At 38.7% G+C, this 51,864-nt stretch overlaps 2 long non-coding RNA genes across 2 annotated transcripts; one reads left to right on the forward strand and one right to left on the reverse strand.

Annotated features, from left to right (window-relative positions):
* Positions 1 to 23,110: 23,110 nt before the first annotated feature.
* Positions 23,111 to 23,863, forward strand: LOC116047895. The gene is made up of 3 exons (XR_004104506.1): positions 23,111 to 23,241; positions 23,405 to 23,484; positions 23,813 to 23,863. It is a non-coding gene; the product is annotated as an uncharacterized LOC116047895 (long non-coding RNA).
* Positions 23,864 to 39,243: 15,380 nt separating this feature from the next.
* LOC116047894 lies at positions 39,244 to 45,682 on the reverse strand. The gene is made up of 3 exons (XR_004104505.2): positions 45,671 to 45,682; positions 45,265 to 45,267; positions 39,244 to 39,397 (listed from the first exon to the last, which is right to left on the reverse strand). It is a non-coding gene; the product is annotated as an uncharacterized LOC116047894 (long non-coding RNA).
* Between the last annotated feature and the right edge of the window lie 6,182 nt (positions 45,683 to 51,864).

The raw sequence follows: 51,864 nt of genomic DNA on the forward strand, positions 1-51,864 counted from the left end.
CAAGCAGGCCTGCCTTGTTGCATGATCCAAATTTTCTCCAAAAACTTGCCATTTTCAGTGTGTAGCTCGCTAGTTTAAAGGTTGCTGTGTTTCCCGAAGAGAAGGGATTTTGAGAACGGCAACACAGAGAGCAGAAGCGGAGGGACGCGCCGGATGTCAGGCAGTTATCCTGGAAATGTACTTCTGATCCAGACTAGTGGGGATTGGACTGCAGATCTGGTCATGTTTTGTTTTGTCCTGTGTGATGAGGAACTAAGTGCCTACTGTGTCCTGTCCTGTCCACGTCTCACTCTGTGTCATATGTACTGTATATACTAGGGCTGTCAAAATAACGCGTTCATTTCGATTAATTAATCTGAGAAAAAATAACGCAGATTAATCCATTCCATATTGAACTTTGACCCAGAGCCGTTCTAGCCACCATTCGATTGTAAAATGAAGGAGGGAGACGAGAATGTGCTGCCTGGATCATTGATTGGAACATTTACTTATAAAAATCTTCTTCCTGAATAGGGTTGGGTACCGAAATCTGGTGCTAATACGGCACCGGTGCCTTAACGACCTGTATCTACCAGACCGAATAGCAACGCGGATTTCGGCGCCTCATTTCAGTTCCACTGATATGTCTGCACTTCTCTCGGATGCTCTGAAACATACGTTACAGGCAACAGAAGCATTGCTGGACGTGACGCTAGTTAACACTATACTCGACAGCAGCTAACGTTAGCCTACCGCTAGCTAAAGTTTGACTGTATTTCACTGTGAGGATTCCAACACCGGGATGTAACAGTCTACAACTGCCGTTCAATGAAACTGTAACCTACAGCCTCGTGGTGCATTCAAAGTTATTGTTAAATGCCCTTTTCCCATCTGGTGGTTGTTTTTGTCGTTCAACAGAAATTTACTAGTGAAATAAGTTATTGTTATAGTTAATACATTATTATTAAATCATTTAATTTTGACCATATGGCCTTAGCAATAAACAAGCCGAAAATAATAATAAAAAAGAGTTTTTTTTAACTTTAATGTCACTAATGCTAATTATTCATTGACTCTTTTGAATTGAAATATTCAAAATACGTTTACAGCAAAAAGTATGTATGCGATTAATTTAGATTAATTAATTACAGAGTATGTAATTAATTAGATTACATTTTTTAATCGCTTGACAGCCATAGTATATACCCATTGAGGCCATTGGCTTGCTAAATCTCTGCTCCACTCGAGCATTTAATTTTTTTAATAATCTAAAGTGTACCTTGCTGTGTTGCCTGCTCTGCTGCTATAGTGTTAAACCATTTTACAATAAATAGCACAAAATGGGACAGGGGCAATCCCAAACGGTCTCGGACACTGACATTACTGGTCACATGATTTGAAGGTGAAGTTACATAAATCCTGGTCCAAATGTTGATCCTATAATTGGATGGATATTTTCTGAGAACATTTGTCCCAGTGATATTATTATTAACTGGCAGTAGAATGTGTCAGGTCTCAAACAAGTTGGAAAAAGTTAACATTTAGCTACCAAGGTTGTAGAAAAACTCATAACCCACCAATTATGTAGGCTAAATTATGTTGGACAAATAATGGAAGTTTTCTATTCCAAAACACATTAACTGATATGACATCATATGATAATAGCCAGCTTGTAAATCAGAACACATAGGAGAGGACAGGACAGTCTCACAGCTTGTTAGCTGTGGTAGAAGTATTCAGATCCTTTATTTAAAAATAAGTACTAATACCACACTGAGAAAATACTCTGTTACAAATAAAAGTCCTGCATTGAAAATGGTACTTAAGTAAAAGTATGTAAGTATCATCAGGAAAATGTACTTAAAGTATTAAAAGTACTCAATGCAGAAAAATCCTCACATTTTAGAAACTGGAAACGATCCAAACACTTCTGTCAATCAGCTAAGAGTTTAATTGGCTAATCATTTCAGCTGGACTTGTAGGCCTTTATATTGTTGGGTAGTTTAATTTATAATAAAACATCGTATTTTATAAACTACATGTGTTTTGTGTGTAAACATCTTAATTTGTAAAGTAACTAGTAACTAAAGCTGTCAGATGAATGTAGTGGATTAAAAAGTACAATATTGTAATGAAAAGAAAAGACTTAAATGAAGTTCAAGTACCTCAAATGTGTACTTAAATGTACTTAGTTACATTCCACCACTGCTTGTTAGCCAGGCATATTAAATATACGCATCATAACTAACACATGTGAGAAACCTTAAAGGGACAGTTCACCCTAAAATCCAAAATAAATATTTTCCTCTCTTGGAGATTAGTTTTTAGCTAACCGATACTGCTAGCTAGGATTGGGCATTGTTTTGATTTTAACAATTCTGATTCCAATTCCGATTCTTCCTTTCGATTCTGGTTCTTATCCATTCTCGATTCCAATTCTTTGAGGGGTGGAGTTGAAACGGGTCACATGCTTATTTCACAGATAAGAGGAAAATCATTTTTTTATTCAATGGTGATTTACAGTTTTACCAGGCTTTTTCAACGTGAAATAAAGCCACACTTTAGAGTGCTGCTTACTGTGCTCCATGCCTGCAAGTACGGTGGCTGCCACAGAAACCAAAATTTGCATGTGTTAAACTTGGAACCGATAATGAAAATCCAAAGAAACGATTCCATTGGAAAGTTGGAACTAGTTCTTGATGCCCAATCTTACTGCTAGCTCACCTGAGCTTGTTACCGGTACAGCTCAGCCGAGGAGGACTCCATACATTTTCATATCTCGCGCTGTCACAAGCACGAGCCCCTGGTCCATAAGTTTTTTTTCTTCTGCGTGATACGTACAGTGTAGTTTGGTAGAAAGGAAATAGTTCCTACATGAAACTGCTCCAAACCAGGTCTGTGTATTATCTTGAGTAACTCATGATTTCTGGAAAGAGAAATTCCTGTTGGGATGTATTCAAATGTATTTGTTGGCACGTTGAGCACCACAAGCAGAGTGCCATCTAGTTCCATTATATTTTGTATTATATATTATATTTTTTGGGATGAACTGTCCTTTTAAGGTGTAATAAATTGAACAGCCTGATTCCATTTAATCACTTTAAATGTCTTCTTTATGAAGCCATGTATTCTGAATGTGCAATTTGAGTTGTTTAGCGTTCTGTAATTGTTCTATGTGTGTACTGTGTATTGCAACTGTATATTGTACATTGATTACTATGTTCAGTCATTTTATATGTATTGTAATTTTATATGGCATGTAATCAGGGCATCATTGGAAATGAGAGCTTGCTCTCAATTGGCCCTCCCTGAATAAATAAAGATGATATACATATATATATATATGACACAAATAAGACCAAGGGTAATGTGTTCTCTTGCCAGTGGTGTTTTTCATGTAGCCTGTGAAAGAACGCCATTGCGTCCTGTCCTAATGAGGATGTTGCCACTAGCTCCCTTTAGTCCCTGCGATTTGTCTATCAGAGGGAACAGTGAACAAGGAGGAAAGATTTTCACCACCTGCCACTATGAGAACTTAAGCTTTGTTTGTACTGATTGACAGTTAAACCGTTTCTTGTGGTGCTGTAAAGGAATTTAATAATCTGCAGAATGCAAATGTGAAGACTGGCGTGGTCACATTTCATTATGGGACTTTTATTATTATTGTGCTATGTCCATCATCAATCAACTCTGTCTCTTAAAAATCACATTAACAGTGCTGCCTGGATTATGTTTATTGGCAGCAAGCACCCAATGAAATCATAAACAACAAGAACAAAATGAAATAAAAACTATTACTTTCGACATACAGGACAGGGGAAATGATGCATGATGAAATTATTCATCACACTTTGAAAAGCTGATGAAAGCTATATTATATTGTCTGAAATTAGGAGAATGTCTATAATTCAGTCGCTGCTGATACCGACCTCCCAGAAGAGGCACTGATAAACAACACCAACCTCTTCAGCGCTGTGTCTGTCTCTCACTGTATTTATTTGATCTCAATGCGTGACAGGAAGGCCTCTCCGACAGTCATTGTCTATTATGACTTCAATTATAACGGCAGAATGCTACGTTAATGGAATAATTACATCTTCTCTCAATCTGACAGGCATTAATCTGTCCACAGCTATTTGTTAGGCCTCTTCTGGGTCTCACCATAACAGCTGAAATTGAGGCGAGAAGATGGTAAGTAATGGTATTTTCAATAACAATCCTATCTCTTCACTGAACATTCAGTACATTGTGAAGTAAACATGTGAAATTAAATATATTTAAACCTCTTAAAAGTCCCCTGCTTGCTTTGAATTCACCTTGATCAAATTGCTGTCTAGAGGCATTAAAATCCCCAAAGTAATTCTATTTCTTCTGAGAGTCAGCTTCCGAGTTTAACATGGGGAAAATGAAAGAAATTATAGGCCTAACAAATATTAAATTCCTCTTTTATGTGCATATCACACATTGTGCATACAGACATGCAGTGTTTTACAGCTGTAAAGGTATTATAGACTCAAAAGTGTGGGAGGCAGAAAGCAAAAAAACAGTGAGACCTTTTGCAGCTTTCCCTCTCCATGGTATTGAAACCAACAAATATGTATTCTGTGATGATTTTGAAACTACTGAACATTTATTACATAAAAAATAAATAAACTCATTGGATTGACACGAATCAAATAAATGACCTATTTTGGATTAAAAAAATTTGATCAAAGGATACAATTGTGCACCCCTGAAATTAATAATTTGTTATTTTCTTTGGTATTTTTTTCATATAGCCTACTCTAATATGTGAATATGATTGCTGGGTAATATGTTGATGTTGTCCAATGTCAAGTCTCATTTGATTATGTGACGAAACAATACGATATACTGTATATGGAGTTTTATTCCTATCTTTATTCAAGAGCGCATTCTTTCAATTTGAGAGCATTTCTCACTGATATTACGTTCAGATTTTGTAATAATTTCCCTCAAAACCTTGCTCTCACACTCAAATAGTCACTGCTGGCGCTTGGATTTGCTCTGCTTCTGCTCAAACTTTCTGCTTGGAGCTTGGACAGATTTTCTGCTCTCAGCTTCGGCCCTTCTCCTCGCACTCAGGCTGATTCTGCACGCTTGCAAATCTTCTCCTCTCGGATCTCTCCTGCGCTCTCGGATTTTTTGTGTTACAATCATATCAAAATTCTCCAACCAATAGAATGTTAGGTGTAGTGTTGACCAATGAAATGATCCCTGCCCCCTTGAGGGTGCGTTCGCGTTACGTTTGAACGTCCGTTGTGGACGGCTGCTCTGTAACCAAGTTTATTTACCCCCACCGTCCATCGCTTTATTATTATTATATGTCAACAATGTGCACAGAATGGTCCATGCTCTTTCACCTGCACCCATCAGGAAACGGGAGAAAGCTTTGAAGTGGGACATATCAAGTTACGTACACAACTATGAGGGTGAGTAACATAAATTAAGCACATAGCATATGGCGCTAGCATATATCCTAGATTGATGTCCATAAACAAATAGATTTTCTTTATAGTTTAGCTAGATTGAACGACATATGACGGACAGTATGTGTGTATTTAATGACCACACTTGAACACACAACCTCGTTTGGTTAACCAATAGTAAAACCTAAACCGTAATATAACTTAAAAGAACATACAGTTTTTGCAACACTGTTATGTGTTGTTCATCAGAATTTAGTTTTTATTCCTTCATATAACATTAGTCTGAAAATGATGGATTCATATCAGTCTGTATAAAACGTTAAGTTCAATTTCACCACTATAATAAAAACAGATCTAGAAATGATATGCTTTCTAATTTGCTCCTTAAATGTTTTTTTAATTAATACAAACTGAACAGAAAAAAACAAGTATCTTTTTTTGCTTTCTTTTCTTCCAGTTGGGGCTGAAGGGCTCGACCACTGTTGAGCTGCTGCATCATAGCAGCACAGTGTCTTATCACCAACCCATGAAAGCTAGAAGTCACCCTGCTGCTTCAGATCTACCTACTGTATGGCTGGCTACAGACTACAACCATCTGCTCCAGATCTACCTACTGTATGGCTGGCTACAGACTACAACCATCTGCAAGTTTTGTTTGTAGTGAACATCATCAACAGCTGCACTTAAAGCCTCTTGTGTTTATATGGGACTTGGTTGTTCTCCATACTGCATCATACACTGTATTATTTTTCTGTTTTGTTTTATTAGTACAGACAACACTAAGTATCATTACTTAATCACAGTATATATTATTCTGGTGTACATTGTTGACTTGACTCCCTGCTATTGATTATACATCACTTTATGCTTGCTACTACCTCATAACTTTACCTTAATTGTAGGGCTGTCAAACAATTAATTTTTTCTTAATCGCGATTAATCGCTGATTTTCTATAGTTAATCGTGATTAATGTCATGTTTTATCACATGATTAAAATTCTATTATTTTGCATTTCAGAACTGTTTTTAAGGACATATTAACAATGGAAAGCAATTCTTGCCAGTGTATCTTGATGGGGAATCAAATGAATGCAACGCAAGTTGCTTTGTGAACTTGACTTTAAGATTTGTATTTGTTTATTATTTATTTACTGTAAACAAAAGAAAAAATGTGTGAATCTGTCATTATTGCACAATTCAGAACATGCCAACCGTACTACGTCTTTAAAATGGCCATATTATGCTCATTTTCAGGTTCATAATTGTATTTAGAGGTTGTACCAGAATAGGTTTACATGGTTTAATTTTCAAAAAACACCATATTTTTGTTGTACTGCACATTGCTGCAGCTCCTCTTTTCACCCTGTGTTCAGGTCTCTGTGTTAGCTACAGAGTGAGGCCTCTCACTGCTGTAACATCTTTGTTGGGAGTCGCACATGCGCAGTACCTAGGTAAGATCAAAAAAAAAAAAAAAAAAAGTACCTAGGTAAGATCTACAACTTCAGTAGTACAAGGCAGGATTAGTTAGGATTACTTCCAACTTTGCGCTGCAGAATAGGGACATGTAAGTAGTTCTTTTGTAGATTATGGTGAACTAGTGTGTTGTAGCAGTGTTTTGCCATTCTGAACGAGCTAGCATGCTAGCGCTAGCATGCTACGGTTAGCCACCTCCTTTCGGCTAGTGACGTAAAAAGATTTTGAACAGCTCACCCGGAGACTGAAGGCAGGACACATTCAGAAACCTCTATCTCACTCAAAACAGCATGGATGTTTTTTTTTCCAAGTTTGTATGCGTGTGGAAGCACCAGAGACACAAAATAACACCCCAAATCCCAGAAAAAGTGATTTTTTTCATAATATGGGCACTTTAAGACCCGAGTCTTCTATGATGTTGACAGGTCTGCAGTTAGTTGCCATTCTTTTGGATTTGGTTTCATCCACAGGTCAGCAAGTAGCACTCTCCAAAATAGTGCTTTGCCTGAGCCCGCTAGCATCAACCTGAGTCACGTTAACTGTACTACTATGCTTAGCTCGTAGGTGGTAGCTCAAGCTTGACGTGCTTCGGTGATATTTTAATTCGGCTTTACACAATGTGCATGTGGCTTTCGAGTTGTCTACTGAGCCGTCCGGGAGTTTTGGAAAATTAAAAGCGCGATTCAGAATTGTGTTGCTGCTGTCTTTCTCCATCATGCCTGCAGCCTGCAGCAGCATGTGTTAAGAGGAAGTATGGCAGCTTGATGATAAGTAAAGGTGTGGCAAAGGGTCAAAATAGTAGCCTAGCTAGATTCTAGTGATTTTAGAACAGCTAAGGGGCATTGGTAGGCACGACGCGAAACAAAGTGAAGTGTAAAATAAATTAATAAATGGCGGCATGCGTTTAATGTGATTAAAAAAATGAACGCGTTATGCTCGGCCCTTAATCGCATCGCGATTAATGCGTTAATGCTGACAGCCCTGCTTAATTGTTCTTGTATAGTTAATTTATCTTCTACTAGAAGTATACATTTAATTGAATTATTCCTAACTTGTGTTGCAATACCTGAATAATCCCTCCTGTGAACTCTAGGCTTACCTTATCTTTATTTTAGTTCATATCATAACCCTGCTCACAAACTCACCTGTACCTGGGTCATCTGTTTGCCAATATCAATGTTCCTGCTACAGTAAATCCTACAGGCAAAGTGTACTGCTTCACAGTGTTATGACTCCAGCATCTTGAGCCTGTTTTGCCTGTGTTTTGCTTTTGCTCTAACCTGAAGTCTGTTTGTCCTGAGTTTCCTGAACACATCCCTGCTGATTCTCCAACTACTGTTATCTGCAATCTTCACACCCGGTCCTGATTATCATCTGCACCATATAAGCCATGACCAGACATCCATTCCCTGCCGGATCGTTAGCGTAACCAGTATGTTTAGCTCTCGTATTATATAAGTCTTTTTGCTTTGTCGCTAATCTGCCTCCTGTTTCTCTGTCTGCAGTCACCACCTGGATAGTCACTCACACCTGCCTGGCCGACAACTTCACAGTTGCATTTTCGGCTCTGCACAAACCCTCCAGCCTCCCTGCTTCACCCACTGCCAACCAACTGGACTTACCCGCCTCCATATTCAAACTCCAAATAAATACTCCCCTTGTTTTTTCCAACTTACCTTGTCCTGGTCTGCTTCTGGGTTCCTGTACAAGACAAATTGTGACACACAGTAGTATGAACCATACACTTTTTAGTTTTTTTGTCAAATATTGTGCAGTTTGTTATGAATTATTCATTGTTTTGACAAGGTAAATTAAAGCCATCTAACAACTTGCAAGTGTCGGCTCTGGTAAATTTAATTGTACTGTTTTTTTTTTTTTTATGAAGGTTACAGAACATGAAAAACCTATTTGCCTTGATCAGGGTTTTAATATGTTGCAAATATGAACATGGCTTTAATAATCTGTATCTTATTGCTCTGAAAAACTACAATGATTTAAGAAATATCAGTGAGACTTATCAACATTTATTGAATTGATTGTATATGTCGGCAGACATTACAGGCACCTGTTCATGTAAGCAGAGAAAACAATAGTTTGTTCTCTCTTTTATCACACACAAACCAGGGTGAAGTCCTTGTAGATCTCTGGCACTTTGAGGACAGACAGATCCAGCAGCTCTCCACTGTTGTCTTTGTGTAGTGTGCTCCTATTTAAGACGAATGCATAGACAACAACACATAATATATTAGGTGTACATAGATTTCTTTAACATAATTACTACTCTCTTGCCTTACCTTCTCTGGTTTGGTTTTGTGGACATCACAGTCATTTTCTCTCCTGGGCCTTGTTGTGCACCCTGTGAATTTAAGCAAGATAAAGAAATGATAAGTGTACTGTATGTAACACGATGTGTGTAGTTGTAGTATTTGAATTACAATTACATTATTATCAGACTTGCCAACGTTCTTGGTTTGTGCCACTGCTGCCTGCCTTCTGCACACAGGTGAGTACAGGGGGAACCAATGGGATTTTGAGTTGGGAGTAATGTACTGACTGGAACAACACAGTAGTGTGGTTATACAACACTGGTCCATGCACACAGTGCAGCTGTGATGCAGTTCAACAGGGGTACTTCAGTTACACCTGGAAGAAGAGAAACTGAAACAAAATACTTGTTCTTTTCTGTTCAGTTTGCTTTGTATTGATTTCATTGGGGTAAAAATAAGCGTGATAAGTGATCGCACAATTCTCACCTGATCTCGTGATATTGCGAGAATTCCGCTGCCGTGCAAGATAAATATATAGTGGCAATTCTATGAAAATTTCCACCGTTTTTTCAGAAAAACCCTTTGAGATGACATACTGTGATTCAAGGCTCTATCTAGCTACATAAACATGAAGGCAAGGCAATTTATTTATATAGCACATTTCAAACACAAAGGCAATTCTGTGCTTTACACATACATAGACATACAAAACCATTAAAACAGAAAACATGACAGGTCATAAAAAAGAGAGAACAACAAACAACTAACAAAACAAAAAACAAACAGTTGATTTAAAAGATTCAAGAAGTGGAGAAGTATCTGAATGAAGATCTTTAAATGACCTCAGGAATAGCAATGGCAAAGTTTTAAGCATCAATTTAAAAGAACACAGGGTTGGGGCAGATCTCAAGTGTTCTGGAAGTTTATTCCAGAGCTGTGGTGAATAGAAACTGAAAGCTGCTTCTGCGTGTTTGGTTCTGACCCTGGGGACGGTGAGCAAGCCTGTCCCAAATAATCTTAGAGCTCTGGATGACTGGTAACAGAGCAGCATATCAGACATGTATTTTGGCCCCAAACCATTCAGTGCTTTGTAAGTCGATAATATTTCATGTCATTGCTGTTCATTCAGATTTGTAAGGACCCACTGATACAAAATAGAGTCTATCCTGCAGATACGATTTAAACCAGTTAAGGGCTGTGCAAGCAAGTCCGACCCAGTTTTCCAGTCTGTCCAGCACTATCTTACCAATCACTGTATCAAACGCAGCACTGAGATCCAGCAAAACTAAGAGAGAGACTTTACCATTGTCTCTATTTAAATAGTGACAGTCAGAGCTGGTTAATTTGGCTCGGGAAAGCGAAGTTTGGGGTCCCCCGCTGGAGCTGCTGTCCCTGCGACCCAACCCCCAATAAGCGGTTGAAGATGGATGGATGGATGGATCAAAGATTATTATGAATCTTTTGCCCAGTCTGCCAAAAATATAGTGCCTGCCCCAGCTGTAAACCTGTTTGGAGTTTGCATGTCATTATCTGCAAACCCAGGACAATCAAGTGTCCAATTTGCAGAGAATGACGAGCAGAGAAAATTCTCAGCAAAACTAGAGTTGAGACGTTGGGTCAGCTCTCTCTTTGGGCTGAACTCTGCTGCCAATTGGAATTAGAGCAGATGGTCAACTAGCAGACAGACGGAGCGCTTTACCAAAGGAAATGACCCAATATTTGGCAATAATGTCAGAGATGTCAGAACTGAACTCTGGTTTTTCTCACTGGATAACATGGCAAAGGTAAAAGGGGACAGACATTTAAGTGATGCGGGCATGAGCAGCCCATAAAACTTACTGTCATGTCAGATTCAGAGGGGACTGATATTGCAGACATGTTCTGATAACGATTACATCACTCCACTTCATACCTGCTGAACTTATCCTATCTGAAAAGAGCTGTATGAAGTGAGGGTTCTTGGGGAATTACAAGGTAGTTAGTTATAGTGTGAATAATTTCAAACCCCTTTTGATTTCCATTAGCAATAACAGATGGCATAGAATGGCGCAATTATTAAACATTAAGTTAAGATTACACACAGCGAATATAGATAAGCACATCTCTGCATCTCATTAGTTTCCATTACATTCAATCAACGGGTGAAATTAGCTTTATCTGTCGATTTTATGATGAGCAAAGTCTGTTAAAAGAAATGATTCCATTAATCAAACGGTCATTTTGGTCCCTCTCTCATCAGCTCCATTTCCATGTTGACTGTTCGTCTGATGAAGACAGAACAGCTGTGATCAGTAGAAACACAGATCACATCAGCAGAAAGAATGTGAGCAAAGTCTCACATGAGTGTACTTAACACAACTAAGATCCACACAGTGGACTGGTAAACAATGCTGCCTCTAAGGTATTATGGTTCCACCACACAATGATCTACTTCTGTGATGAAAAATAATAAAAAGGTTCATTTCGAGGTTACTTTCTGCACAAGATTTGCCCTGGGGCATGTGTATACAGCAGCTGTCAAATGTTTTTCTGGAGCCAATTAAGTTCAAAGGTTGAGTTTCTGACACGTGAGCATCCATCCATCCATCCTTACTTGTGCAGCCTGTGCCAGGGTTGAATACCAGCGATCAAGTTTCGATTTATTGTAAATTCTTGCCAAAACCATCTTACTTTCACCTGGGAAAAATGCCTGCAGGAACTTGTTCTTTAGCATTTATGTGCGCTTGTGTGTTTCTGTTCTGTTCAAATACAGAGGACTTTTTATATGTACTGAAACAAAGCCCGTTCTTGTTTCCTAACTGCGTCGCAAGTTATAGTAACGTTAGCTTAGCTGGGAGCTTCATGGAGACAGCTAAAGTTTATGTTAGCTTAGGGTGACCAGATTTCCCAGAACTAAAACCGGGACACTTTGCACGTGACCATAGTGCTCGTGCACGCACCCGCTTTTTAACATGAACATGTGCCAGCCCATGTCATATTTTTCAGAGAAAATTGAGTCCTGCTTCCATATAAATGGTCTTTTCAGAAAACCGTGACCTGTAGTAAGTAGCAGTGAGTGATTGGGAAGTAGCCTACTACAGCAATCGGAATGAGAGAATTAGATTTTTATTTCATATTTTCCCGAAATAATAATAACTGAACTGTACATATTGGTAAGTAATGCAATCATCATGAAAACAAATTATTAGTGAATATGTTTTTAAAAAATAGCCAACGTGTTGCATCCCTACTATCTATCGATCTACCAAAACGGTAATTTGTCGACGGTCCCTTACACAGAACCTAGCGACAGAACAGATGATGAAGTGCTATGAAGCTTTAAGTCGGATACAAATCTCTAGCAATAACAATTGTAGTTGTTTTTACTTGATACTTTCTTTGACCCTGATTACATCATTGACCTGAATTGCGTTGTCGATCTCGAATGAAGGGGAAGTTAAAATTGAGTATCAACCACGCTTAAAACGAGACAGATAAGAAGAGGCATTGCAACAATGTTTACAAATATACATTGTAACGTTGGCTGCACAGATTATGCCAACACGTTCTCACACCCATCTCGTAAAATATGGATGCTTGGTCAGGTGCCTTTGTCGTTCTTATTGACGCTAAAAGTCTCCTTTAGCACTTTAAGTAAACGCGCTTGATCGGGACTATTGCCGTCCCTTTTGACGCAGTTATGTTAAGGAAAAGGTCATGGGTGGGCATACGGTTCCGTGACGCGCGGGAACTACGGGACGGTTGGGTTTAGGAAAGGGTCGTGGGTGGGCCAACAACACCATGACAAATTCCTCGTATGTGCAACGTACTTGGCAATAAAGCCCTTTCTGATTCTGATTCTGATTCTGATTCTGATTCTGGGCGTACGGTTCTGTGACACGGGGGAAGAACGGGTCAGAAAGAAAAAAATGACTATAGCAAGCGTGACAAGCGGGATGTGAACCCCGGTCTCCTGGGTAAAAGTCCTGTGTTTGATCTATCCACCACCCCAACCAACCTCCTATATGTGGAAATTCACCCTTACATACTACTCGCTAAATCCTATCTCTCCCTGGTGCGTTACACAAACACAAATCACATCAGACGCTGACAGCCACTGTCCAAATGTCCTTATTTTACGAGTTCAGAATGAGAACGGGTTGATTATGCAAACGCATAACAGACGGTATAACAACCGGAACAATTTCATAGTGGTTGGTGTACACCGGGACATCTTAGCGTCCCGAGAGGCTTTTGTCTGGACTCGGGACAAGCAACTCAAAATCGGGACTGTCCCGGTCAAACCAGGACTTCTGGTCACCCTATGTTAGCTGCCCTACAGCTGTCAGAGTTAGCTTCGACTTCATACCTTCTAATAGCTGTATTTTCAGTAACGTGACAATCTGCAAGAAACAGGTTGCTTATAAATCAATAAAATAGTAGTGACAGCACCGTTTGGCTTAGTTATTAATGCCGTTAGCATCGTGGCTAACAGTATTGTTACTTAGATTATGACAAATCGTTTCGGCTGTGCTTTCTAACATGATGTCATTGTGCTAACCGAGCACCGTTAGCCTTTACAGCAGTGTTTCTTCAATACACTTGTTAGATGCTTCATTACAGAGTTCTGTTGATTTGTGTTAGTTACTCTGTGCTCGTGGTGGGAAATGAATGTAAACAAAGTTGTGTGCAATGCGCCATGATGTAGGTCCCCTAAAAAAAATTACAAATTCAATTTGAATGGTATTATAGAGGAAGATTGACAGCTCTAGTGGATAGTACCCTCTCTGTGCAGGCGGGATTCTCAACTGATTGCCATAGTGACGATACGTGAAACTGCGGTAACATCATCTGCAACACAACACTCGCTGGATCCTTTCATCGGCAACAATGTCTGCACTTTGTCAATTTTTTTAAATCTGGGGTGGGTAAACAAAAAAATTGCGGCCGCTATGGACAATAGCTTGGCTATTTAAAAATGGCAGGTTTGTGCAGGATGTCCCGTGTCGCGCTTGTGACAATTCTCTCTGAACAATCAGGGGTCTGCAGTGTTTAAACTCCACCTTTTAGTATCTGCTCAGCTCAGACCTCTGCCAGCAGAGCCAGCTACCTTTGGTTTAATGCTCTGTTAACTTGAATGGGGATTGGATTATTTAATCATGCAGCTCTTGTAGACTTTCCAAATGTCTTTGGACTAAATAGATCAAATTCTGATAGTAAAACAAGTCATTTTGCAGGGATTGTGACGCTAAAACAATACATGCACTGATTTACAGATGTCTTTTTCGCTATGTAAGTCCATGGGAAAAAGTCTTTTTGGGCCAGAGGGTATCACGTGACAGGCCGGGAGTTGCAATTCCACTGTTTGGCCACTATGTAATCTGCAAATCGTCAAAGCCCGGCGCTTGATCTGGGGGCCTGGTTGTATGGGGTGCCGAATGTAAAAGTTCGGTTACAATTTTTTAGCTGATGAATTTTCAACATTTAGCTCACTTTCCTCACATTTGAGACAGAAATTATATATATATATATATATATATATATATATATATATATATATATATATATATATATATATATATCCAAATATTATATCTAAATCTAAATCTTAAATATATATCTAAATGTTAAATGTTAAATCTAAATCTTAAATATATATCTAAATATTATATCTAAATCTTAAATATATATCTAAATGTTAAATGTTAAATCTAAATGTTATATCTAAATGTGTCGCTAAGTGTAAAGCTAAATATTTAGAAAATATTCAAATCCCCAAGGAAACCACGCCCACTGCAGTGGCTTCAAATCGCGCTGCACAAAAGGTCAATTCTGATTGGCTGTTTGTCTCCAATTAGATCGCAAGTAGCAGGAAACACATCTACAGGGAAACAGTCTTTGACACAACACCTGCCATGATGCCCCAGCAAAGGGTATCTCTGCTGTAGCCAGTGGGTACTTGGAAAGATTGTGGAGCAGCTTAACTAATCAAAATAATAATTGAATTATGATTGATTTAAAACAATATATCAGCTAAAACAGCTCAACACATGTTAAAACATATAGTGCTGCGAGGCCTGTTCAGATGACATGTCGGCTGCAGTGTGTGAGCTAGCTAGCTAGATTGTTTGTGAAGGATGAGTCAAACTAACGTTAAACATGTGGTGTCTTAAATAGTAATGCTGTGATGCTGTATGAAGAGGAATCCGCCGACACTGATCTTGATTATAAAAAGGTTTATTACAAACAAAGATTCAGCATCAATTTTACAAACTCCTGCAGAGAGCTTGGAGAACGACCAAACCCAAACCTCAAAATTTGTCGCTCTGACTTTTCTTTGTGTGAGCAACGTATGTATCCTATGCATTGTATCAACATAGGACGTAATTTTGTAAGTATATCATTGGACGGATAACTAACCAATCAATGCCTGTTATCTGGCACAACTCCAAAAAAGGTCTCTTCTGTCTTGGGGGGACCCCTACTCATGTTAACAATTTCCAGATGTTCTCAGTAAATGTAGAGTAAAGTTCATAGGACTCCCTTATAACAAACCTTTAAGCAAAGTTTATAGAAAGTTATAGAATGGTCATATACTACATTTCCCCCCTTCGAGACTTAATAAAGTCTCGAAAAACAAGAAGAGTAGGAATAACATTTCTCATTATAACATGTTCCTTATAATATAACTTTCGGAGTGTAAACAAACTTATAGAGTGTAACAAAATGAAATCGTTGGAGTGTGAGAGCGAAAAACCCATCTGGCAGCTGTCTTTTCAAGTAACCATCAATCAATCAAGATAGGAAAACTCTCTCACGGTCCCTCTGCCTAGGCGACCACCTTAGTACTCCAGATCAATTAGAAAATAGATCTTTATCAATTTATGTAGAATTATGGTTTAAGCAAATACATGTGAAAACCTCAGAAAATGAAATAAAATCAAAACAATGTCCAAATTCAGGCAGGTCGACCCTTCGGATCCGAAAAAGGACTTCTATTTCCTAGACCCCATTTCCCTAAGCGTCAAAAAAAGAAAAACATCTGAGGTCTCCATATATTCACTTCATGACAGAAAACATCATTCTTCAAACAATCAATGCAAGAACATGATACAAAGTATATGTTTCACATGCAAACATGTATATATATCAGACAAACACAGGAATGTAGTCCACTACATTGCAGCTTCTCAGCAATGTTGATGGGTGAAATCTGAACAGATCCACACCGTCCTGGTTCAGAAGTCCATATTTGTATCTGAATCCCCCTCTGCACATTACCCCATATGCTCTGGAAAAAAAGAAAACACTGACCAGTATCGTTTGCAAAACAACACATGAAAATTAAAACATCAAATAAAAATAAAAATTAATATCAGAAATAATATATGATAATATGAATCACATTCCATTTCCATTTCCCCCCTTCGATCAATAAGAAGACACTAAATACCCCCACAAAATCCAAAGAAATGTGAAAAAGCATACAGTAAAAAACTAAAAAATTAGACCAAACCCTCATTTTAAATGAAATTTAGCCAATCATTTTGTAGCATGTAATTACTTGCTTTCTACAAAGTACCACACAAAAGTCTCTCTTCACTGTTTGGTTACCAGATAGTGGGTGTAATAAATCTCCTCATGTCCAACTCTGTCAACCTCATCTATGTGACATTCCTGTTTAAATTAGACACAAGACAAACCAAGTCTGCTTGCTAATGTAATATGCAGAACAATCGTTCTCTCCATTAAATTGTTTCAGTAATTGATAAGCCAAAATTGTAATCAATATCAAAATTCAATGAACTACAGAGCTTCACTCTGGAGTTTTTGTAAGTTATTATTCTTTATTTATTACCCTTTAACATTTACAAGCTTAAGTAACACCACTGCAACTTATGCAGAATAGTGAAATTCAAATCAGATTTCTAAACCGCTATATAAATAACAAAAGATGCTGATCCATCATTGGGCTATAATAACTGATTTCCATTCGCAAATCTTAGAGAGAAGTCATGAACAAATGACTGGTACAACTAAAACTCCTGTTCTCAACCAAAACATATATGTATATCTATCTAATATAGGATCCTTATGACGCATGCACAACCTATCACACACAGCAGAAACACCACTGTTCACACACACACCGCTGTTCACACACACTCTCTCTCATACACACAAAAGTCGACATCATTCATGATGTAATTCGTAAAAAGAGTCTGCTTTCCGCCGTATTGGTTTTTTTTTTTTGGTTTTTTTTTTGTTATTATTTTGCTACCTAGGTATAGACGTCCAATGGGAGTCTGCTTCGGACATTATTCGTCAACAATGAATCGATTGGGAAACCTACCATTGAACTGTTAGTCTACACCTCAGTTCTCAGAACTGGCTCAAACTTTTCATCTAATAAAAGTTCAAGACTATGGCCCATCCTATGATCGCCTTTTTTCAAAGGGCTTTTTATCAGATTAACGGCGTTATCCTGTATTCTTTGTTCCTGTTATTTTCTCTTTATTGTTCCTGTTATTTTCTGTATTCCTTTTATTTTCTCTGTATTCCTTTTATCTTCTCCTTATTACTTCTTGTTTTTATTTTCTCTTGTTTCCTTTTTCTTTATGTTGTTTAAGCCAAATTGCCCTGGCCAGGGTTATCAACTGTTTTCTTTTTTTTTTTTTTTTTATCCAATTTGCCTATTCCTTAAAATCTTTTCACATTATCTATGTGAATGTTCCTTAATCCCTTACTTTTTTCTCCCTTTTCTCTATTTCTTCACTTAAATTTCCTTTTCCTCTGTTTCTCTAACTTTTTTAAGCCTTTCCTTCATTTGTCTCATATTCCTTTTTCTCTATTTCTCTAGCACGACACGGTGCAATCCCTCAACGCACACACAGAGTCACACACGAACTGACCAGCGCCCAAATAGTGAGAAAGCTCACCTCATAGTCGACCAATGAAGCGGGAGTCAGTCCCTGGGTGCCCATGATGAAACGATGACCTGGGAGATGCAACCGATCCCATCCTCGTCGCCAAGATTGTGGTGTCTTAAATAGTAATGCTGTGATGCTGTATGAAGAGGAATCCGCCGACACTGATCTTGATTATAAAAAGGTTTATTACAAACAAAGATTCAGCATCAATTTTACAAACTCCTGCAGAGAGCTTGGAGAACGACCAAACCCAAACCTCAAAATTTGTCGCTCTGACTTTTCTTTGTGTGAGCAACGTATGTATCCAATGCATTGTATCAACATAGGACGTAATTTTGTAAGTATATCATTGGACGGATAACTAACCAATCAATGCCTGTTATCTGGCACAACTCCAAAAAAGGTCTCTTCTGTCTTGGGGGGACCCCTACTCATGTTAACAATTTCCAGATGTTCTCAGTAAATGTAGAGTAAAGTTCATAGGACTCCCTTATAACAAACCTTTAAGCAAAGTTTATAGAAAGTTATAGAATGGTCATATACTACAAACACACAAGGAGATATGAGTCAAACAAAACAACGGCATTATAGTACACACAAATATTAAGACATTTCTGTGATATAAGTCAATAATACAAAATACTGACCGAAATGTGTTTTAATCCAGTAACATTAGTCGAACAGCTCCACTGTAGTCAGTATTTAGCTACTGGTGTTGACTGAAACTTGCGGTGCAGCACGATTTGAAGCCACTGCAGTGGGCGTGGTTTCCTTGGGGATTTGAATATTTTCTAAATATTTAGCTTTACACTTGGCGACACATTTAGATATAACATTTAGATTTAGCATTTAACATTTAGATATATATTTAAGATTTAGATTTAGATATAATATTTAGATATATATTTAAGATTTAGATTTAACATTTAACATTTAGATATATATTTAAGCTTTAGATTTAGATATAATATTTAGATTTAACATTTAACATTTAGATATAAATTTAACATTTAGATTTAGATATAACATTTAGATATAAATTTAACATTTAAATTTAGATATAACATTTAGATTTAACATTTAACATTTAGATATATACCCAGTAAGCACACATACGTCGGCACGACGTATGCAGTTGATCGCTTCGTCTGCAATTGATCGCGGGTCATAAAGAAGAATAATGAAGCATCGTTTATTGAGCGTCTGGAGGTCTTATTATGATCGCAATCTATACATCGCAGCGACGTATTAACTATGTCGGTGAGATGTATTAAAAGTTCCTCAGTTGTTCGCGGGTCATAATAAAGCGTCGTTTATTGAGCGTCTGGACGTCTTATTATGATCGCAATCTATACATCGCAGCGACGTATTAACTATGTTGGAACGATGTATTAAAAGTTCCTCAGTTGTTCACGTGTCATTTGGAAGCATCGTTTAATGAGCGTCTGGACATCTTTACTACACACACTGTTGATGTGATGGACAGTGAATCTGAATTCTTGCCCAGCAACTTTTAATGTGTTAGTGTGCTATTTTCTATAATAATCTGAACTTGTGTAAATTATCTTTGAGTAGCCATATGTCTTCACATAGTAGACAATGGCAAAATAAATCAGAATGTTTTTTTGGTGAAGTGTCCCTTTGAATAATTTTTAATCATGTTAATGAGGAGTAGGCCTATGTAATAATTTATATTTATATTCACAAACAGTAGCCTATTGAAGAATTTAATTTTCAAACCCTTTACCCTATTTATATTAGAATGAAACAGACAAAAAATTGTTATTAAAGCAGCCATATTATGCTCATTTTCAGGTTCATAATTGTATTTTAAGGTTGTACCAGAATAAGTTTACATGGTTTAATCTTCAAAAAACACCATATTTGTGTTGTACTGCACCGCTCTCTCTCACTGCTGCAGATCCTCTTTTCAGCTGGTCTCTGTTTTAGCTACAGAGTGAGACCTCTTTTCTTCTTCTTCTTCTTCTTCTGTACTATCTTTGATTGCACTGCACATGCCCAGTAGCTCAGATGTAGATCATGTCAGCTAGCTAGCTCCATAGACAGTAAAAGAAAGGCTGTTTCTACAACTTCGGTCAGTTACAAGGCAGGATTAGCTGGGAGACTTCTAAATGAGGGCGCACATGTAAGTAGTTCTTTTGTAGATTATGGTGAACTTGTGTGTGTTGTAGCAGTGCTTTGCTATTGAGAACGAGGTAGCATGCTAGCGTTAGCATGCTAGCGTTAGCCATAGCGTTAGCATGCTAACGCTACGAGCTAATGGTTGCGGTTAGCCTGCTCGTTTCGGCTTGTGACGTCACAAGCCGTGCCGATTTTGAACAGCTCACCCAGAGACTGAAGGCAGGACACATTCAGAAACCGTATCTCACTCTAAACAGCATGGATGGATTTTTTTCAAAGTTTGTATGTGTGTGGAAGCACCAGAGACACAAAATAACACCCCAAATCCCAGAAAAAGTGATTTTTTCATAATATGGGCACTTTAAGTTGTGTTCTATTGAAAGGATCTAGCTACATGCTAACGAGAGCTCGACTCGGCGGAAGCATAAATACTTCAGCGCGGAAGGATACATGAGTGAATCGACAGTGATCCAACTGTCAGTCTCCGTCAGTGTCGATCAAAGTCGGGAGGATGGCGCTTGGACATTTAGCAACGGAGGATTTAATCATGGGCTTACTTCGTTTAGGAATAAAGGTCACTGAAGAGGAGCGAAGTAAATTCAAAGGTAAATTATGTGCATTTTTAATCTGTGTTTGTGGTGTTAATATTCAAAGTTGGAAGTTAACTTTACCGTTAGCACTAGCCAAGTTCATACTCTGTCAACATTAGCTAGCTACACTCGACATTGATGATTGCCATTATTAACGTTAACAGGTTAGTTAGTTAAAACATTAGCAGTATTATGTCCCATATTGCCATTCTACATGTTACGACATGGTACTTAGCTAGCTAACGGTACTTAGCTACAGTTGACCATCGAGCTAGCTAGCTAACATTAACGTTAGCTATTAAACTACTGCATCAGAGGAGAAAAAAGCGTTTTTGCCGCCGAAAAGTCTTTTCTTCTGACTTACGTTAACGCTAGCTATAAAACGTTAGCTGGACTGCGTCAGAGGAGAACGATAAAAAGCGTCTTTGCCGCCTAAAAGTCTTTTGTTCTGAAATATATGTTAATGGTAAAGCAAAGCCATTTGGGCGGAATGTGACTATCGGTAGCCAGTGAGGGTTTGAAATGATGATTTATTCTTTATTTTGTCGTCAAACTGTCTTAGAACATTTTTGTAAAACCATGTAATGTTAACGTTAATTAACCTACAAAGACTAATGTCAAGTTACAACACCAGTCACGTTAACGTTAACTGACAGAACCGACCAACGGTTAACCTCCCTTTCGAGTAGCTAGCTAAGCTTAACATTTAACGTTAGCTAGCTAGCTGCTGTTTTCAAAATAACCCGATTATTATCATTAATAAAAAAAGTAAGATAGGCCTAACGTTACGTTATATTAATATAGTGTGTGTGTGTGTGTGTGTGTGTATGTGTGTGTGTGTGTGTGTGTGTGTGTGCGCGTGTGCGTGTGTGTGTGTGTGTGTGTGTGTGTGTGTGAGAGAGAGACACTTTTCCAGCGTCTCTAATGAGGTACGCCTAAATACTTTTTTTTTTAAGATTATTTTTTGGGCATTTTAGGCCTTTAATAGACAGGACAGCTGAAGACATGAAAGGGAATGACATGCAGCAAAGGGCCGCACGTCGGAGTCAAACCCACGGCCGCTGCGTCGAGGAGTAAACCTTTATATATATATATGGGCGCCAACTGAGCTATCTGGGCACCCTACTTTGTGTTTTTATATGGATATTAGGTCCGGACCAAACGGAGGATGATAGAGAAGCGTGATTGCATAATGTGCCTTTTAAATGTGTAACGTTACTTACATTATGCTGTTACCACAGTGGTGGATAATATTGCTGTTTTTCTTTTCTGTATTGTACGTTAGATAATGAAGTTGACGGAGAAAGCAGTGGGCTATGGATTGACTGAGAGGAGGGTTTCATACCTCTTTGAAGGATCGTTTAAGAAGCAAGCCAAATTCAACCGATTTGTACAGCAGTGGAAAGAAACCGTGACACTAACCGTTGAGCCTGTCCCGGTACATTCAGAGAAGGCTACAGTGGAATCAAGGTACCGGTAACAGTAATGTTATGTGATTGTTATAACATTAGGCCCAAGTAGAACCATGGAAAATAACTCAAAATCTCATAGACATATAAATAATATATTACTACTGAAGAAGTTTTTATCTGGATCTGAATTCACCTGGCTCCGGTAGTTTATGTAGTGTAACATTATGCATTAGGGTGTACACTCTGTAATGCATAATCTTGCACAGTCTTTGTAGTCCGAACGCAGGGGTAGAATGTAACTAAGTACATTTACTCCAGTACTGTACTTCAGTCTAAATGTTGAGGTACTTGTACTTTACTTGAGTCTTTTCTTTTCATTCCACTTTCTACTTTTTACTCCACTACATTTATCTGTTACAGCTTTAGTTACTAGTTACTTTAGTTACTCCACTACATTCATCTGTTACAGCTTTAGTTACTAGTTACTTTACACATTAAGATTACTGCTCACAGAACACATGTAGTTTATAAAATCTGATGTTTGATTCTAAAGTAAACTGAGATGATTAGTCCATTAAACACACAACTGGTTGGATCCTTTACACTTTCTAACATGTTTTAATGTTTAACTACATTATCCTGATAATACTTACAGACTTTTGCTTAAGTAACATTTACACTGCAGGACTTTTACTGTAACAGTATTGTTACAGTATGGTTAATTTGCCATACATTTTAAGACTATTGTTTTATTGTAAGAGTCCATGCAGGGTTTGTCTACATGTTTTATTTCCCTATATTAAAGGCTCTCTTTGAAATTTAATTTTAAAATCCTATGATAATGTTGTGACATGTTTCCTGTTTGTTGTTTGTGCTGTGTTGCAGAATGAATATCTGCCAAAGATTTTAAGATGGCTTTAAGATCCTAGTACCCACAGTGCTTAGACTGACTCAAAGGAAATCTCCCCTTGCAGATCTGGCTTTGGAGGAAAGAGAGGCTGCCCTCACCGAAGATGTCCCTGGTAAGTAACTCACTGATCAGCCGTGGTCACCCCTAGTGTTGTGGAGCCATTTAAGCTTAATTTCTTTTCTATTTGTCTTCAGACAAGATAAGGCCTAACCAACCAAAATACACTGTACATTCACCTAATACACTTTCTTTTATTTTTTTTACTTATTTTCCAGGGATTGATTTCAGAGCTGCAATCCTGCTGTTGCCGATCCTGTTCAGGGAGAAAAATGACATTCTCATCATACTTGGAGAGGTGTGTAATTTGCGTATACTTATTTTTTGTTTACATTACTTCACGCAGAGACTGGGAGAATTATATGCATCCCTTGGATGTCTTATTTCATAATACAAAGTTTCTAGCTGTCAATACTGGGCCTTGGTGTGGACATGGGGGAACGCAAAGCTAAATATGGAAGAAAAAAAAATGCATGCACAGTAAGAAAGATCTCTGATTTCACAAAAAATGTTGTAGTCTTTTGATTGCTTTTGAAAGTCTATTTGAACAGTTGTTTTTTTTATGAATGTTTGTGGTAGATTTCTGCAATTTAACTGAGTGAATACTACTTTATGATCTCTTGCAGGATCAGCCTGGTTGTAGCGCTATCCTATTGCATGCAGAGGGAGTTTGAAAGACAACCGTTTATCCCGCCCCTCGGATTGAGCCCTGTCAATGGAGAGTTCCCAGACCCAACATCTTGATCTGGGTCTGGCCAAGCCTCCAGGAAGAGCGCCGAGTCTAAAAGCCACCATGGGCTTAGCGGATAACGGTGGTACTGCACCCCATGGCCCAGAAAGACTTTTCACATAGACTTTGCATGGCGAAAGAAACGTCTATATTTCAGCGGATAATTTGTTTCTGGGTATATCAACTTACCAGCCCGAACACTGAAAGGGTCCTTGGTTAAAACTTTACGTTTTTAACATTTTTAACATTCACTAGAAGCGAATCCAGAATTATTAAATTTTTTAAATATATATATTCCACTAAATTAAACCAATCTCTTATTCACTTTGCTGTGCAGAAACCATTCTATACTATATTTACCTCTATAGAAAACTGAGAAGACTAGATAAAACAAAATAAATGGTATGATAATAATTCGAATCCAACGATTTTATTACAGCAGCAGTAATGAGGAACCCGGTCCTCCAGGCGCCGACGGAAGCGGAGGCCGAGAAGGCCATCAAAGAGTTTCTCCGGCTGGCACCTAATCGCCACCACCGCCGGCCAAGATAATTCTTTATTTTAATGTTTAATGTTTTAATATTTGTTAATGTTTTTTATGTTTATTGATTAATTATATAGTTCAAAATAAATGTTTGTTCAGCAAAAAGTGAGAAGTTTACTGGTCTTGTTTATACCAGCGATCCTACAGAGTGATTTAAGATGTTTTCAAGTAATTAGGTTAATAATTGTTTGTCATCTTCTAGACCAGGGGTCACCAACACGGTGCCCGCGGGCAGCAGGTAGCCCCCAAGGACCACATGAGTAGCCTTCAGGCCTGTTCTAAAAATGAAAATTGAATATTGACATTATCTGTTTCCCACCTTGTTAAGTCATTGTTGATAATTATTGTGAGTACTCATTAACGTAATCAGTGTCTTCACATAGATGACTATCATTAATCATTAATAATCATATATAACTAAAGGCAAACTGAGCAAATTTGTTACTTCAGAAGAGCGTATCAAACTGGTAGCCCTTCGTATGACTCGGTACCCATGAAGTAGCTCTCAGTTTCTAAAAGGTTGGTGACCCCTGTTCTAGACTATGATTTCTACAGATTAGACTGGTATTATTGGACTGTAGCTATAGTTTATTATAAAGTAGTAGTAGTTATAGCAGTAAAATGTTAATTAGGCCCCCTATCTAAAATCTTCTCGGTGTACTAAGGTAAGTAATTTGTAATTTATTTTATCAACATTTAAAGAGTAAAGGTATGTTAGGATAACATACGGTATATAGCGCCTGACATCTGCAGACGGTATAAATGATATCTGGTGGATGTAGAGCCTGACATCTGTACTATGTATAACAGGAAGATGACCACATCTGTAAGATGTATAGCAGATGTTAGAACGATGTATATAAGCCTGCATCTCTACAATGTATTGCATACGTTAGAACGACGTATATAAGCCTACATCTCTACGATGTATTGCATACGTTAGAACGACGTATGTAAGCCTACATCTCTACGATGTATTGCATACGTTAGAATGACGTATGTAAGCCTACATCTCTACGATGTATTGCATACGTTAGAATGACGTATGTAAGCCTACATCTCTACGATGTATTGCATACGTAGAACGACGTATAAGCCTACATCTCTACGATGTATTGCATACGTAGAACGACGTATAAGCCTACATCTCAACGATGTATGGCATACATTAGAACGATGTATATTGCCTGCATCTCTACGACGTATGGCATACGTTAGAATGATGTATATATGTATACGTCGCGGAGAGAGCGGCTATATGTCGCTGAAACGTAGCGCAGCGACGTTGCGGGGACGTCGTGCCAGTGAGCAAACTACTAAAATAATCCCCGATGCAATTTGATTACATCGCCAATACGTCGCCGCGACGTATGTGTGCTTACTGGGTATTTAACATTTAGATTTAACATTTAGATTTAGATATAACATTTAGATTTAGATATAATATATATATATATATATAATTTCTGTCTCAAATGTGAGAAAAATGTGCTAAATGTGAGGAAAGTGAGCTAAATGTTGAAAATTCATCAGTTAAAAAATTGTAACCGAACTTTTACATTCGGCACCCCATATGGTTGTACCATGCAGTGTAAATGCAGCATTAGTAACAAGTGCCACGTGTTTTTACTGGTTAGTTGCCAGAAGTTAAAGTGTTTGACTCTTGTGGCAGAACGCTAGTGAAAAAGAGCAAGCCTGCTCAGCAAACTCTTCCTTAGGGTAACAAAAAAAAATCTCAAGGGTAATGGCTTAAATTAGCTCATCAATGTCGTAAAAGAAAGGTCTCACATTATTAGCTTTATCTCCACTTTCTGCCTAATGTAGTGTAGAAAAGGCTCATGCAAATGCAGTGTAAATCCAGTTATAGGCACAGTGCCTTCAATCCTTGCACTCCCTACTTACTGCTGCCATATAGACAGTGAACAAGCATTTAAAGCATATTCTGCTGTTGCAAAGAGTGTAGATGAAGACAATTATTACAATTTATTAAACTCTTGGATGTGTGTTACTTCTCTGCATGATTTGCCCTTGCACTGTCTTTACTACGCTTGTCAGGGACAAACGCAAATGTAACCTGTAGGAAATTAGTCTCAGCGTGGAATTATTGATGCCGCTTTGATGTAAACACTCTTCTCTAAGGGTGTTAAAGATTGTTTTTGGGATTTACTGAGAGCTATTTCCTTTGCGCGTCAAATGAAATTGAGTGTAATTATCACTGAGGTTTTCTACATTATACAGACTCTTTGCACTTCTAACACGAAGAAAGAGAGTAGGAATTAAAGATGCGTTTTGCTTGCGGCTTTTGCCCTGTGAGCTTAAGACCACTCCCTAGCGCAACACACACACACACACACACACACACACGCACACACACACACACACACACACACACACACACACACACACACACACACACACAGTTCACTATCTTTGTGGGGACCCGTCATTGACATAATGCATTCCCTAGCCCCTTACCCTAATCTTAACCATCACAACTAAATGCCTAACCTTAACCCTTACCCTCACCCTAACCATAACCTAATTCTAACCCTAATCCTAAAACCAAGTCTTAACCCTCAAACAACCCTTTAAACTTGTGGGGTCCAGCAAAAAAAAAAAGTATGCTGTATTCCCAGTTTTTGGACCCCACGAATGTAGTTAAACAAGAACACACACACACACACACACACACACACACACACACACACACACTCTCATCAAAACATTGGTATCCTCAGCCCGCCAGTCTTGTTAGGCATTCTGCTGCAGTCCTGATTCAGGCAGGGTTTGGGACCTTGACTGACCAGGAATACTCCATCCATTATGATGCACACATCATTAAATCTTCAAAATACATGAATTATTCACAGCTACGAATATGCGTTAGCAGCATGTTATTGTTATTATGTGTGTATCTTTATGCTGTGTGTGTGTCTGCATTTAGGAGCACACATGTTTATGGTATATAGAGCACTTTATGTATTCACCATAATAGAGGCTGTTTCAGAGGGGAATGATGGAGAGGTGCGTTTTTATTTTCACTCTGCATCATAGAAACCATAGATTTGAATGCATGTGGTGTGCTGAGACTTTCCGCACCCGAAAAACAAATCCCTTATATCTCTTTCGTATTTCTTTTCAACAATGATTTGTAATGGTTTTGGAAGGCACAGACAGTTAGCTGTTATTTTCAAGCCCTCCTGCTCCCGGAAAACTTTAATATTGCATTATTTCAACCCAGTGTTGATCTTCTCCAGGTGACACATTTCCACAGTTCTACAGCCAAGTTGAAACATTGCACAAATAAAGTTACTAGAGTGCGATTTTAGTGTGCGATCATTCCTTTGACTGTATTCAGCATCCCCCCCCACAGATAAAACTGTGTTTTGGTTGTCTCTTACAACAAAGCACAATTATTCAAAGCACAATGTTCTGACAATTCTCTCTGATCTACTGGCTTGTCACTGACAGTACAGACATGATCAACTGCGTCACGATGGCTTTGCTGTTGGGATATTTTACCATTAGAAGTTAGAAGAGGCATACAGCAAACTGCAGTAGTCTTTTATGTTACGTCTCCAGCCTGGCGTCACTAAGCAACTACAATTTTTTAATCCTTTAACCAGAGAGGGTTTGCCGAGCGCATATGCTCTTTTTCAGAAACACCTAAAATAGAAAGAAAGGGAGAGGAGATATTAAACCTGGACCGGTTAATGCTTCACTCTGCCCGTCTCCATCTGGGAGACGATTCCAATCCCAGCCTTCTTTTCACTGAATCAGAGAATCATTTATTTTTAATGGAGGGCCTTCAAAAGAAAAGAAAAAAAAACAGCTTTCCTGTCCTCTCTTCTCCTCTGTTTTCCATGCCAGGCCACAGAGAAAGAAATTAGCTGCAGGATTTGATTTTCTCTGGGAAGTGTTTATGCAGAGCTGAATGCATTGAACCCTTTTGTTTATAGGAGCAGGACAGGCGGATGCACAGAGCTACCGAGGGCCAGGTGCTGCATCCAAAGGAAGATATGAGGAAATATGGCTGTGATGAGCACAATGAGCTGTATTATGTTTTACAATATTGTGTTTGGCCCGCAAGATTGAAAAGCTCTGAGAATTTAACAACTTGTGTGTTTCAATGAAGGTGTTATAAAAGCTAGAATTCTAAATGCAGACATATTGCCTATTGTTGATAACGCCGACCCACATTAAAGACAGCTAATGTCTTTTCTAAATTTGTTGTTTTTACAGTGGAGCATTGGAGTCATTTTGGTTTATAACAATACATCCATTTTGATTCATATTATGATGAAGGTTAATTCTGTTTATTTGTATTAGTAGTTATGGTAGTGGCTTTGCTTTAGCAACAGATTCTCACTCCCATCTCGTAAAATACGAACGCTTGGTCAGGTGCCTTTGTCGTTGTTATTGACGCTAAAAGTCTCCTTTAGCGTCATACAACGCACTTTATCTAAACGAGCTTGGTCGGGACTATTGGCGTCCTTTTTGACGCAGTTATGTTAAGGAAATGGTCGTGGGTGAGCTTATGTTTCTGTGACACGCTGGAAGAGCGGGACGGTTGGGTTTAGGAAAAGAAAAAATATCGTCAAATCATACTAATCGCTACCGTAGTGGCTCTTGGTGTTATGTCATCTTCAAACCCCGTGTAACTGCTGCTCTCCCCGGTATGTTCTACAAACACGCTGAAGGGCGCTTTTTTCATTGCTTCAGACGCTGACAGCCACTGTCCAAACGTCTGTATTTTACGAGTTCGGAGTGAGAACGGGTTGGCTTTAGTGACCTAGGCATCCAGTATAACACTAATGGTTAAAGCTTTCTGCAGAATGTATTAATCCACTTTGTATGTGTAATTCATCGATTACAAGGTTGCGTTTTACAGAATATGGGCAACTTCTGCGGATCCATTCCCGGCTGGGGTACCATTTTGCATTCATTACCCCCCTCACCTACATTTCCTGTATATCTCTACTACCGCTACCAAATGAAGGCAAATACGCCCAAAAAACAATAACATCACTGTAATGAATTTATTTCATCAGTCATAATCTCTTATGTGCAAAGAAAATCAATTTGACCATCTTGACCATCATTAAAGGTCCCGTAATATACTCCTTTTCAGATTAATATTTGAATTTTAGGATTAAACTAGAACATGTTTACATGCTTTTATGTTAAAAAAAAACAACCCAATTTTTCTCATACTGTCTCTCTGAATATCCCTCTTCACCCTCTGTCTGAAAGTCTGTTCTGATTGGTCAGTGTTGCATCTGTGTTTTTGGAGTCTCTGTACCATCAGTGCAGCTAGGGAATGACTGTAATGGCATGTTGACCTCTATAGCCTATATAGTTTAGTTGTGACATCCCAACTGTAAAGACGTCCTGACGGCTCATTTAAAGGCACAGTTTCTGAATACGGGCTGTGTGCATTTCTCTGTGGATTGAGGGTTTTGATACGTTGACAGTATTTATACAGCACCTCCACCTAAGGATTTAATTTATTATTTAATTTTATTTTATTATATTTTAATTGAAATATTTGTTTACAGCTTGAGCTATGTGGGTGTAGTGTGAAGAGGCTTCAATAATTCATTGTGCAACCCTATGTTGTAAAATGACAAATAAATAAACCATGTAACCTTATGGATTATTTGTCTGAAAAGGGCTTTATATGCGTTTTTATATAAAAGTCTCCTCTCCACCTGAGATGTGGGACGGGAACACTGGAACACCTGGAAAAAAAACTCAAGAACCCATTCGCACATTTATTTTTGTTTTCAAAAACGGTTAGTCGTAACCAGAACAAGATTTCTTAACACAAATCAAGTTTGTGATTGCAGTGGAAATGACAAAGCCTTCCCTTTGTCATTGTAGCTTTTACAACTCAGGGCACCACATGGCTGCAAAGACATGAGTTATCCTCGGCTATTATTGCTTCCGCAGAAAACCAATACATGCATATATGCTTTTAGGGAGTACTTTGTCATTTAGATCTTCCATTGACATGAATTATTCAGGACTCAGGACACTCTGATAACATTGCAAAAAACATTAATATAAAATGTCTACATGTCAAAAAAACAAGAAGGATAATGTAGGATTAATGCTATTGTTAACGCATGTATAAGTAGAGTCTGCAGAGCATTGTGGCCTATGCTGAAGTGTGTAATAGTGTGTAATATTACACAGTACGTGTCATATACGCTGCTGGTCTGGACTTGTTTATCTGAAACATTCCTGGAGGTCATACACAGTGTTAGGTTTGGTAAATTGGGTCCTGTGGTGCCGTATACTGTATTTTGTCAGCATGAGATGCATGTTTGCTCAATAAAAGATGAGCAACATCTCTTTTCACTTTTGCAAATGCGTTCCTAAATGTTGATTGCAACTTTCAGGGCAATTAAACTGGTGTTCAAGCTTCAGTTATAACTGTGTGTAAGAAGGAAGAGCTGGAATATTTTAGGTTACCTTAAATGACACGAGATTGAGTGGAACCAAGTGCTGCTTCAATTTATAAATAAGGATTTGACTCCTTAATTTAGTGCAAAAAGCAACCCGTTCTCACTCCCAACTCCACCCAGCGTCAGATACCAATGCAAAAATCATCCTTTAGCGTCTGTATGGGACACACCAGGCAGAACAGCAGCTTGACCACAGCACTGTAAAATGACGTAGTATAAAGAGTGACAGTGGCGTGTATATTACACTGAAATCCGCATTAGGACGTAGGTTGGGGTGGTGGATGAGTCAAACAACACAAGAGACCTTGTCCCACATGTTACCTAAACATACATTTTTTTTAACCCCACCCACAATCTTTTCCTAACTTTAACTAAGCGCTTTTACCCTGCACATTGAAAAATGACACCAAAGGGGTACCCAGAGCGGCAAGCATCGCTGTGGGTGGGATTACATTACAATTAGCTGAAAGGCTTTGTCAGACACGGAGGAGAGGGGGGTGAGGGGAGGGGTGACGCGATGACGTCACCCTTTTTTTATTCAAACTTAGTGAAGTTAAAATAGATAATTAAAGAATGAAATTGAAGAATTAGTTCAAGATTAAATATAATTAAAGAATGACCAAATTAAATAATTAGTTTAAAAAGTTTAAATATAAAACTAAAGAATTAGTTTATAAAACTAAAGAATTAAAGAATAAGTTTCAGAAGTTTAAATATTAAACTAAAGAGTGAAAGAATATGTTTAAGAAGTTTAAATACAAAACTTAAGAATGAAAGAATAAGTTTAAGAAGTTTAAATATAAAACTAAAGAATTAGAGAATACGTTTAAGAATATTCTTTAGTCTAAAGATCACCAGAGCTCTCAGTGCAGACGTCCACTCCCGAGCTCTTCATCCGACATAATGAGCTGGTGTTGTGTGGTTTCCAGTTTGCTCCTCCAATTCGCAGAGACCTTCTTTTCTCTCTCTCTCTCTCTCTCTCTCTCTCTCTCCTGCCAGCACACACTCTCCCCTCACAGCAGTTTGACAGAAAGTGAAGCTGTTTATAATGTACAGATCTTTTTAAAAAGCATACCTTAGCTGAGGCCTACATACAAATCTAAACACACACACAGACACACACACACACACACACACACACACACACACACACACACACACACACACACCGGCCAAAAAAAGAGCCAAGAAACGAAACCCTCCTTGCATCACTCAGTGACAAAATGGTTTCCAGATTAGAGAATCTGGTTTTACGTACTGTTGAAAGTCTTTTAATCACATACTATGTCACTCAATAAACATAAACATATATACCAAATATAATAATTTTAAGTTTATAAAATTCAGCCATAGTGACATAATTGCTTTAAAAGTCAACAAAATATGATAAGGTAAATCATTATATTTGAATCAGGTTCTATTGGCAAACAATGTGTAGATTTTGCTCTTGGTCATTGAATTATTAAAAAAGTAAAATGATAATACTGTACCTCTGGTATGATTGCTGTTTGTATAAGCAAAGCCACCTCCCTGTGTTGTATCTTCATTGTACCACATTCTTCTGCCATTCTGATAGTAGAAGGAAGACCTTAGCAGTTGACCCTTCTTGTCACTTGCAACATCCTTGGGTGACTGGTGCCACACATCTGACTTAGTTTTTATACTGGTGCTCCAGAGACCTCTGATAGGATTAGGTGGTTAGGTTAGCAGTGGTGTCCTACTTGGTCCCAAATAATTGTGTTACTTGCGAATTTCTGCCCACTCCGTTAAAATGGTAAATAAATAGAAAGAGAATTTTGAGCGATCATTTGCCTTCATTGAGATCTGCAATAGCCAATATTGTTTATTTATTACTATTTCTAACTATAGCAGTGTAATAGTAAGTAATAAAGCAACACTGAATATGTGTATCAAATAATGACTTAAAGGGTAACTACCGTTTTTTTTTCAACCTGCCTTTCCCCATGTCCATTTGTGTCTAATAGACTGAGGGCGTTTTCACACATGAAAGTCCGAACCAAGGTCCGGACCAAGGTTCATGTTTTTGTTACATTGTATACATTTGATCCGGTAAGTTTTGGTTTCACACTGAAGTTATGCAAGCGCACTAAAGATCTACATACTTATAATTGATTGGTTTGTAGACAGGCTTCCCCGTCCTCTCGTCTCCTCTCTCTGTGTCGGAGTTTTTTCAGCTGACTGCTGCTCTCCCATATGGCCGCGGCTCTTTTTGTTTTGTTGTGATGTTGAGAAGCAAGACACTGGAACTTTCTGGAGAATTTATTCAGAGACAAACGGAAACCTACACTGTACATTTACTACCACTTAACAAATAAACTGCTGATGTATTCTCTGCTCTGATAGCCGACAGCTGTCTGCTCTGAGCGCATTCACCGTCACTCTCACTCTCTCATGTAGCCTACACACTAAGCACCGAGCTATTCCTTAAAGGAGCTATTCCCCGGTCTTGTAACACAAGGAGAGCCTGCCAGAGCTTCTTCTATTTGGTCCGAAAGTCCGAACCATCCAAAAAATGCTTTCACACTGTAAACGAACCGGACCGAGACCACCTCTTTTGGTCGGACCGAAATTTGGTCTTTTGATCCGGACCGTGGTCCGGGAGAGGTTTCACACCTGTAATTTTGGTTCGGATTAAACTGAAAAGTCCGAAAGTCCGGACCAAATGAGGTATGTGTGAAAACGCCCTGATATGACGAAATCTTTGAATTTGGTCCAGTATTGAGCGAGATCGCAATGATGGGCCGACGCAAACCGAGCTGCAATATAACCTAAAAGGGCAATTGTGCAGCCTTGCTTTTTGTCCACTAAAAGTGATTTTGTTTGCTACCGACAGGCCCATATTGTTACTAAAAGTGTCTGACAACATTATCAATCTCAGGACGTGACTTTTTGTCCGAAGACAGCGGTGTGGAGAGTGGAACGCGATTCGAGAAAAAGGCGTTCAGGGAGTGTAGTTTCAGCGTAACGTTACGCTACAGAAATGATAAGCTCCTGTTATCTAAAAATTTGTCAGTGCCATGGCTCAATATTTAAATGATTTCGACAATGGATGAGGTTGTTATAGTTCGATGACCACAAGTATTCATTTGAGCCAGAGTACAAGTTACGGACGGAGAGAAAGAGAGAACGAGACCGGGCGGAGGAGGCTGAAGCAGCGGCTGGAGGGCTGCGAGGCTTGGGATATTGGTAGTGCGCCCATGGGTGCTGTGCCCCTATATGCCCAAAGAATATGTTGTCAGGAGTGGGACCTTTTGCTGCCAGATATCTGTGGTCTGGATGTGTCCAGTGATATACCTCGGACACAACGCTGTGTCCCCACGTCAGAAGATGTCCCCCTCTAATCAACAGGCTGTGATACATGAGCAAATACGAACCATCTTTTAGATAACACGAAACCATGGATGTATTATCGCCTATTGAAAGAAACACTGCACGCAGCTGCAGCTGCTGCCCCTCTTTCTCTCTTGAGCCATTATATTGAAAATATTTTAGATAACAGTAGCCTACGATTTTCTGTAGCCTACTCCGAAACAACAGACTTTGAACGCTTTTTCTCGACTCGTGTTCCACTCTCCACACCGCTGTCTTCGGACAAAAAGTCACGTTCTGAGATTGATAATGTTGTCAGACACTTTTAGTAACAATCTGGGCCTGTCAGTACCAAAAAAAGTCAAATTTTAAAGAGTTTTGGTCACATCAGCCTATTAGACACAGATGCATGGGGAAATTGGGTCCACGTTGAAAAAAACGATAGTTACCCTTTAAGTTTCAAAGCAAAAGTTTCATTTCTTACACTTTGGATGCAGAGGAATAATTCCTCATTGGGACACTTAATATGATTTTTTATTTTTTTTATTTGTTTATTTATCTGGGACATTACCTATAACATCACAACCAAATGTGAGAGATGCAAGGTTTTTTAGGACGTCTAGCCTCCGCTAATTTGCAGTCCTTGTTCCTGGTCAGGCTTTTACAAAAACAATCACAGCAGCAAACACAGCACAACAAACAAGTCTATTAAATTATCAAAGAATAAAATCAAATAAAAACAGAATTTACATAAAAATTGTGTCGCTGAAGGACACCATGAATTGCATCCATTGCATAATATTAAATTAATTTGGTAATTTACACCACAGAACTGTGTAGTTCAACTTATATTTCATTTTGTGTGATGTTGTGGTCTTGGTAAGTATAGCTGGGGACCATAGTGTTCACATGAGGACTGCCAAGTCTTAAATCAGCTTAATTAGATAGATGGTAATCCACTAAACTTTAATAGCGTTATTCGCAGTTCTGTGGACATTAGCAGTTGCAACATCCGTGGGTGACTTTTACCACATATCTGACTTTAGCTTTTATACCTGTGCTTCAGAGACCTCTGACCAGGGGCGTGGCTAAAAGGGGGGCACGGTGTGGCACGCACCCCCCCAAAATATGATGGCCCCCCCCCCCCCCCCCCTTAAATCCATTGGGTTAGAGTGCTGTCAATCTGACAATTGTTCTATTCAAATAAATGAAATCCCTTTGCTTGTAAATGTCTCCTCGTATTCCTTTTATGAAAGAAAAACACATTATTTGATACATTTTTATAGCGCCCCTAAAATTCTTTATGTGCTCCTAAATTGTTCCACTTAGGGGGGAAAAAATTATTGAAAAAGAGTTGTTTGGAAGTAAATCGGTTTCATCAGATTTTGAAATTAAAAAGCCATTGAATTTCTAGGACTGAATATTTACACATTGAAATTATGTATCTGAAGTTTTTGCCTCTTCAAATTTTCAACAACTTATTTTCACCTTTATTTTTCTAAGTTCATACATTCAGAATCCAAAAATTCAACGTAAAAAAATTCAATACACCAAATTCAGATGCAAAATACAATGTTTAAAATCCAACTAATATATTTTCAACTTGCTCAAATTTAACAGGCCAAATACAGCTGCAAAATGTAATGTTTAAAATTCAGTGTTAACATCCGGGAACCCAAGGAAAAGCAATCGATTCTAACTGGGAGAGACAGTTAGTGAGCTGCGCGGTGTCCACAACACAATTACTTGTTATTTTTCACTTTACATTTAAATGAGTGGGAATTAATGGGTGAAAAACAGTTGAATGAAAACACATTTCACCAAACTGAAAACACTACATTTAAAGCTATAGTACCTGCGTAGTTTCTGTCTCCCCCATGAGGAATTCTGAGTAATGACAACAAAACTGTCGGCGCGTCCACATGATACAAGCCTTCCGTCATCGGAAACATAATGGACTCTTCAGAAGAGGTGATTATCTTCACTCGAAATTCCTATACTTATTTTCTAATTCTTTAGTTTTATATTTAAACTTCTTGAACTTATTCTCTAATTCTTTAGTTTTATATTTAAACTTTTTAAACTAATTATTTAATTTGGTCATTCTTTAATTATATATATATAAAAAAAACAAAAAGGGTGCCTTTGACCTTTGGTTATCAATCATCCTGCACATTCCTGAGTGAGACAATGTCTTCTCTGCTGAGCTCCAGTGCAGTTCTGGCTAGTCCAAGTGTTCATACCAAACTGATTTATGTTAACATTGGGCTAAATGGGGTGTGAATCCAACATTTCCCCCAAAGCTTTGGCTCATTGGAAGATCTGTGTGTGAGACAGCTTTAGTCTGCAGATGGCCCAGGCTGATCAGGCTCCCAGACAGGTGGGTGAGCCCTCTCTTCTAATTGATATCCCCATTGTTCCTACTTGGTTAAGCATGCATCAGCAATCTCAGTAGGGAAAGCTTACAATTAATGTGTTACAATTCACAAAGCATAAAAGCACCAGCAGTTCACGTCTTTGTGATGTATACTCAGCGGAGATAAAGCTGACTGATTATATTCTACTTCTATCTCATCGGGCAACTAAATGTTTTGATAATTGTTCATCTTATGCATCAGTAATTTCTCCTTTGTTTTTTTATCCTAAGAATAAGTAATATTATAAATCTTAAGCTTTGAACTAGAAATTCAGGAAGTTCACCCATCCACCATCCTGACTTACACTACCTTGCTTGCAAACATTTTAACATTTTAAGATATTGTGTGTATGTGTTTTTTTTTTTAAAGAGCTAGAGCACAGTTTACATAATTCATGGTACTATTCATATGTCTCCCTTTCCATGGCAGCATTAGGAAATCATATGTATACTGCTATGTTACCTACAATATTCACAAGTGCTACTATTTATGTCATTCCTCATACATACGTCAGTCAAATTAAAGGACAAATCCGGCGCAAAATGAACCTAGGGATTAATAACGTGTACCGAGTCGACCGTTCTCTGGGATTTGTTTTCACGCTAATCGAATGAGACCAGTTTTATCGCAAACCGCTAATTAGCTTATAACTCTAGTCGTCGGGGCACGGATAAAGTAAAAAGAAATTTCTATACCACAACAAGGCTCAAAATAGCACCACACTTAGCATGAAAACAAATCCCAGAGAAGGTCGAACTCGGTACACATGTGTTATTAACATCTAGGTTCATTTTTGCACCAGATTTGTCCTTTACATGGTTTGGTAAGCATCCATATAGTGGCATATCATATATTAAGCATGCAAAATCTCAAATGTTTATTTCATGTGAAATCTGATGTGCTGTTCATTCATAATAGCACCCTCAGAATGTATGAAATGTGGACCAGTTGAGATTGCAGAGCAGAGTGCATCTCTGAAGGGCTAGGAGACCATTTCGCCCGGTTCAGCTGGCAGCCCACAAATTATTCAGAGATGGATGCAGAGGCGCATTCACGTTGGTGTCACGGAGAGTTCACAACCTAGCTGCTCTCCGGAGGTAGACTTTAGAAACCCTGCAGATAGCCCGAGGAGCTATTGACACCTGCTTATTTGAATTTGACTGTGTGGATGTTTGCATGAGTAGCATTACATTGTTTGTTAGTGCTGTTTGGATTAGCATTCCGTTTAAAAGAACATTGGAAAATATGCAGTCTTCAGCAGTATTTGCTTTCTATTACTTTTCTTTCAGACATAAAGGAGTTGTGGTATTCTTAAACGGACAGATATGCTTTTACACTGTCAAATAGAAGTTTAAGTTATATTCCTTAAGAGTTTCATGAAAGCAAACCCTAATTGTAACACTTGTTATGTGTTTTTTTTTTCCAATAGATTATGTAATTATTTCTATAGTCGCAGATTTCATTGTTAGTGGCAGAGTCCGCCATTCCTGTGCATGATTCAAACACACAAGAAATTCACAGGCAACAATGCATGCATGTTATCCAGCATCACTGTTTGTAATTGTTTGTTATTGATATCAGCCAACCCTTTACTCGTCACTCTCCTACCGTCATATCAGAGCTGAATTACGTTACTGCTTAAGCACAGCAAACATTTCTTTTCTCCATCTGGGTAAACAATTGGACCCTGAGAATATGCACTGTTGACGTTAAAGCAGCGTTAAGATAAGCCGTTTTCACATATGAACTCTGGACAATGTCCGACAAATCAGGTGCAGACATTGACCGAAGTTGAAAAATCAAGGGAACACAAAAATCATTAGGATTCATTGACTGGGAATAATGAATGATTGTACTAAATGATGGGCCAATCCATGTGGGAGATGTCGAAATATTTTAGAACATTTACTGTATAAGTGAAAACTTTGACCTAGATACAGTTGTGAAAAAAAATGTCATGGTGGTATTAGAGGAAAAGTCAGAGGATCAACAAAGTCACTGGAGCTGTTTTCTCATATGAACTCAGGGACAATGTGCGACGAATCAGGTGCAGACATTGTCAGAAGTTGCCCTTTCTCACATGTAGCTCACAACAGGAGATTGTCTGTATTCCGTTTGGTTTAGGCGAGGAGTGGCGCCTGGGTAGAGCGTGCAGGAGGCAGGACGTGACGCAGATTACACCACGGTCACGTAGCTGGTTCGTTATTTGGTCATAAACAACCGAGTCTCTGGCTGAATTTGTTTGGCAATTTCTGCGTTGACAGAAAAGAAGTTCCCGAATCTCGCCGTCTCTCCAGCTCGACATTTTCGTTGCCGTCTTCATGTAAATTACCCTTTTTCTTCACCCTCGACAGTGGTGTAGTCTATGTGATACGCAAGTATACGCCATATACCCACTAGAAAGGGGCAAGGATTTCCATATATCCACTTACAAAAGCACAAGGATACATAACGATTGTTTTGTGACAGAACGTTCACACTTTAAATTCACCGACTGTGTTGCGAGTCACTTCAACAGCACAGTTGCTTGACGTTCGTTCTCTGCGCAAATTTGAAAATGAACCAATGTGAATCACTAAAGGAGATATATGAAACGAGAGCGAATTTAAACTACACTCTCTCAGTGTTTTGGTAAGCCTGCCCCTGAGGCTATACTGCCGCTTCGGGTGACACTGCAGCAGACGTTAACGTTACAGAAACTACAGGAAATGAGGCTGATGCTAAACGCGGTAACGTTACAAAAAAACGCATGGGGTTGTCGCTCTGGGACACGTCGCTCTGGGACGAGCAAGTATGAAGCTGGGAGGGAAAAATCACAGTATACTCACTACAAAAACTAGACTACACCACTGACCCTCGGATGTTTGTGTTCTTCCACTTCCGCTCATGCCGCATGATAGAAATGTCTTCAACACTCCCACTCACCTGCTGTGACAGTGAGCTGCTCTATTCACACATGAGCTCAATCGGACATTACACAGACTTTGTACTAGGGAGCTGGCAGGGTCATTTCCGTTTAACATATGATCCAACTGATTTGGACATTAAGGTTCTCACATACAGCTCCGTTGGGTAATGTCTAGATAATTTAAGGTTTGCAGTTGTTGTGTGTAAGGGGCTAATAAGTTTCTATCTTGATTCAACCTTGTGAATTCATTCTTAGAACGTGAAGCTGTGGATGTAGAATTTACATGTTGCTCTATACATTGATCGAACCCTCCACCAGGAGGGGAGGTTCCAACCAGGTTCTGCTTCAGGCAGAAGCCAATGGATTTTCGATCACGGCACCCAAAACAACAGGCAGACTGAATAAGGAACTTGATCCGTCTTGTTTTTGTGCTTTCTTGCAACTTTTTTCCCCATCCAGTTGCCCTCTTCCTATGGTAAATTCTCTTGATTTGAAATAATGGAAATAATAGGACTATATTTTAGTTTTTTATATTATTTTACACAAATCTTTTTTTTCATGTGATCTCTCCCAGGTCAGCTTATGCTACTCTCCCACTTTTTTCTTCTTTTCATCATATTCCTAGGGTCCATTTTCCTCGCCCCTGCATTTTGCCTGAAGAAGAGCACTGGGCTTAAAACGTGTTGCCACCCTATCTGCATCTGCACGTACTGCTACATCTCCTTCAATGTCCTGCTTCATATTCTGTGTGCTTTTATGTGGCTGCATGAATACATGTTTTTTTTTTTAAAGGAAGAGTAATAATTGGCATAAGCAAGGGCTTTCTGTAATATTTATGTTGCTTCACCTGGGCCTCTTTGGCTGCATTTGACACGTGCACAATATTGTCAACATAATTATAGAGTTTAACTAACATAAAAAATAAAATAAAAGTAACTTAATTGCCCAATTCCTCCTCCTCAAGTCGATGAGCGACAACCCACACAGTGCTTTAATCAAAGAAAATGAATAGCTCTAAATGAATGAAGGTTTGAGCAGGCACTAATTATTTTCTGTAACTTTATTACTGTTGTTCTTTGATAACTTCCCCCTCAATTAACGAGTTGATGAGCTCAGGCAAGTTTTTTTTAATTGATGTTTCATCAAGGTTTTTATGGAACCCAGTGACTCAGCCAACTACAGTATAGTATGGATTTTAGGGCTGATTAGTTTGATTAGTTGTTTGATTTATAAAATGGAGTCAGATAATATTTTATAAAAAAATGATTAATTTGTTATCAAAATAGTGGGCGATTCATATAATAGTTAACAACTAATTCATTAATCTTTGCAGCTCTAATGAATTTTTTAAAATATGGATTGAATGTCATGTTTTCTGTAAGTGTGAAGAAATGCATGAGCACAAGAAGAAAGAAAGAAGCCGAAAAAAAAGTTGACTGATGAAGCTTTTTGAATCCAATTTTAGTAACGAGCGCATGGTTGATTGAGTTGAGTCAACAGCACATGTAGTTACACAACAGGGCCACACTTCAGATTGTTTGGATTTGTTTTGTAGTTGAGGGAACAACCACTCTCTAATTAAGTGGATTATAATCTGTGGGAGTTGGTTTCATGGAAATGAGATCTACATGACAATCAGATTCTCAGCAGGCACGAATCAACTGCACAGCTCTAGTCAGCCTTTAAACTTGATTTATATGCATTTCTAACAGCAACAAACAAGTAAAGACAGATTGTACCTTTTATGAATGAATTGAGTCTAATGAACTGCATTACTTGAGTTATTGTGATGAATGTGTTCACAGTTTGTTAGTATGCAAAACATGCTCGGTGCATCTTTTCCTCTTTGCAATCAAGTCAGCGGCCTTGAATATCATTCGGCACACCTGACAACAGTAACAACATTTGGCCCTGGCAGATCCATTAGTTTCTACAGATGTGATAACTGAATGAATGACACATGTGAAGCGATGTGTCTCCATAAGAGTGCATCCAGTTGTCCATGTAGACATGCTGGTTCAGACCTTGGCTAACATTTTTGTATTATATGGTGAGCAGTATGGCTGGGTCAAAATAATCAGTACTCCCATTAAAATCGATCTTTGTTTGAGTGATCTAATACATTAAAAAATTAAATTGATATTTTCATATGTTAATTAATGTTCTATTCCTAGTCCTATTCAGTAAAAAGTACTTCAAACAAATTTTTGGGGGGTCAAAATCTTAATGTAAACATTAACCTGGTGCATTATAAAACATGTTTGAGGGTTGCTTCTTGCTTGTACAATTTACAGCATACGTTCTCTGAAAATCCCGTTTATATCCAAGCAAAATTGGTATTGTAACTGAAATGTCCCTAGCCTAACTGATATTGAATCAAATCTGAAATGTAATTGAATCAGGACCTTGTGAATCGGAATGGAATTGATTCCGGAATCATTGTCGATACCCAGCCCTAGTGAGCAGGTGACTTTATGCACATCATGCATTTGAATACAAATATGAAGAAAACAAATGATGTACTGGATATAGTGACTGCCAACCTTGGAGTTTATGCATCAGTTAGTATGCAAATATATTAGAATATGAAACAAATATTGCTTTATCCATGGATACTTAATCAGAAACCTTGGTTACAAGAATGGATTATGAGAAAATGGACCCCTTGGCACAGGTTGTTTTCATCTCTTTGTAGCCTTTTCCATCTCTTTGTAGTAATTTTGTGCCTCTTTGTAGTTGTTTGTGTCCCTGTAATCGGGTTGAGCCCCTCAGCCTGTGCCCTTTAGGCCCCATTCAGTTCTCCACTCATGCTCGGTTGGTAGACGAAGGGCTGGGTGTTGCACACGTTCCAGTGAATTATACAGCACCTCTCCAAGTCATTCAAGAAGCATCCCCTCTATACCCACAATCAGGGTTTTCAGACCTACACTCACCCTTGATTAAGAGAGCATTCATGCCAAGTACGTTTAGATTTTTTTATGCTGACTCTTTTATGCAGAAAGTCTCAAAACTCTTTCAAGAAAGCTGTGTGGTGCCATGTTTTTGTAGGGTGAGAAAAAAGCTGATCAAACCACTGGAAATGATCTAGATTGCAAGCTTTTGTATATATAATAAAAAGGATTGGAGTCTTAAGTTGTACCAACACAGGATGAGGTCAATTATGTGTCATACTTAGCTAGAGTTGAATTGGATTTGTTATGAATCCTCCTGCTGAGATGACATGTAACCAAAACTCTGCCAACAAGCTAATTATGAGACCTTTTGTTTCAAATCCCTGCTGTTTTTGTTGTAATTAGGCAGTGTGAGCCTTTCAAAATGAAACACAACAATGAGAGTGTTTCACAACCTTACATTACACTGACAGATAAACTCAGCCTGATACTCTGCTCATCTGTCTGAACAATAAACCTATGGGGTGTCTGTCCCTTCTGGCCCAAAATGACTCACTCAACAGTTCACGAGTGACGCATATAGCCAGTTGTAAATGACCTCTGATATGCTGCCAACTGGTTTCCACATCAGGCTCCCACTGGATCTACTTAGCAGGTCAACAGAAGAGAATTATTTTGTACTCTTCAACCTTTTAACAATATAACACCTGCATCTGTATGCAAAATATAAAATAATTTCATCATCGTATGACATCATATGGATACAACGTAATGGTTTGATTATGAAATCCACAAACATTCACACACTCATACAAAAATATACATTTAAGTTGAAAAACGTACTAATCTTCAAGAGGTTGAAAAATAAATGTACCTGAAAGTCGGCTATGAATGAAAATGAAAACCACAAACAAGAAAATGCGTCACTTTAACAGTTTTATTTGCAATACAACGGAACATAAAATATGACAAGATACTGTACCAATGGATGAGACCAAATGTGAAAATACTCAAGCTAGCATGACCCAAATGTGATTGACCATATCTTTTTTTAGCAATGCTAGTGGAGTGGCTCTAGGGATGGCAAAACCTGTCATGAAATGATTTCAGAATCTTTTTTTTTTCACTTATGCAGTAAAATAGTTCAACATCCCAGATGGATTGACACACATTTTTTACAATAATTTATTGTTCCCAGACATTTAACCTTAATGATTTTTGTGTTCCCCTTTTCCTCTAGTGCCAACACAAAGTTGGCATTTCAGTTTGTCTAGTACTTTGGTTTATGACCAAATACCTTTAAAAAAAACTAAAGGCATTACTATCAACCTCAGCTGTACTTGTGTTTAGTGCTATTCAGCATAGGTTAGCATTTTAACATGTTTGACTAAAGGCCTTTTAACACCGGGTATGAAACAAAAAAAATACGAAATATACGTTAAAATTTTTTTGGCATTCAAACCTTACACACCATGGCAACACAAATATTTGCGTTCCATGCCTTCCACCGAAAATTTAAGTTTCGCACCTACGAGACTAAATGGATCAATTGATCGTCATCCATATTGGTGACGGTATGAACAGAATTATGGCATTGACGTCTGAAAAACCCATTGATCGCGTGAGAAAAAAGTCATTATTTTATTGGTTGACCTGTTCTCATCGGCATCCTAAATTTGCAGAAATCAAAAGTTCTGCGGAACAAAAACCTGCACAAAGAAATACGAAAGTTTCAGATTCCGTGTTGATAGGCTCATGGAGATAGATGGGTTTGAATCAAAACTTAAAGTGTGATTTCTTCGCACATATTCAGGTTTGGTCTAAAAAGACCTTAAGATCGTGAACATTATTCCTCCTAAGCATCAGCATGTAAGCATTGTCATTGAGTATGTTTACATGTACACTAATATTCCACTATTATTCCGAATATGACAATATTCCGAATTTGATATAGATCATAAACAGCATATTCCGTTTGGATATTCCGAATAGGGCCTTTTTCCGAATTTAGCATTTTCCGATTAAGACGTGGGATATGTATATTTGGGTTTTAGAAGCATTCTAAACAGATATACGTTGTATACAGTGCATTTGGAATATGAGTCTCAATTGTGTTTTTTTACCGCAGTTTGCGACAGTTTACGGCTGGTTTATGGTCAGTTCTGTGCGTTGCTATGATTGTTGTACACAAACCAACCAGCTAACAGTTCAAGTAAGTCCGGCTGTGGTAGAGATGCATGCTCAAAAGAAAAGAAACACAGCTACTTTTAAAGATTATTAAAGATTCGGATATCATATCATATCAGATGCGCAAACATCGCGACGGTGACCTCTTCAAGAAGCTGGTTGAAGGAATGAAAGAGGGACGCTGTGTTCGCACGGTCCAACAAGCCCGCCCCTGTGGAAAACATTGAAAAAATGTGTTTTGTACGTCTGCATGTAAACGGGAATATTAGTGGAATATTCACTTTCATTAGCCATGTAAACAGCTTAGTCGGAATATCGTCTTTTTCAGAATAAGGGCAAAAACTGGAATATTGTATGCATGTAAACATAGTCACTGTGAGCATATTACTATGTTGACGTTAGCATTTAACCTCAAAGCATCACTGTGCCTAAGTACAGCCTCACAAAGCTGCTGCTCTAGACTCATATTCTTGTTTTTTAATGTCAATTTATCCTTTTAAACTTGAGTATCATTTCATATTTAGTGTCTTTCTGTTCATACAGTGCTATTTGATCTCCACCGCTAGAACATAGGGTCCCTAAGTGTACTCTGCACACAGACAGGCTGTAACTCCCTTAGGCTCAGCCGCCATCACTGTATCTAAAATACGCTACGCTGCATAAAAAAAAAGTCAGGGAAAAGAAACAAAACAAAAACAGAATCTTTCAGTGAATAAAAAGTTATCACACTCAGTACTTTTTGCCTTGCCGCAGGATACAAATAACTTCAAAGATCTGTCAGACAAAAATGTAGACAAAAAAAACACATTTCCCCCTAAAAGTACTCCTAATGTTGCTCCTTTTCTGCTGCTTTTATATCCAGGGATGAGGGCAGAGCTATTATCTTTGGTGATTACTCCACGGCCATGATTATAAAAGTGATCAGAGTTAGTCTGGGCAGCTTCCAGCACCACCATGATAACAACTTGACTGTAAAAAAAACAAGAAAGAAAGAGAAAAGTAGACACTCTGCTGCTGTAGGCCGGCTATCAATACAAAAGCATTACCCTGGCTATCCTTGCCTTCCAGCAGCCAGAATAATTAGGATGTTGCATGCATATTATAACCCAAATCCTTCAAAGACTTGTGTGCATTTATTTGCATTACGTGCTGTGCATTGTGTTTTTAAATTATGTAGCAGTGAGTGAATTATAAGCCCAGTGAAAAGAGTGATAAATGTACAAGGAGTCCATTTGCAAGAACCCTGTACTCCCATAATCACAATATTTATTTAATCCACTGTGAGCCATCAACACAGTTGTTTGCGGAGCCTTAAAAGCATACATATATGCAAACACAGCATATCCAGAAAAAAAGCCTTTACATGCCATTAAGTATTTAGATGCTCCGCATAGAATAGTTACAGGCTATGTAAACAATGTACACACACACACACACACACACGCACGCACGCACGCACGCACGCACGCACGCACGCACGCACGCGCACACACACACACACACACACACACACACACACACACACACACACACACACACACACACACACACATATATATATAAATGTATACTCTGCTATGAATATTTGTTTGACTAATGTCATTTTGATTCCCATTCCCTGCATTAAAAAAAAAAAGTCTCTTGTACTTATGAGCTCTGTAGCCGCCCGCCTGCCAACTTTCTCTTCATCTGTGCCATTTCTCATCTGCAGGAGCTGACATCATCATCACTATTATTAATGCAGCAAGGTTACAGCGGCCTAAAGACACCAACTTCAAACCAGCTTCAAATCAAAAGAAAACTACACTACTACTGTCATCAGTATCACAATGTGACAATGTACAGTATTAGCTCTCTATAGTGATCTTCTCCTTTTAAAAATCTGATTCTTGGTGCTTGTTTTGTCCTGTAAAGATAAAAAAATGTTTTTACAGTTTCCTGCGGTGAGCCAGAATGAAAATCTGTGGAATTTAGTGGACTGTTTTTCTGCTTGGGGGTGGAGATGTGTTAACATTCTGAGTTGTATTATACATTTTTAAAAACTATTTTCAAAATCTGCGGAAAATCTGCAGAAAGTTCTGTGGTGTTCCGTGTGGCCCTGGATATCACATATTTCAGGATTGACTTATTTATTATCAACTTGCTGATTGTACACCGTCACTTGTAAGGGGATTTTTTTCCTGATTGCAATGATAGCCTTATAAATGTAATCATGTAATGAAACAAATCCGAGCATTAAGGCCTGGTTGACTTTAAAGAAGGATGTGTCCTTCCCTACTCAGTGCTTGGCAACAATGGAAAACTGACAAAAAATATCATAGGCTCTGTAGGGAATGTATCTTCTGCAAAGCTCTTAAATTAATTAATTGGCAATTAGCTTGTAAGAAACCATAGTCTGGAGAAAGCAGTGATCTAGTGCTAATGAGCATCTATTACTTATTTAAAGATGGCTCTCAAATGCCCTTACAACTTGTTTTTGTATCAAATTGTTGCACTTAAATTTTAACATTAGGCCTCTGTACATGTCTTATTTGTATATTTTTCAAATCAGTTTCATTGTCAGCTAAGTACTACTACAATACAAACATGTATTTTTTAGTTCTGTATTATTTCTGTTGTACTATTCCCAAAACCAAGATGTGTTTTTAACACGCTTCTTCTCCCCCCTCCTCCTTTGATTGACCTACTTTTCAGGATGCTAATAAGTCAGCAGGGAGACGTTTGGTGAAGCCCTGTCGGATTTGCTCACCGTGGGCCTACATCACACTCCTGTCAGCCTCTTTATTGTTGATGAAGTCAACACTTTTTTTCCAAGCTGGATGAGGCTGGATGAGGGAGGTGTCACACCATAGCTGCCATCTACTCTTTCTTTTTGGAAGCCCATAAATTTAGGAGCAGATTCTTTCGAATGTATGTACGGTAGAGGATTAGGGCCACGTGAAAAATGTCTTTGAGTATTGAGTTTAAAGTCAGAATTCTCACTTTAAACCTTGAAACTCAGAATATATATATATTATTTTTCAGAATTCTGACTTTAAACTCAGAACATTTTTTACATGTGGCCCTGATCCTCTTCCGTGTGTATGTTATTAAAAAGGAAAGGAAAATGATTTTCATGGTGGTAAGTTTCAGGGAGTTGTGCAACATTGTTCCAGACAGCCAAGAAGCAGATTTAATCGTTCTCAATCAGGATAGGTATTTGATCGTTGGGAAAAAAAAAAAATCATCAGGGAAGCCATGCACCTTAGTGACTATATAATAGCATTTCTAAAAATACCGCCCACATATCACACACTCTGCTCGTGTGGAGAGGCTCTGAGGCGAGAATGAGCGAGATATGTGGTCATCTGATTGCGCAGCCAGCCGTTGTGAGGGAAGTTCACGCTCATCTGATTGGGGTCTGAAACCTGCTCAGAGGTTTGCTCTCTAACCGGCACCAGACCAAGAGCAGGATAATGAACTCCAGCCGCCAGGCCACATTTCACATTGCAGTGAAATGATACACTCCTACACAGTGAAAGCTCCAATGAAAAAAAAACCTTGTATATGTCAAACACATTCCTTGAATTGACAGTATGGAAATCTATTAATATATTCAAATGCAAAGTAATGTTTATGCTCAGGAGTTTAAATACGTCACTATTTAAGGAGGTTATATTCTGCATCTGTGATGAGCTTATTTACAAAGCGTGTCTGAATTATTATGTCCGTGCGTAAACGACATGGCAAGTTCAGGCGGCATATAATCAGAGCGCGCTTCACACAGTGGCAGGTGGTACATTGTCAGCTGTAAATGTGTGAACAAAGGCACAATTATAACTTTCCCACATCACCTGCTCCAAATTAGCTCGACGGATCCTCGGATTCAGCTAGCGCTGAACACAGAGACGAACCAACAGCTTGGAAATACTTTCTGTCACACACGAAGGGAATCATTTAAAACCGTATCCAGGGTGCGATTTGTCAAACAAGCAGAGGGGGAGGGGGGGGGGGGGGAATTGTATTTCGATCATGCACAACAAAACAAAACATGCAAGAATTAAATCCACCTTTCAATACCATGGGTATAGTGCCACTCGGACAGCCATTCCATAACATTTATTCATGAACTTCAATTTCCAGTTAGCTTGGTTGAGAGTGGGTCTTTGGAAGGTTCATTCACAGCTCATTTCCAAAGGGGCGTCACCAACGGACGCCGCTCAAATGCCTCTGGGCGCAATTGGATAGTCCTTCAACCAATCAGACAAACAATCCGGGTGACGTAGCCAGCGACAGCGGCATCAACGGGTTGCTGCGCTTCGGTGGCCGTCATGTTGAATGTAAACAAAAAGCTGCTCGCCGTCGCTGCACTATCATCATCGTGTAAAACCCGCCTCAACGGTTGTGATCGGTGCCTTGATTTGGAAAAATTGGAAATGGGCTTGAATGGGTTCTTGGTCAGACTGACTTGCAGAGCAAATCTGAAATTTGCCGGAATTTCGTCAGGGTTTTCCCAGGCTAATTTCCAATGGAAAATAATCTCAAAATAAAAAAGCACAATGCCGTGTCAACTTAAAATACAGTGCTTTCAAACTGGGGAGTGGAATTCACTTCCCACCGAAAAACAAAATAATTTCACCCAGGAAACGCTTGTTCGTTCCTCGGGTGTGTTTTAATCCAAACCACGATCATTTAAACTATTAACTGTCATCGCCGCATGACACATTTCTGGCTAAACTCCACTACCATGGCCCCTGAAAGGACCGTCATCTGGCGGTGTCTGTAGCCGGCTCACAGTCACCTATTGGCGGCTAATTTAGGAAAATACGCTTATTTACTTTCTTGCCAAGTTATATGAGAAGATTGATACCACTCCATGGATGCATTATATTTGACTGGATACCGGATTAACATCTAATATCTTGTAGGTCAAATTTGGACTACTAAACTTTTGGGCCGTGTTTTTGAACTCGGTAAATCCGACTTCCGAGTACAGATGGAATGCACTATTGTGTACAAATATGAGAGTGGTATCAATCTTCTTATCTATCTCTCAGCAAGTGAAAAAAAAAGTTTTTTAAGCTGTACTAAAAACTTCCAACCTTATCTATTTTGATGCTACTTCAGCTCCTACAATGTGACAGAGCGCAGGCCATAAACATACCTCATAGGTCAACAATTGACTCTCCTCTCTGCCTTGGCTTTGTTCGCAGGATAATGAGAGCCCTCTGCGTTTTGAATCATCCGTAGAGTAAAGCAGTAGAGTGGGAGGTCGCAGCTCTTGAACCCGTCCTCCGGGAAAATAATGTATTTCACTGCCATGCAAAGAAGCCTCTTCGGTGACCATGGTGATTGAATCACCTCACACCTCATGGTGGTTCCTAGCTCAAAGAGTTGTTCTCTTTATACTTAACAAGTCGCAGTGAGCAATCACAATGAATGACCTGGAGTGTTGGCTTTCCCTCTCGCAGATAATCAGAGTAAGAACCAAGCCGAGAGTCAGACTCTCTCATAAAGTCACAATGGAGCTGTGAGTCAGTTGAAAATATTCATGACCTTTTTTGAAAAAAAATTGACTGAACATGGAGCACATTTTAGAGGTGGTGCAATCGCATCAAAAGGTGTTCACATGCACATTCACTCAAAGCAGCCCAGATTAAAGCTGCACTACTGCAATACTTTTGGTAATAACAATCAATTAAATGACTATGTATAATAACTTTAACTTTAATAATAACTTTAGTTTATGTACCCAATTATTTATTTATTTTTAATTTAATTATTTTTCTTTGTAGTTACTGTCTATACTTATTTGCATTTATTTCTGTCCTTGTACTGCTGCAACAACCGAACTCCCCTGCAATAAAGGCTTATCTTATCTTAATGTAATAGTCGTCACCATAGGCATAATTTACAGTGGGGATAGGGGGGTTACAGCCCCCCAAATAAGCAAAACTGGCCAGTGCAAATCTAATAAAACTAATAATAATTTCTTTTACATAAATAAAGACATTTGCACCATAACTTCATGCAGAAAATGCACAAATTGTTGCAGAAAAATTTACGAGAATGCAGGAAATGAAGCGTTTGATATGCTCAAAATTTCAATTTTGCTCAAAAGCGGAGATGTCAACCCACGATGTTCCACTTCCAGGATTGCTCCAGGGACGACGGAAATTCCACTGGGTTTCACTCAGTTAGGCCGGATATCCGTTACCTTCCACTTTCTTTGTGTTGTAATTTTAAACTATTAACCTCCTATAAACTGCTCCTCAGATCTCTGCAGGGTAAATCCAGACAGCTAGAACGACTAAATCAACTTTTCAACGTACACATGTTCCACCAAAACAAGTTCCGCCCAAGACGATTGTGATTGGTTTAAAGAAATGCCAGTAAACCAGAGCACGTTTTTCTCCCATTCCGGAATGCTGTGTGGACTAGCCAGACCCTCCTCCGCTGCACTAGCCAGATCGCCCACCCCACCCACCCCATTGAATTGAATAGTGAAATTCATAAGAGAAGTTTACATTCAACACACATGTGACCATAAAGAATTTATGTGGGTGCTGTTAACTGACCTGCCTATATATGGCCTAGATTTTATGATATTTTATGCCTGCTCTGTCCAAACGATACAGTTTGATTAACTGCTCGTCGTCTATCATTTCAAAAACATTCTTCCTCTCCTGAAAGATTTGCGCACGTCTCTGTCTACTCAACGCATCACAAGCCCCTACCGGCAACTCCTAACCACTTGAGAGACCTCTGGAGCTGTCTTAAAATAACTGGGAGAGTAAGAGTGATTTTTAGCTTTAAGAAATTTGATAACTTGCTTTTATACTTAAAGCTTTAGTGCGTAACTTGTTGATATTAATAAACGTCCGTTACATTTAAGCCATTGCCAAATGAGTTGCTACAAAGCTAAGACTATCAGCTCCACACAACTCTCTCTGTATTTCTCAGTATGACTATGTTCAGAAGATTGTGTTGTCCGGTGACTTCCCCGCGCAGAAGCTCGAGTGACGATAATTATCTCTTCTGAAGAGTCCATCATGTTTTTTTAATCCTCCGTGTCCTCCTCGGCTACTAGCAACTGTGTGGAGGAGGGGGGGCGGTGTTGCACGATCACGTGAGGCTTGTATCATGTGGGCGCACCGACAATTATGTTGTCATTACTTAGAATTCATCATGGGGGCGACAGAAACTACGCACTATAGCCTTA

This window comes from Sander lucioperca, chromosome 15, assembly GCF_008315115.2.
Source record: "Sander lucioperca isolate FBNREF2018 chromosome 15, SLUC_FBN_1.2, whole genome shotgun sequence".
Lineage (NCBI taxonomy): Eukaryota > Metazoa > Chordata > Actinopteri > Perciformes > Percidae > Sander > Sander lucioperca.